This window comes from Syzygium oleosum, unplaced genomic scaffold (assembly GCF_021117445.2).
Source record: "Syzygium oleosum isolate NSW1041296 unplaced genomic scaffold, Sole_v2.1 Sole_v2.34, whole genome shotgun sequence".
Taxonomy (NCBI): Eukaryota; Viridiplantae; Streptophyta; class Magnoliopsida; order Myrtales; family Myrtaceae; genus Syzygium; species Syzygium oleosum.
In genome coordinates this window covers 1,517,313-1,589,401 of record NW_026607518.1, presented here as the reverse complement: position 1 = coordinate 1,589,401, position 72,089 = coordinate 1,517,313, and the positions used below count along the sequence as shown (strand labels likewise).

Genomic DNA, 72,089 nt, shown 5'->3' with positions numbered 1-72,089 from the left:
CATTGGATGAACATGAAATGGGGTGTGTCACGTACTCCACTTAGCAACACCAAATGAGAAATTATCTTTGCATGTACTACTTTTGGGCAAACATGAAATGGGGTGTGCCGCGTACTCCACTTAGCAACACCAAATGAGATATTATGCTGCCTGTCCTACTGGGCGAACATAAAATGGGGTGTGCCGCGTACTCCACTTGGCAATACCAAATGAGAAACTATGGTGCCTATCCTACTGAGCGAACATAAAATGGGGTGTGCCGTGTGCTCCACTTGGCAACACCAAATGATATGTCACCTGTTCCACTTGGCGAACATATGAAAGAGGTCATGTCTCACATTCTGGGAAATAATGAAGAATAATTAGTAGACGTACCTGATTTCTTCTTGTGTTATAAAAATGGCAAAGCCAATTGCATTTGCACCTGTTTTTACCTGAGAAAAGGTTAAAACAACACATGCTTAGCGAGGGCAAAAACATAATTCATGAATCGCTTGCATTACCAAGCTTCACTGGGAATTTATCAATAAGAACAACCATTTTGTCCTTTTGACAATTTGATCACATTAAATGAGAGACATTTAATCAGAAAGGACTTTCTACTCACTCTCAATGAAAGGCTTTTGACCCGACCTTTGATGCGGGTATAAGAATCACTCAAACTCTCTTCATCGTGCTTGACAAGGGTTCGGATATTCTCAAAATCAATATGACTTGACCAATCTGAGAGGTCTTTATAAGGACTAAAACGTGGGTTTGGTCAATGGCTTAGCAAAAGGGACTCTTTGAGTCGAGGCTATTGAAAGAATTAATATCACCAACTGCTCCGGGTTTACAAGTCAGGAATGCTGCAAAAATGAGATAGAAAAATCTTGCTCGCACTTCTTCGAGCAACATTTATAAGCATTTGAAACTCTACGTTAACTCAAGTGCCCTATTCTGAAGAGACTTCGGTAAGGGTTGTAACATAGGTTCGGATAGGCTTGAAATGAATGGCTTATTTCATCAAAGGGGGGTATTATGAACATGGAGATTGGTGATCATCCAATTATGCTACTGGTACCATTGACCTATCTCTAGCAATTGCTCCACAAATGAACCTTCAAACGATCTTTTCCTTGAAGAAAAATCTTGCATATCGACTCAGTTCTTGCTAAAGCTTTTCTTTCTCTCCTTTTTCTCTCTCTCTCTCTTTTTTTAAAGAGATTTTCTTTTCGAGAGATTTTTCCGAGAGAGAGAACTTCAATTTAATGGAGTCCTTTTGTGTCCTTTCTGATGAATTTTCTTTCTAACTCCCATTTGCCTCAAGTCACCTTGAACTTGCTTTGAGATGATTTCATTTGTTTATCACCAAAATGATCACCAATAGGGTTGAAATGAATTCACCGCTCAAATTGGGCATGCAAAGGGTATAATGTGTAGGGATATAGAAAGAAATGCTCTTCGTCATATCTAAGGCACTCAAACTAACACATAACTTGCATGCAATAAATATACTTGAAGATTGATGCAAGTGAAAGCAAGAAAATTCTAACCATTTTGAACTTTCTAAGAAATTGCCCCGGTATGGGGTTGCTCCCGACAGGGGTAAGAAATGAAACTCCGTTCAATGGGGTTAAGCAAATGATAACCTGTAGTGTTTAGATAGAGGAAATGAATGCCTCTCATCATTTCGGTCATCATACTTTTCGTGAGATAGTCCTTTACCTTTTCAGCACGGAATTTTCACTCAACTCGCACTAGGGATTATTATTCAGGACATGTATGGAAATGTCTTGCCTTTCGTCATCTTGAAGTCTCTCATGCAATATGATCGCTTTATTAGGACAGAAACACATTGCCAAATCAAAAGCCTTCCTCAAACAAAACTTAGTAACATAACAAGAAAATCAATTGATTCATGAAACTCAATTTGAGACTTGATAGAAACAAAGTCAGAATGAGTACAAATCAAGTGTAATACTTCTTCACAGAATCAGAATTAACTGGACCGGAAAAAACACGACCATCCATCTCGGCCAAAATCAAAGCACCTCCTGGAAGAACTTTCTTCACAATGTATGGGCCGCCATAATTTGGGGCGAATTTTCCTTCTGCAAGAGGAACTATCGGCAATAATTTTCGCAGGACAAGGTCGCCTACCTGAAAATGTCGAGGCTTGACTTTCTTGTTGAAAGATTTAGCAACTCGTTGTTGGTAGCACTGGCCATGACATAGAGCTCTAAGCCTTATCTCATCAATCATGTTCAACTGGTCCAATCTCTGCTGGATCCAATATGCTTCTGACAATTGTACCTGTGAAAGAATACGCAACGAAGGAATTTCAACCTCAACAGGTAGAACTGCTTCCATACCGTACATAAGAGAATATGGAGTTGCCCCTGTAGATGTCCGGATAGAAGTCCGATATGCCATAAGTGCAAAAGGTAATCTCTCATGTCAATCATGGTAGTTCTCAACTGTTTTAGCCAAAATTTTCTTGATGTTCTTGTTGGCTGCTTCGACTGCTCCGTTCATCTGCGGACGATATGGAGAGGAATTCAAATGCTTGATCTTGAACTCCTTGAATAGATCATCCACCAATTTATTATTTAGATTCGACCCATTGTCAGTAATTATAGTCTCAGGTGCACCATATTGAGCAATGATGTCTTGACGAATGAACTTCACCACAATCCGGGCCGTCACTGTCGTATAAGACATAGCTTCGATCTACTTTGAAAAGTAATCGATAGCGACCAGGATAAACCGATGCCCATTTGACGCTTTAGGATTAATTGGGCCAATCATATCAATGCCCCACATAGAAAATGGCCATGGTTCATACATTTGATGCAATTCATTCGAAGGAGTTTTAATCTTGTCACCATGGATCTGACATTTGTGACAACTTCGGACATACTGAATGCAATCACTTTCTAGAGTGAGCCAGTAATAACCCATCCTCATTATCTTCTTTGCCAGCATATGACCATTCATATGTATACCACATACTCCTTCATGTACTTCTAGCATCAAATGAACAGCCTCGGTTGAATCAACACACCTTAATAAAACCGAATCATAGGACCGCTTGTATAGGCGTTCTCCGCTCAAGAAGAACTTCGACGCCATTTTCTTGATATACTTTTGGTCAGATGCGATACTTTTCTCAGGAAACTCCTGTGTTTGAAGATGTGCCTTGATATCATGATACCACGGCTTGCCGTCGGGCTCTTCTGTCGTGGCCATGCAATAAGCCGGTTTCTGTAAGACCTCTATCTTTAAAGGTTCAACTTCTAACCCACTTGTTACTCGTAGCATTGCCGATAACATAGCCAGAGCATCGACAAAACTGTTTTGAGTCCTTGACAAGTATTCAAACGAAATGTCTTCAAACTCTTCCACCAACTCCTCTAAATAGATGTGATAGGGCTGCAACTTAGCATCTCTAGTTTGCCACTTACCAACGGTATGAAGAATAATGAGGGTTGAATCCCCGAACACCTTAAGTCGAGCTACTCCCATTTCAATTGCAGCTTGTAATCCGAGTATGCATGCTTCATATTCAGCGATATTGTTTGTGCAAGGAAATATCAGTTTCACTGCAACCGGATAATGTTGTCCGCCTGGCGATATTAAAACTGCCCCGATACCTGATCCTGACAAGTTTACGGCCCTATCAAAATATATGGTCCATACATACTCATCAATTGGCATGATTCTATCCTCTAGCGGATTTAGATCCTCATTTTTCCCACGATTTTCGGCTAGGACATCAGCAATTACTCGTCCTTTGACTGATTTCTTAGACATGAATTGAACATTAAATTCTGAGATGAGAATCTGCCATTTTGCCAGTTTTCCAACCAAAGCGGGTTGATTGAGCAAGTATTTGATGGGATCACACTCTGTCACAAGCAATATCTGATAGTGCAAAGTGTATTGTCTCAATCACGTAGCACCACTGGACCGGTCGCGCACGTTCTTTCTCCGCCTTCGGAATAGTTCATCTCGTAGGCGGTGAACTTCTTACTTAAATAATAAATCGCACGCTCCTTTCCATCCTCTTCACTTTTCTGAGCAAGCATGGCACCTAAGAACTCACTATGGATTGTAATGTACAAGATCAGAGGTTGCCCCGGCGTTGGCGGAACGAGCACCGGTGGATTCATCAAGTAGTGCTTAATCTTGTCGAATGCCAGTTCACACTCTTCATCCCATCTAACCAGCACATTCTTCTTGAGGAGTTTAAAGAAAGGCTTCGCTGTTTCAGATAGCTGAGAAATAAATCTGGCAATATAGTTTAGTCTGCCCATTAAGCTACGAACTTCTTTCACCGAAGAGGGAGATTTTATTTCACAAATGGCTTTCACTTTTGACGGGTCAATCTCAATCCCTTTGTTACTAACAATGAAGCCGAGTAGTTTGCCAGAGGCTGGCCCGAACACGCATTTTGCCGGATTGAGGCGCAATTTGAACTTATGAAGCCTATCGAATAATTTCGTCAAGGTTTCTACGTGATCTTCTCCACGTCGAGTTTTTGCAATCATATCGTCAACATAGATCTCGATCTCATTATGCATTATGTCATGGAACAACGTGACCATTGCCCGCTGGTAAGTTGCCCCAGCATTTTTGAGACCGAAGGGCATCACCTTGTAATGAAATGTCCCCCAAGGAGTAGTAAATGCTATTTTCAACTTATCATCCTTATTCATCAAGATCTGATTATAACCTGAGAAACCATCCATGAAGGAGAATAGTTCGAATCCAGCTGTACTGTCCATAAGCACATCAATGTACGGGAGTGGAAAATCATCTTTAGGACTAGCTTTGTTCAGATCTCGGTAGTCAACACATACTCGAACCCGACCGTCTTTCTTCATCACTGGGACTATATCAGCGACCCATTCTGAGTATTGGGTAGTCTCAATAAATCCCACGTCAAGAAGCTTCATGACCTCTTCCTTGATTTTCTTCGCCAGTTCTAGCTTAGCTCTTCGCGGCCTTTGTTTCACAGGCTCAACCGAAGGATCAGTCGGTAGACAATGTTCGACGATCGATCGATCAAGACCCGGCATGTCAGCATAAGACCAGGCAAAGATGTCTTGATAATCCTTCAACAACTGGGTCAAGCGTTTGGCCACATCTTCGGGAAAACATGCCCCAATCTTCACCTCTCTAGGATTCTCCGTGTCGTCAAGGTTGATCACCACGGTTTCTTCGGCGATTAGAGACTTAGATTTCTCATGGATTTCCAAGTTCCGTCGTATCTCTTCATCATTCGGATTAGAATCATCTGAGTCATCGGATTGGCTTGCATCACATATATGAGGGTCCACGATTCCCGTCCCTTCGCATGCCTCGAGATTAGTCCTGAAACATGAAAGAAAGGGATCAAAAAGACAAGACAGGGCTTAACTACATGCAATTTTTGAAAATTGTTCTTTGCTTTTTTTGAAATTCATTTTGCTTTCGAAGACCTCGAAACGAGAATTCTTGAGAAGCCCAACCCTCAGTTCTTACCGTAGATGACAAATTTTTCAATCGTTGGTTATCGTCATTGGGTTAGTTTGGGACACTTCAACAAGATTCAAAATGCTAAAAAACGCTATAATTTTATTGATATTGAACCAATGAATTACATCTTATTGGATTGAAAAACCTAAGTGCAACATGAATAGGAATGATAATCGAAAAAAGCAATAAAGATTCCCATGCAGGGGAGATACGAAAACTAGAAATGATTACTCTTGACGGCTAGCACCCATCCCTTCAAGTGGTCCTTTAGTAATTGCACAAATGGAGATCTCAGCAAACCAACCGGTGAGGTAAGGTATACCATCATCAAAGTCCGACACCCTCGACTCCGGCTTCTTGAAAATACAAGGTGGCTGGTCATCCTCAGAATCGTCAGACAAACTGACCAGAATCGTTTTACCGTGCTTCTTAGGTGAGTTAGTTAGGGCTTGTGGCGACTCAGGAAAGATAAGCCCAAGATCATCCTCAGTCAGGCTCAGATTTAAATGCTCATATCCTCCCACAACTCCAGCCGAGTGAAAGTTGTCGTTGATGGAAGGTGGTAAGGGACTTTGACCTGCTCCTGTTCGGCTTCTGCAACAATCGTTGCTTTGTTCGCGGCTTCCCTGCCAATGATATCCCAAACCAACTTTGTGGGATTGTCCATTTGTCTCGATCGGGGCATGAATGCCTTGGCCTTCCTTCCCAAGACCCTGACCTGGCTTAAAACCATTACCGACCATGACCTTAGCCACCATGAGAGCTGCTTTAGAAACTTCAGGAACGGGCAACGGCATATTAGAGGAAGCTTGAACAACTTGAACTATCTCAAATGAATGATAGCTATCCTCCTCAACATGATCGGGTTCTATGTATGGGATCGATGTTGCATTGAAGATTCGGTGATCTTCCTCTCCATAAATTGTAACCAACTTTGCTTCAGCCATAAACTTGATCTTCTGATGCAAATTGGAGGGTACTGCGCCTGCATTGTGAATCCATGGCCGTCCCAGCAAGAAATTGAAAGTAGAAGGGATATCCGGCACTTGAAAAAGAATATCAAACACTGAAGGTCCGATCTGCAGCTTTAAGTTAATCTGGCCTATGACATCTTTCTTTACTCCATCAAAGGCTCGAACAGAAGTCTTGGCTGCTTGCATGGTAGATGGAGGAATGCCCAGCCTTTTCAAAGTAGCCAACAGGCATAACTTTAGAGCCGACCCATTATCAACAAGCACCCTAGCCATGTGAGTCTCCTTGTACTTCACTGATATGTGAAGCACCTTATTATGACCACGTCCTTCAGCAGGGATTTCTTCATCAGAAAATGCTACTTGATCCTTGAGGAGGATCGTCCCGACAAACCCCTCTAGCTTATCTTCTTCAATAGTCTCGGGCACATGAATCTCACTCAAAACCTTCATCAGAGCACCCCGATGCTTATTTGATGTCTGGAGAAGTTCCAACAATGATACTTGTGCAGGTAACTTTCTCAACCGATCAATCACGCTATATTCACTAGCCTTAATCACAGCTAGGAATTCCTTTGCTTCTTTCTTGGCCACTGGCTTGGCCGGTTGATTATCAGCATAAGTTCGCCCTGACCTCGTTATCAGATCAACATTGTATGACCATGAAACCATCTTGTCACTTTCATAAGTGCAGGGCTGAGGTGATGCCAGCACCAATACTTCAGAAGCATTGGGTATAACGATCCCGAGGTCATCGTCAGAGGCGTCCTCAAGAGGGGGCATGTCAGTTAGCTCAGGATCCAACTTAACTTGTTCATCGGTCAATATTGCGAGTTCTTCATTCCAGTCAATGATAACCTGAGATATAGTGGCCACCACCCCGAATTCATCAGCCGTCCCAATCATTCCCTCTCTTATCAACTCACCCACCTTCTTCTCTATTTCACCGAATGACACCACTTCACGAGTCGAAATATAACCAGCTCGGACTAAAGCATCGAACATATTTTCGAGAGGGACCCTGAAGCCTCGAACCTGCTTGACTCCCGGGCCAAGGACAACATTTGTACTGCTCGAATGATCAGGGAGTGGATTGTTCTGCACATTGGGCTTACCGGCTGGCTGTAGTGCAAACGCTCCAGTTTCGAGTAGATCCTGCACTCGATGTTTGAGCACTTGGCAATCATCTGTCGAATGCCCAACCTCACCTCTATGGTAATCGCATTTCTTCGACGGATCATACTTTGCATAGCTGGCAGCGTTAGATCTTTGTGGCTCTGAATTCAAGCAAGTTCTTCTTCCTTAGCACCGCCAGTACCTGAGATAACGTCCCGAGAAGTGGAGTAAACTGGCGGGATTTGCGCTGTTGGCGTGGGTCTTGCTGGCCTTGCCGTCCATAAGAAGTCGTCTGCTGGGTGCTAAATTATAGCTTCGGGGCCTAAGCCGGCGTCTTCTGCACATAGGTCATGTTGACTTCGGGGACATGCTCTTTGTCCTTCTTACTAGTAAATTTCTTGCTTGATGAACCTGACTCACTGTACCATCCTTTCTTGAGCCCGGTCTCAATCTCCTCTCCCATGGCTATCAGCTGGCCAAAAGATTGGGCGGCCGTTACTAACATTCGTGAACGAACCGGCTGCGGTAGAGTGGACACGAACAACTTCATTTAATCACGTTCTGAGGGTTCAGGCATGATCTGCCCTGCCATGTTCCTCCAACGGGTGGCATACTTCTTCAGAGTCTTGCCCTTTTTCTGCTCAGCTCTCTCCAGGTCTTCCCTTGTAATAGTGACGTCGAGATTGAACTTGAAGTGCTTGACGAAAAGGTTTGCCACCTTTTCCCACGAGTCTTTCCGGTTGATCTGGTGGTTGGTATACCACCTCATTGCAGCATCCTTCAAGCTTGCTTGGAAGGTTTGGATTATTAAGGGTCCGTTAGACACATATCTATTCATGAGTCCCTGGTACATATCGATGTGCTGAATTGGGTTCGAGGTGCCGTCGTACTTCTCAAAGGCTGGCATCTTGAATTTATCGGGCACTTGGACTCGAGTAAAAGTGGACAAATCAACGGGCGGAACATTTTGAGTTCCCTCCACTTCACGTAACCTCTGGTCGAGCTTGGCCAACAACTTAGCATTCTCATCGTTGGGGGGTGAATGAGGAACAGGAACCGACGGAGAAGTACTAGTGTCGATCAAAATGGTATCATCCAGTTGAAGGGTTGGATTAGCGTTTACTGTAGGAGATTTGTCAAGGCGGAGGCCTTGACGGGTTGGAGGTGGAATCTCCGATTGGGAGGCAACATTGATCTGCTGCTGTTTGGCCATGAGATCACTCATCATTTTGGACATGGCAGCCGTGATCTGCTCATTGATTGTATTCATGTGTTCTTTTAGCTTTTCGTCAATCATGGCTGCAATCTCGGCTTGATTGGCCATCCTTCTTTTGGTCACCGATCGAGTATTATGAGGATGAGGGGGATCCGTGGCAAATTACCTGCAAAAAGCAACGGTGGAATAAATACGACAAGTAAGAATAACAAGTCGGTCCATGACATCCTCTAGACCCTCAAGATGAAATTTCTTTCGAACGACCGATTCGTCCAGTGAATCCCGAAATTCCAAATTGCTTTATTCAATAAAAACCTGGACTGATTCCAAAATTTACAAATTATAGCTCAACGTTTTTCATTGAATTGCTCAAAATGGAAATTGTCTCAAAAGAATTGCTATAAAAATCGTTCAGCAACATTTATTACCAAAAAACATCAATAGCATGAAGTACAAATGTAAGCTAACATTCCATCCTAAAAAGAAAGAAAAAGTCCCTAAACCAAACTAGAAATCAGATAGTCTTTCTCTTTTTAGAAGCTACGTGATCTATAGACGAATAGGCCTTCAAGGCGCGCCGTAATCGTGCGTTCTCTTCAGCCAGAGCATCTGCCTTATCCTGGGCCTTCGTCGCCTTTTCTTCGCTGATTTTGATTTGAGTCTGAAGGGTATGCCGCATCGTCACGACCGGGATCTTCGGGAGTATCTCAAAGAGGGATGGTATGATGTCAATATACCGGCCGTGGGCAAAGTGACTTCTCATCCTTCCAGTGGGCTCATCCGCGGGCCAAATCAGCTTATGAGTGGAACAATTCTGCCAAGCCTCAGAATGATGCCTAAGCTCGACTCTATAGGACTCGTCCTTCTCGAACTGGACTTGAAATTCATTAGGCCTGAGTGGAGGTGGGACATCTTGCAGAACTCGGAATTGACGTGTAACTCGAAGGGGCTGATAGCAGGTTGCCCTATAAATGCCCATCTAAGGTACGGGTTTCTGATCGCCATGGTATAGTCGAGCCTCAACCTCTCGAAACCACATAGCTTGCCAAAGGAAAATCTTAGAGCTTGGATCCTTGAACAGATGGACCCATTGTATATAGTGCAAACTCTTAGTTTGATCTTGTATTTGTTTGAACCTTAAAATAGGGTTATCAGTCATGCCCATTTCAAATACAGTCATATTTTCCCCAAATTGAGAAAGGTGTGAGACAAGCCAGATTTGTAAAAGCTCAATCGGGGCTCGAAAAGTTCTATCTTTTCCTTTCTTGAATCGTGTCAGAGATATGAAAGTCTCTGCCATAATTGTGTTTATAAAACTAACTCCACCACATATTAGTTTTACCGTCCAAGCCATGACGGGATCAATAGCCTTTTGACGGAATGGAAAAATGATGAGTCCAAAAAAGGCTAAGATACAAATCTTAGATCTCATGAGGACGGAGTTATTTTCGAAACATTCAATAAGAAAAGATAATTGGCATGCTTGACAACTACCCTTTATCACTTTTTCAACTTCCTTTTTAGTCAAATTCAAAAATTTAGCAAGCGCTACCACAGGATCTACGTTAATGGGTGGTTCAACTATATCCAACTCAATCGATTTCCCAATGGCAATACTGTATTCTTCCAGAGTCGGTGTGAGCTCAAACTTACCTCCCAACACAAAAGTGGTCGTCTCGGGGCACCAAAAATGAGCAAGTGCCTACATGATCCCGCTCTAAACATCTATGTCTAGGATTGGCAGCATGAATCCAATGCGCTTGAGAACGTACTGCTGACCATCTGGCTTCAACTGGCCCCATAACTTCTTGAGCTCTAGCTTCGGAGTAGGCACGAAACGGATATCGAGGCGACCCATTCTTATATAGACCACGTGCCAAATGACTCAACCTAAGTCAAGGACCGACTCAAAATAAGATGAAGAAAACCAAAGATAAAGCTCAAGAAATTACCGTCTTTGGAGAGAAAATGTCAATCACAGAGACACGCACATGAATCGTGAGTTTAAATCTTAATCTATCTATCCTAATGGCTTTTGCAAAGTGAAATGATGAACGGAACGACACGTTGCAGCCTCGCGTACAATCATCATGACTAGTCGCAGCCTCGCATACAATAGTCATGACTAGTTGGGTCCAATCACTTCGGCTTGGTTCGGTCGACAAGGGCAACCTCCATGCGTAGTAGCCTCACGTGCATGGGGACGACCCTTGAGCCATTTTTTTGAAAAATTTTCGGGATCCAAATGGGATAACCTTTAGCGAAGTCTTACCGCCAAGGTTAAAGAACCATCTAAATACCATCTTAGAACTATGGGTGTAACCCAGGTCCGGTCACAGGTTGTGTGTGGTATAGTGCAAATACTGTAAATCATGCACAACAATTATATGCAAACACCACTTTAATAGTACAAAAATTAAATCACAATTATACTCCACCAAGCCTGCAAAACAAAGGGTTAGCCAATCACTACTCCCCTTATAACTCCCATCCTGCAAAACCATTTAACACCTAAGAATAAGAATTCAATCAAATTTTGTCAAATCGAGTGATTTTTCCATAAAAATTTTCTGGCCTAAGTCCTCCTTAAATTTTTTTTAAAAAAATTCAAGTTAATGTCCCCAGTGGAGTCGCCAAGTTGTCGCGACCTAAAAAAAATCGGGTTTTTGATTTTAGGTTAATGGATTACTAGATCAATTAAATTAACTAACCTAGCTCGAGTTCTCCCAAACACTACCAAATCGCAACTTAGGTCCAATCGTGAACATGCAAATATTTTCAATAGGAGTCGCCACTAATCATTTAAGGTAGGTTGATTAGAAACCTAAATAAAATAGCGGGAGTACTATTTTATTTCTGCTAACCAGAAATTATAGATTCGGGGACTTGATTACGCTAGATTCCCTAACGCCCTTTCGGTACCAATTTCAAGAAAAATACTCAATTTGACAATTTTGATAAATCCTGACTTGGAGTTCAAAGGTGCAGAAATTTTCTTTTTTGATTTTTTCATTTATTTAAATGAAAGCTAACCTATATGTAATGGCGTGCAAAAAATTGACCTACGATTAATGCAACCTAACATGCAAACTATATGTCATGCGACGACGTGACTTATTTCTAATGACGGGCATATTATTTTTTTTGTATTTTTTTAATGAAATTCGGAATTAAAAATGCCAATTATCTAAACATGCAATTTCAAACTAAAGAAATTAACCTATTCTAGAGTAATATTTTTGGTATTTTTTTTATCGAAATTCGAAATTAAAATCCAGTAAAAAAAAATATAACCGCTAAATCTTTCGAATTAAGTTTCGATCTGAAGCCTGACAGATCGATCCTAAAATTCGAAATAACCATTATGGAAATAACTCTATCTAAAGCCCGATAGATAGATTTATTTCCACGTGTGCAAGGTTATGGATTAGAAATTTTCCTAATCGATCACATCTTGAAAAAATTTAGATATCTTAAATATCTTGGATATATTCAAAAGATTTTGAAAATTCTAAATTCTATCCAAATTTGAAAAGTAATAGATATCCAAGATTTCAAAAAAAGGAAATAAAATCCTAATTGGAATAATGCTTATTATCCAAATATGCAAAATTAGATATCAATAAGCACAAATTAGGCAACCAAATATTCGAATCAAATCGGGATATGATAATTACCTGATTTGCAGATTTCTTTCCTAATTTGAATCTGCAGCGGATCAGGATTGCGGATCGGCGGTGAGTCAAGAGCGGCGGTGCGACGTCGGGAACAGTGGCGACTAGCGACGTTGACACGACGGGAACAGCGGCGCGGCGAGCGTCTCCGGGCAGCGGCCAACAGGCGGGGACGGGCGGCTTTCCGGCGGTGACCAGACTTGGCGTTGAGCTTACGGTGGGTCACGGTTTTCACTTGCACCTCTCTCGGTTGGATGCCTATCTCTTTGACCACTGAATGACTTTGAGTTGGGTTGGACTTCAGCGAGCAATGCCGATCGTCGTGGGAATTCGTCGAGAAACAGCAAGTGCGTCAGAGGAAAATCGTTGGCGTCGATGGAATTGGCTCGTCTCCAAGAATGGAATGCCTCGTTGTTGAGGCTTGAATCAAATTGAACTTCGTCGAATGGGCTCCAACTAGACGTGCTGCTCTTCACCACGTGGGAAGCAGTAACAGCAACACAGGCACGGTGGCCATCGTGGAGTTTGATGGCTGTATATTCAATGTTGTGTGTCCCCACGTTGCAGAACAAGAAGAAGAATTGTCACGGCTGCAGAACAGTCACGGCTGCAGTGATCTTGACTTCTTTTTTCTCAGTGTTCTGTACCCATGACACCAGAACGTCATTCCAAATACATGTCCCCACGTTGACCGATAGTGTGGAGCAGCGAACGACGCAGCAGCGGCCGTGATGGAAATCTCAGCCGCTTCCCTCGCCTTTAGTTCTCTTTCTCAAGTGTTTTTCTCTCGTGTGTTCTCCGAAAATTCTGAGACCCCCCTCCTCCGATTATGAGACATAAACATATATTTATAGTGTAAACTTAGGTCAATTAGCCGGGCTTTCTAGTCCTAATGGGCTTAGGTTTAGGCTTTAATTTAATTCTAAGTGGGCTGAATTAATTTGGGCTTTTCTTTAATTAAGCATAATGGGCTAATTTAAGCTCAAATTAAGACAACCAAGCCCTTTTGCGTGTGATTTTCGGCCCATGCTTTCCGAGTGAGCCGAGTCTCGTTCGGTGCCCGAGCTCGATTTACCTGATGAATTTTAAGCTCGCTTACCACCGCCGATCCGATGCGAAATGCAGTTAATCTATATGAACCTAAACTTTATGCTACGCGATTTGTAATATTTTTGTTCAGGGGTTAAAATTTAATCCCTAATTTTCTATGCAATTAATCACTAAATGATGCGCCGAAATTTAGGTGTCAACAGCCACTAGCTTAGGTCGGGGGTCGACTAGAATACCCATCCGAAACGCAGGAGTTTCGTTTTGGTTTCTACGAAAACCAGAGATCATGAGTTCGCGGACTAGCTTACACCAATATTTCTATTAACGCCCATTCGGTGCCGCTAAACTTGTCATGGTTCTTATCTAAGTTGTCATGCATTTGTTTTTTACCATTTTCATGCCAAAGTCTTAGTCCACTAGGTAATCATGCATCTTGTTTTTGTATTTTCATTTAAGATTATAAACTAATCCTATCTTAGTCTAGAAAGAAAATAAACAAACAATTATATTGAAAAAACATTGCGCAAAGTAAACACTCAAGCTATTGAAAGGATGAGCTAATTTAAGTGCGAGAAAGTAAAACCCGTAACTCGTCGGGTCTTTATTACAACACTAATTGAAAACCCGAGACATGATTCGGAACGAATGAATTGAGTACAAATTGAGACCGGATTGGACATCGGTCTAACACCTCCGTCATTTCCAATTTTGGCTCCATGGATCGCCCCTCGGGTGTCGGTGTTTATATCCATAAGATACATTCACTACAAACAATGCACAAAGGAACAACCAAAGAAAGGTAATGATGCAAACAATTCACTAATCAAACACGGGCCTCGGGATCAGCCTTTGCTTTACATGCATTTCGATTCACCCACCCACTTAATCATCTAACATTATTTGATTAATGGTTAACAATAACGGACTACCATTTGCATTCACAAAACGGCAACTCATATCGATTAACCCCTAAAGTCGGATTCTAAGTGACCATAATGGGCTACCCGCCGATCATGCACCGGGCTTAATATACATCTAACAAACAAATGCATAGCAATGAGTAAAGCATGCATTCAAGCGCATGGGCTTTATTTCTCAACCAATCAAGCAATGAGAAGGGCCTCATAAGAGGACCACTTGATCAATCATTAGTTACGAAATTCGGGCCCATTCTGTTTGAGTATGATTAGTCAATCTAATGATGTCAAAATAAAGTGATTCAGGTGTCATTAGAAAGCTTATGTCATGAGGATAAAAAGTCAAGAAGAACACTTTTCCTAGTTCCCTACTGATTTTCACGAAAAATACAATTCTACTCTCAGTGACAGTCTGGACTCGGTTTGAGTTTGAATTCATAAACAATTACGGGAAAAATAGTGGTTTTTATCAAAATATCGCCAAAATTTTTAAGTAGTTAGTATTCTCCGTGTGTGACAGTTTTACTGTTTGGAGATTTTTCTGAAAAGCACTCAAAATTTTTATAAAATTCGGTTTTCACCAAGGACTCGTTTGCAAATCTAGTTTAAGCCTGAGAGAACCTTGTCTGAGACTTTTAGCAAATTGATCCCATAAAAATTGCTATTAGACACTCAAAATTTCCATTCTACATAATAAGAACCTAATGAATAATTTTGTAGTTTTGAGTTTTTGCAAAAGAGGACTCAAAGTTTATCAAATTCGGAGAAACATATTTTGGATTTCAAAGGAAGAAAAATCAGATCTGAACACGGATACTGACTAAATCATAAAAATTCCTTTGAAAATCCAAATGAACTCAGGATTTGATAAAATTTATGTCACTGGAAATATCTCGATCTCAGTGTGAACTTTCATGTAGAACATTTTTTCAGATTTTGAATACACGAATTTAAAAAAATCGAAAAACACATGAAGGCCATTCAGAAACTCATCTGTCACGAGAACTATGCCTAGATGACGTTGCTAATCATTCTAACCTAACATACTTGGAATTTTATGAAATTTTTACAGTGAATAGATCTGAATGTCCTCGACAACTTTCATGAATGAAGTTTTCTCAAATAATGAACTTAGAAAATCAGAAAAATCATCAAACCGAATAAAGTCACTCAGTATCACAGAAGAACATAATACAACATTCTCATTCCAGCTACTGATCTCGACTTTCGAAGGAGTTTTGACCTAGCGAACGACATCCGTTTAAGGCATGCAGCATATCAAATCGAAGCCCCAGACGTATTCTACGACTCTCTAGTTGATCACTTCGCCAGATACCAACATTTTCAAAGTCAAATCATTATCACAAGCAGTCAGGTCATTAGGATCCGAGAATGACAGATTTGAACTCACCTTGTGTAATGATACTTTGATGCACAACCGAACGATCCGACCTCCACATTCAGCTCAAGGACAGCACGGAGAAGCCTCAGAAAGCTCGACAAGCTTATGAGAATCGAGTGTACAAGCTAAAGTGAGAACCGACTCGGTTTTGCACAAATGAACGTTTAATTGAACATCGAGTAAAATGAAGCGATCTGGTGGCCGTTCAGAGGGAGGCCGGCCACCACAGCCACGTGAGGATGCCAAGGAAGACCGCTAGATGGCTCGGGACTGTCAGAGGGACCGTCAGATTGCCAGAATCACCACAGAAGCCTGCTGAATCAATCACCGGCTCGGTTGCCGGTGATGTAACCGAGAGAGAGATGGAGTTGATCGGAGGACCTCCGGCCACCAGCAGCTGTGGCCGGCCTTGCCACTGGCTTCGCGACGTCCGGGGGGTTGCCAGAGTGGCGGCGGTGTGTTGGAAACCAGCCGGCAAGTGGCTGGCGTGAGCAAGGAAAGCTCCCGGCCAAGAATAGAGAGGGAGAGAATGTGAGATAGAGAGAGAGGGAGAGAGAAGATAGATCTGCAAAATGAGAGTCCCCCTCCAATTTTGGAGGGAAAAAGCTTATATATACCCCCAACTTTGAATCATAGTCTTTAAATCGATCTAATGGCCTAGAATGCATCCTTAGTGATTAAGAATATTCCTTAAGGGCTAAGGATATGCGACATGGCATTATGGATGGCCATGATCAATTCTAAATGAATGATCATGATTAATTGGCTTACCCCCTAAGTAATTTGCTTAATCCTTAAGGAAGGGCATTTTAGCAATTTCACTTAGGCATTTTTTTAATTTTGGGCTCAAAGGGATGTGGCCGACCTTAGCCGGTCGGAATGGACCGCCGGCCGCCGGATTTTCGATCGGAAAATGGCCGCTCCGATCGGATCGATTCAATTCGGGTCAAACCGGTTGGACCGATTTAACCTGAATTTGACCAAGTTGAACCAGTTGAATTCTCAACCCAATTTGTTCTAATTTTGGGCAATTTAATCCCTATCATGATTGATTGACCCAATTAATATTGAATTCAATTAAGTTGGATTGAACCAATTTGAAATTCACACACAAATTGATTCAATTTAACTTGTTTAGCCCAATTGTTCTTTGATTTGAGTTAAATTGCAGGAACAAGCTAAATTAACGAATTTAATTGAAGTTCAATTGGCCAAATTGAGCTTCAATTCATCAAATTAGATGTTAGTCTAGAATTGGTCAAGTTGAATTGCACTAATTGGATCGATTACTCTTGGATTTCTCAATCAATGGATCACTAGATTGATCAAATTGACTCGAATTCATGTGAATCTTCCAAAATTAATTTCGGATTTGAGTTTCATATAAGAAATTAGGCTTATCCATATCTCAATTACGCAAATCACGAAGAATCGATCAGAATCACTAATTAGGGCCTAAATTGGGGGTTTTTGCCCTTGGCTTGGAATTACAGAATTGGTTACAAAATTGAATGCAATATGACCTCTAGATCAAGTGTTGTGAAGGAAACTATCCTAAAAAATGACTAGAAATGAAGTAATTTCATTTTTGGCCGATTTGAATTAAATTCCGTAAATTGGGGAAAAGTTGATTTTAAATCGATTTTTGTAAAATTGATGATGCCAAAGTTGAATTAAGCTAAAAATGAGTTGATTTAGGGGTTTTGAAATTTTTGAAATTTTTTGGACAAAATGTTGATGAAAAGTCAACATTTTAGTACTTATGTACTAAAATGTCAATTAATGGGTCAAACTTTAAATTTTTTGAAAATTGATGATGCAAAAGTGAAATTGACACTATTTTGGGGGATTTTATGCAAAAAAAACCAAAATTTAACTTTGGGTTGACTTTTGGTCAAAGTTTGACCAAAAAGTCAACTCCTTGACTTTCTAAAATTGAAATGCAAAAAGCTAGAAAATGAATGGCTAATGCTAATTTAAATGCTAAATGACTCTTTTTAGTTGAGGATAGGATTCTATCGCGATCAGAAACCTAATCTCAAGATTTTACCTTTAGGACGCGTTGGCTAAAAATCAAGTGTCAAGAGCTGCCCCTCTTTGCGAGGGAGTTCGAAGAGGTTCCTCTCAAAGACGAAACAAAACCTGTAATTTTTAGTCGACTCCACTGGAGATAAAAACAATAAACGACATTTGATTAGAGGACGTACCTTCGAAACTTACCTTGAGCCTTGGTATTGATCTCACTATTGATGTTCTCATCTCTCTCTCAGCCATGTAGTGCGAATGGGAAGGAAAGATACGAAAGAAGGAGGGTAATTTCTAAGAATGGGTTTGACTAAAGGTGGAAAGTCTTACCGTGTAACAACTGGTTTCGACTAGAAGAGGAAAGTCTCACCATTCACCAATGGGTATCAACTAAGGAAGGAAAGTCTGACCGTGTAATAACGGATTTCGACTAAGTAAGGAAAGTCTCACCGTGTAATAACGGATTTCGACTAAGGAGGGAAGTCTCATTGTGTAATAACGGATTTCAACTAAAGAAGGAAGTCTCACCGTGTAATAACGGATTTTGACTAAGTAAGGAAAGTCTCATCGTGTAATAACGGATTTTGACTAAGTAAGGAAAGTCTCATCATTCAACAATGGATATTGATTGGAAAAGGAATAGTCTTACCATGTAACAACGGGTTTCGACTAAACGGGGATGAATCAATCATGGTTACTAACATTCGCCATGTCGATTTATAAAGGGAAAGTCTCACCATTCCATAATGAATATTGATTGGAGAAGGAATAGTCTTACCGTGTAACAACCGATTTCGACTAAAAAGGAATGAATCTATCATGGTTACTAACATTCGCCATGTCGATTTATAGAGGGAGAGTCTCACCATTCAATAATGGATATTGACTAGAGAAGGGATAGTCTTACCATTCAACAATGGATGTCGACTAAGGAAGGAAAGTCTCACCATTCAATAATGGATATCGACGAAGGAAGAAAAGTCTCACCATTCAACAATGGATATCGACTAAGACAGGGAAGTCATGAGTGTGAAAGCACATCATACTGGTTTGAAGAGGTCACGGGCATGAAAACTTACTATGCCTAATTTGAACAGGGGATGGTCATGAGTGCATGAGCACATCATGCCGATTTGAGAAAGGGAAGAGGATAATGAAGATCCGCTCCACTTGGGGAATTTTGATTTGAGAACGACTGCAAGCTGCAATCACTTGGATGTTGAAGATCCGAAGCTATTAACCTGCATCCACTTGGAAAGACTATTAAAAGGGAATCATTCAAGGTTGCATAACCAATCAACCAAGAAATTCAATCCAATGAGAACTTTGAATGTTATTCAAATAATTGTCAATCAAACTCTTGATAAATGCCACCAATTTGTCAAAATTCCTTTAAAGGAAAATTTCGAACAAAATGATCTTGATATCTTGAAAACAGTTTGTTAAAAATGCCAAGCTGAAGTGCCTTAATCTAAAAGGTCTTCTTACAATGGCTCTCATGAAGGCTTTTGCTCCCATATGTTAGAGTGGGATTCCAACTTCGATCACTGGGGATACCTCACATAACCTATGTCGAAGGTTTTTTGAAATATTCGCAATGAATACAACTTGATCAATCAAAAAGGTCTTTTGAAGGACCGTAATTAAGGCTTGGTCATAGGCTTACAGAACGGATTTTCACTTTGAGGCCAATAAAGGAATATCCAATTCAACATCTTCATCGGGTTTACAAGTCAAGAACCTTGAAGATAAGACAAGATAGGATTGCCTCCACTCTTTCAAGTGGTAGCTTCTTTGTGAAATCTTTATGTTAACTCGAACCATCCCAATCGGAAGAGACTTCGGAGAGGGTTGTAATGTCGGTTTGGGTTAGGCTTAAAAGGCTTGAAATTTTGTAGAAGGGGTTTGAAAAAGATGGTGATTATCTTGGCATCATTACCAAATCTTCTAATTTTAACAAATTTGGCTCTTGAAGTTAATTTGTCTCAAGAGTTCATTGTCTAATCATTTTTCTTGCAACAAGAGCTTTGCTCTTTTCTAAGCATCTTTTACAATCGGAACTTTGTTTTCATCATTAGCATGTTGCTTTTTGCTTTTGCTTTTGCTTTTGATGCATTTTATTTTTCATGGGCATTGGCTTTGCTTTTACTAGGCACACTACTTTTTCATGCCCCCTAATATTCATCTTTTGAGCTCTTAGGACTCTCGAGACATTTTACACACATTTCACCAATTTTTTCAAATTTTCTTGGTAGATCATATGCATTGCCCCAATGTGGGGAGATAATCACCATTTTGGCCTTGAAGTGAACATGCTAAAGGCTCAACTTGGGTAAGCAAAGGATATAAGTGTTTGGGTAGAGAAATAAATGTTCTTCTTCACTTTGGGATGCTTCGGGCTTCCATAAAGATCCACTTGAAGTTACCACAAGAAGGTTGATGTAAGTGAAAGCAATAAAATCTTTCTTAATCTTTTGCTCCAAAATGATCAACCAAAACCTCCTAATTTGGCTCAATGTGGGGTGGTTCTTGACAGGGGTATTTTGAAAATTTCTCCTTATTTGGCTCAAAATGGCTAGCAAGGGATATCATAAGTGTTTAGGATAAAGAAATGAAATGACTTTTATCACTTCAATCCATATATTCGATGCGAATACATCCTATGTCCTAAGACAAGGTTTTAGTTCTCGCTCAACTCTCAAAAGTGTATAGGGACATGTTTGGATAAGGCTTGCCTTTCGTCATCTTAAGTACTTCGACTTGGCATGACTAACATTCCCTTTTGTTTCATCAAAAATCATTTGTTCAAATTATCCACTGTGAGGATTTTTTATGCATGACGTGTTTCCTAATGCATGAATGAACAATTTGAAGAATGTCATTCGAGATCTCTTGAAAAAAAATGATTTCAAATTTCTCTTATGATTATTTGAAATTTGAACTTGGAACATCTTTTAGTTCAAAATAATGTGTCTAAGATTCCGCATCTAACACTTGATTGTTTTATAAAGCATTTGAAGACAATGGTTTCAAATTTACTTTGATCATGAAACCATATTTTTTATCCAAGAGGTTTTGAAATGGAATGGCTTTGACAGCTCATTTTTGAAAATTATTCGAAAGATTTTTCTTGAAAGATCTTTGAGGAAAATGATACTTGTTTTGCATTGGACAATTAATTCTACAGGAATACAAAGGAAATCATGTCAATGAATATCCTTTTGAAAGATGACAACTTGGAACAACACAACTTTACCCTTGTATTTTCCTTCCATTCATCGATGTTTTCCTATCAAGAGAAAGGAAATTGAGTCAATAAATGATATCAGAAGAGGTAAATTGGAACCGATACAGCTTTACCCTTCATTTGAGTCCATGTAAATGACTCTTTGAGCTTTCTTGATTGTTGCCAACTTAGTTGATTGTACTAAAGCCATTTGCCCCAGTTGGACACTTTTGCATTCAAAGAATCTGGTACGTTCAGTGCTCTTCCTTGTTTGATTTCCATTGTCTATTGTTTGAACCTTTTCCTTTTTTCACCTTCATGTAAAGAAAAGATATGTCAATTTGGATTCTAGATAAATTTGAGCTTAAAAATGAAATGCTCCCTTTGATGATGACATCATCCCTTTGTCATGTCTATATTATTCAACCATCTTGACACCTTATCGACAAGATAAACGGATGAACAAGTCAAATCAGATACGGGATATTCCTATTGGAACGAGTACTTTTACCTTTTTGAGACACTGCTCTTTGAGATCATTCTGATTAGGTAAATAGAAGCCAAATTTTATGTATGATTATTTGGAAATCATTTTTGAAAATAATTTCAAAAGTCGTTTGAAAATCTAACCCTCAAATCCTTTGGCCCATTTTGATTTAAAAATCTAATCTTCAAAATTTGTTGGGGGGTCAACCACACATTCATGATGTGCCCCAAAAATTGGTTTTGAAACCATGCTAGAAAATGTTTTAGGAACTTAGTCCTCATATCCTCAGACATCCTTGTTCCACAAATCTTTGAAACTAGAAAGCGTGCGGAAGTCCAATCCTCAAAGTATCATCATAGGATTGGTTTGGTGTACTTCCACACGTCCTTAATAAAACGAGCATATGCCTTCTTTTTGAAATTCAAATGATAAGGCCGTATTACAATATATACTACCTTGGACCAACGGTTCAAGATCCAAGTGTTTATTACAAATCAAAGATTGAATTGAAAGAATCAATTGAACTAACAAATTGATCCCAAGCAAGGGAAAACAAAAGAAGTAATAACGAATGCAACAATTTTAAAAGAAGGGTAAGAAGCATCCCTATTCAGCAAGGTTGATAGGTGCTTTGGATGATTCGGCTTTATTGTGGGCTAAGATAGTGCCATTAAAGTCTTCATTAAAGAGATCTGCCATGAAGTCGAAGGAAATCTCTTCTTCTTGTAACATCACGGGAGGTCCAGAAAATGTCTCTTTCAAAGATGAAGGTAACAGCCTCTGTCGACTGTTTGTCTTTTTATTTTGGTCTTTGCGATCACCTTGGCCCTCATGGCTTCCATGGTAACCTAAACCTTTCTTGTTCTTCTTCATAACAGCTTCAATTGGTTTCAAAATACCTTGGGAATGCTTCCCCAAGCCTTTTCCGAGGGTGTAGCCATTTTCTAGCAAAACTTTACTTGACATGATTGGGGGTTTTGACATTTGAGGAACTATCATCATTGTCCCAACAAGTACATGTGCAATCGAAACCAACTCATCAGAGTGGTAACTCGATTTTTCCTTGATTTCGGGTTCGACATATAGAATGGCGGTGTCATGGAACACCTTGAAATCCATCTCAGCATGTATGGTGACGAGCTTGCCATCCACCATGTATCTCACTTTTTTGTGAAGGCTTGAGGGCACAGCTCCGGCATTATGAGTCCACGGTCTACCAAGGAGCAAACTAAAGTTACTTGGTATATTCAGTACTTGAAAAATTAGCGAAAATAGTGCAGGCCCAATCATGAGCTCTAACTCAATCTCGCCTAGAGTTTCCTTCTTCATTCCGTCGAACGCTCGCACAAGCGTCTTAGTGGCAAGGAGTCTATCTTCATTTATTCCCAATCGTCGTAACGTAGCCAGTAGGCATATGTTTAGGGCCGAGCCATTATCAATGAAAACTCGCGACAAAATCGTGTCACGATGTTTTACGGATATGTACAATGCCTTAGAATGAGAACGTCCTTCGGGAGGGAAGTCCTCATTGGAAAAACAGTTTTGTTTTCAAATAGAAGAGTTTTAGCTATTTCTTGCAAAGTTCTATTCTTTCTTTTAACTATTCCATTTCAGGAGTATAAGGTGAGGAAAAAAATATGTTGAATACAAATTTCATCACAGAAATAAGAAAAATTTTGATTTTCAAATTCTCCTCCATGATCAGATTTAATGCTCGAAATAGAGTAACCCTTTTCATTTTGTACCTTTTTGGCAAATTTTGAGAAATATTCAAATGTTTCACTTTTATGAGCGAAAAAGAATACCCAAGTAAATTTTGAATAATCGTCTACAATAGCTAAACAGTATTTCTTACCTCCAAGACTTAGAGTTTGAGTAGGTCCGAAAATGTCCATATGAAGCAATTGCAAAGCTCGGTTAGTGCTGACATAATTTATTGATTTAAATGAACTTCTTACCTGCTTACCTTTAGAGTAAGCTGAACATAATTCTGTGCTTTTAAAATTTCGTTTTGGCAATCCTTTGACAAGTTTCTTTGAAGTTATTTTGGAAATTAACTTGACACTGACGTTTCTGAGCTTCCTGTGCCATTGATCAAATTCTTCTTTTATGGAAACGAGACATTGCAAGTTATTAGACTTTGTGTCTAGTAGGTAGATGTTTCCATGTCTTCGACCCGTGAATAATTGCTTGTGGTCTTTACTTATCCCAGAGCATTTGTTTTCTTGGAAAGTAATTCTGTAACCAATATTACATAATTGACTAATGCTAATTAAATTGAAATTCAAACCTTTAACAAGTGAGACTTCATTGATGATGAGATTGTCAATTCTGACAGTTCTCTTGCCAATTATTTTTCCTTTGTTGTTGCCTCCAAAGGATACACTTCCTCCTTTAATTCTTTCTAACTTAATGAATTTCAAAGGATCTCCGGTCATGTATCTTGAGCAACCACTATCAAGGTACCACTTGTTCTTTCTTTTCTTTGGTACGTACAAAAGATAAGTAACTCACTTTTTCTTTGTTACCCATATTTTCTTGGGTCCATTTTGGTTAGGATCAATCATTCTCAGAATATTTCTCTAAATAGGTCTCCAAACCTTAGAATAGTCACTCTTAAAGTGATTTGAATCACCGCAATTTGAACATTTTTGGAAAGTTTGACTATTGAATTTTACAAACTGCTTTTGAAAGTGATTTTTATAAGCAAATTTAGAAGGTCTTTTCTTTAGTCTTTCTTTAACATTCGGAAAAGTATTTTTCAATTCAGTATTTTTCTCAAAATCCAGACCTGATTTATTATAATAAGGAACTTGAATTGATAGAATATGTTGAAGATTTTTCGAACCCATTGAGAATTTCTTGGTTATATTAGAAATTTCATTTTTCAAAAGTTCTTTTTCATTAGAGATGTGATCAAAACTTTCCTTAGAACTATTTTTCAGATCAGAAATTTCCTTTTTCAGTAAATCATTTTCCATTTTAAGAGAATCTTTATTCTCCTTGATAAGATTAAACTCTTTTTGCAAGAAATCAATCTTATCCTTTTGCAAAATATCTTGCTGTTTTAAAAGATTATTTTTTTTTAAACAATCAATTGACTCATCAATATCCTTGATTTGAGTCGCACTTTTTATAGAAACAATCTCCTTCTTCAATACAGAAATCTTTTTGAAGGCAATTTTATTAACAGAGATTAACTCATTAGTATATTTTGCAACTGCTTCAGGAATATTAGAATTACTTACTTCATCTTTTTCATTAGAACTTGATTCTGAATCTGAATTTTCCATCAAACAAATATTGGCAAAATCTTGTTCGCTTTCATCATCTCTGAATCACCCCATGTTTCAGCTTTGAAAACCTTCTTATATCGTTCATATTTTCCTTTGTTCTTCTTGGGAAGAGAACATTTGGGCTTTATGTGTCTGTTCTTTTTGTAGTGGAAACATATCACATCTTTGTTTTCTTCATCTTCGGCACTTGATTTCTTTTGAAAGTTTAGCTTTTTGGCTTTTGATGGCTCAGAATTCTTGAATTGCTTCTTTGACTTATTCGTCTTCACCTTCTTTGCCATCTTTCTCAGTTTCTTGACCATTAGAGCCAACTATTCATCTTCATCTTCATCTTCATCTTCATCTGAATCCGTATCTGTGTCATCAGAATCAATGTTAGTTTTTAAAGCAATGGACTTTTTACCTTTGGGTTCTTCAATTTCTAAGAATTTTTCAGTTTCATTGGATTGAAGAGTTCCGATAAGTTCGTCCACCATGAGTGGTCTGATCCCCTAAGTTTCTTGAATAGAAACTTTGATGTTGTTCCACTCTTTTGAAAGAGCTCTCAGCAATTTGTTCACCTTCATAGGTTCTGAGATAGGATTATTTTGGAATTCAAGCCTATTTACAATCTCAATGAATCTGCTCTGCATCTCAGAAATTGTTTCATTTGGTTTTTGAGTGAAGGACTCGTATTGTCAAAGGAGAATGTTGAGATTTATTTCCTTGACTCTTTCTGTTCCTTCATGGACAAGCTTGAGACGATCTCAAATTTCTTTCGCAGTTTTGAGATTTGCAATTCGTTTGTATTCAACACTTGCTAGACCATTGTATATGGCCGTTCTGATCTTTGCATCCAGATGGATTCTTCTGGAAATTTCCTTGGCCGAGAGAGGTAAAGCATGAGGTCTGATTTGCTCTCTAATTCCTTCAGAAGAAGGTGTATCATTTTGCTCTTTTGAAGTTTCTGGCGATTTTGTTTCATTTAGAATGATTCCATGTTCAACGATGTCCCATATGTCTTGATCTATTCCCAAGATGAATGTCTTCATCTTGTTTTCCCAAATACTGTACTTAGTTCCATTGAAATAAAGTGGTCTGTTGTTGTGACCTGACTCAGCATTACTAGCCATCAAGAATCGTTAGCTCAGAAGTAAAATAACACTTCAAAGAAAAATGAGCACTAGGCTCTGATACCAATTGTTACGGCTAGTGCTATCACCTAGAGGGGGGTGAATAGGTGATTTTACCAAATTAAATGATTTAAACGTGTGGAATGAATGTAGTCGAGATCAACAACTCATATGATTGATATCAGATGGATGCGTATGACAAACTTGTATATAAGTTGTCGTTAGATGATTGCATCTGATGACTAAGATGATGTTTTGACGAACTTATTTGACAAATATATATGCAGTATAATGTCAGCAATAATAAATAAAAGTTTAGGGATAGAAAATATTGCACACAGATCTTTATAGTGGTTCGGCTTTATCGAGCCTACGGCCACTCTCCACGCTGGCAGCCTGTTGGCTGTGTTTCACTATTGAATCACCAGAAGATTACAAGAGCAGTGCTTCTTAGATGATAGACTACACTATCACGTACACTCTTCACTCAAGTAATTTTCTTTCTAAAATCACAACGTGGAAAATAGTAATCACAAGTGTGTAAGATCGAAGCTCTATTCAGACTTTGGAATTCTTGATTCTAGTTCTTTTCTTCTTGTACGACGTTTGCACTCCTTTTATACTCCTCTACTTCCAATCTATCCGTTGGAAAATCTTCAGAGGACTGATCTCCAAATTAAACCGTTGGAGAAACTTCACAAAAGAAGATGCATAGCCGTTAGAAGAAGAACAATTATCTTCGAGTGATTTGATCGCCTGTACAATCAAATCAAGGTTTTTGTAAGTGTAGTTGTTCGTGTTTAAGGAACGATCTTGTGATTGCCAATTTGAATATCATGAAATTTGATTATTCTGCATAAACTTGCCAAAAATAATACTCATTGAATCTGATGAGTAATTTTGAGTCTGATGACAAAGTCCTTTCATCGACTAAGTCTGATGACTCAGCATTTACCTGCATCAAATGACTTAAGTGTAATTCTGGTCAGTAATAGATAGTTTTGTCATTTCTCAAAACTCATTAGGGATTTTTCTCAACACTTATAACAAATTACATCATTACATGCTTCCGACTACCGTTCATGTGATATGTAAAATAGACATGATCAAATATACGTTAACTCAGCTAATTGTTAGAGGCCGAATTGCAAAATGGGCTTTTGCCCTATCTGAAATAAATTTGATATACATCCCGCTCAAAGAAATTAAAGGACAAGAAATTGCCGACTTCATCGCCGAGTACCCATGCGTGCACATTGAAGAGGAAAAAGGTGAAAACCTTGTGCAGGTGGTGCCATGGACTCTATATTTCGATGGGTCGTGCACATCGACATCCTCAGGCATCGGAATTCTAATAGTTTCCCCTCATGGACATCGAACCTAGTTTATGTTCAAACTTGACTTCGATTGTTCGAATAATCAGGCAGAATATGAGGCACTAATCATTGGCCTTAATATTTTGGCGACATGAAAGTGTAGTTTGTGAAAATAAGAGGGCAGTCTCAACTGGTTAGTAGGCAATTGTTTGGAGATTACCAACGCCTCAATGAAAATATTATTCGCCATTATACACTGGCAAAAGATTTGTTAAATGGTTTCTCTAATTTTGAACTAATCCATATTAAAAGGAATGAAAATACATAAGCCAATGAATTAGCTCAAATGCCACGCGGTTACAAAATATTTAAGAATTTAGCAGAATTCATCATTACCCAGGCGAGGGTAATACCATCAATTGAAAAATCGAGTGATGACCATACGTTCTGATGTCTCTGGGGATCAAGATATTATCATCGACCAAGAAGATTGAAGAAAAACTCATCGATTACCTAAAAAATCCTGTCGCCAATGATAAATTTCAAAAGGCAAGCGTTTTAATACTTATTGCTTGGTGACGAGTTGTATCGAAATACCATGGATGGTATTCTGCTTAGATGCTTGAGCAAGGCAGAGGTTAACGGAACACTTGGGTCAGTAATTTCACTTGATAGAGCTGGAGACAGTCTAACATCGACAACTTGATGAGGTGTAGATGATGATGGGGTTTGATGACGACGCTCCCATAGTGTGTAGAGAATTGGAACGTAAGTTTAATTACCAAGGTATATAATGACAGTTCTAAATTAAGGTAAATAAAGAATAGATACCTTGTTCTGGAGCTGGGAGTATAATAGCGGACTCATCAGTTGGAGGTTGTTGAGATAAGTCAGTAGGTGCATCTACTAAACCCTCCTAATTGGCGTCCCTACATAGTATTCCGAGATTACTTCAGTCTAATGTTAAGGAATGATTATCTATGTGTCAAGAGATACTCACTATAAGTCGCCAAAGGAGTTGGAGCAGGGATAAGTGACAGATCTGAAAGCATGGAAGGACGAAGGTCATAGCTTTTATCGAAGGAAACGCCTCCACTGTTATCATCAACTGCTTTATCTTCTCGGTGACCGAGAATGGTCGGAGCCTCAATAATGCCTGTGATAGACGGAATAGAAGGCACAGTTTAATCCGCAGCATGGGCAGAACTTTTGGGTCTTTTATCTGACAAAACAGTGGGATTTTTCTTTCTCCTCTTAAGCAAAAGTACATCGACATCTGTTCGTTCCTTATCTTGAAGAGCTTGAAGGTTATCAGATGATCGAAGATCCTTTATAACAAGAGACGAACTCTGGGTCGCCCGAGAGATACCTATCAAGAGCAAGAACCTTCCAGGAACAGACAGTAAATAAAAGAGCAGAGGTGTACAGACAAAAGGGCTACATTTTAGAGTCTTTCCTTTAACTCGAGCTTTCACGTTTCCCTCTTTGACACTGGATTTCCTCGATACGTTTAGTTTGGATGATCGTGTTTGAATTGCTCCAGCTCTTCGGGTCTGAGTCTTCCCAGCTTCCTGTATCTGAATCCTTTTAGTTTTGTTGCCTGCCGATGAATCTGAGTCTTGCCTAGGAGAATCCTCTTGATCAACGGCTTGCTATGATTCTTCTGAAATAGGTGATTCTGTTTCGTCTCCAGAAGTTACAATGTTCTTCCCCTTCTTGCCCACACCTTTCAATTTGGGAGCACATCGTTTTATTCGATCAACAGCAGTTTTTGTGGCACGCTCATTAGGACTTTCAAGGGCAAAAGAAAGCCACCAGGTACTCCATTCAGAAGTGCATCTGGGCTTGGGATCGAATTCATTGATGTCAGACAAATACCGAGCACGTATTATATCAGTGACTTTGGAACAACAATCGAAAGGACCATTTTCTTCATGGCTATACTTCCGCTTGGCCACGAAAGGGAATTCAAGGGAATATGGAATTGGCATAGGCACGGCTTGTAAGAGACCAAATTGCCTGGTGCAATATTGAGGGGAATATATCTCAAAGCCATGGTAGAATTTCCCTTTCTTGGACAATCTCATGGGTAGGTCGACCGGAGTAAATACACATACCCAGAAGTTATAACAATCATCTTGTGCTGAAAAGTTGAAGAGGTAATTGAATTCACTAGCTTTATAAGGAAAGAATTCAACACTTTCTGAATTAGTTTCCAGAATTGCTTGTAGGTGAAATGCAAAAGAGGAAATACCCTAAGGACAACCTTAGCTGAACGACTTAATAACCGACACCCAAGTAAAAGGGGAGTAGTTGGTCGAAATTCTGGAGAGATATATGGTGATGAAAAATACGAGGCACACTATTGGAAAGGAACGAAAAGCATAAAGCCATCCAAGATTGCAGCAACCAGAACGGGCCAAACAGGGTATCGTCTTCTTTATACCTCGTAGCTGCTAATGCATGGGCAAAGCCTCTATACAGTGTAGCTAGAATAAGTGGACCCAGGACGATTGTCTTACCTGCAGCAAGATTAGAAGCAATCTGAATAATGTCCTTAGACACTTTAAGCGACGGATTGAAAAAGATATACATTTTTTTTTATGATCCGGACTCCCGCACTGGCTGCACTACAAGAGTCCGACTGGCCCGGCACCAACCGGAGGAGGACTAGCCAAACTCATAGACTAGCCTCCATATAAGTCAAAGGTATGATAAGGTGGATGGCAGAGGGACTCGAACTTGGGATCAATCACCCATAAGCCCAAAGCCCTTACCACTCCACCAACCCCTTGGAGGGTGAACAAGTCGTACGCTCATAAGGATCGATGGGACCAGAGGTATGACAAAATTGATCGATGAATCTACCATAAGCAAGAGCACTATCAGGAACATAGGGAACCTTGAGGGAGTCCATGTCTTTTACGAATAAACCATTGGGAGAAGACCCTATGGCAAAAATATCTAGAAGAGTAATTGACATAGGGCCCCAATGAAAGAAAAAACAGTTGGTCCAGGGAGACCAGAAGCTGATAGCGGCGCCTAGAAGCCCTAGGTTTAAGTCGTAAGACAACATATTAAACTCCAAAGCAGTTGCTATTTTGGCACTTCTCCAGGCAAGTTGTACTTGTATATCATTCTTCATCTGTAAATACCATCTATGGAAGGCTGCTTCGAACGAAAGGAAAACCCTGGAATCTAGAGGGCGCTGTAGTCCAAATGTCCATAATGAAAGGTCTTTGGATGGGAAGTAGCTCTTCACGTTTTTTGGGAAAACAAGGCCTGAGAGAAGTTGGGATTCGTTGGTGTTTAAGGAAGTAGGGACCAAGAACAAAACTCTCAGGATATCCATCAACTAAATTTAGAAGGCAAAAAGGGCAATTGCTAGAGTGTTCGTCCCTTTGCAGATCATCAAAATTGGCGATATAGCTTGTGGGAGAATATTGAGGAGTGTCGGACGCCATGAGGAACAGTGGGATAAAGAACAAAGGAAGAACTTAGGGGTTTTAGACTAAAAGGACAATAGGGTTTAAGAAAGAAGACGAAAGAGGTATAAAGGTCAGAATTTTGTGTATGTACACTTGCTCGAGATAAACAACGAAGTTAAGAATGACAATCCATATGATCTGTAATCATGATTTGTTATCTTTAAGTAATTGGAGCAACGTGTCGAAACGCTATAGGAGATCATGAGCTGATCGGCTACACACAAAGTACAAAGGATTAGAAGACAGGACGATGTCAAGGTTATCTGCAAAAAAGGGCATGCGAACAAGGTATTATCTTCAAAAGAATTAAATTTCAAATTTAATGATTTTGAAATGTTGACACCAAAAATAATTTGGTCGTCTATACATGCGTGCTCGACACGTGAATAAAGAAGGCATGTGAATGGCACGTGAGTAAGGATAGAGATAATTACGTGTATAGCACATGAGTAGGATCATGCACGTATTGGTCTATCGACGGATATAGGAGCCAACACGTGCTGATCGACGACATCGATCTTTAATGTCATATGTCTAGTTGTCAAAGTGTGGTAACGGACGATTTTTAACCACCAGTATGGGCGCCGGCGGTGAGTTATGGTACCATTTGAAACTTGAAAGCTATCGAGGTAACTAACATCGGAGATACACATTGTAAAGGGAACGGTTACCATTCGAAGACCCAGTCATGGAGTGATCATCGATGACTATAAAATTGTCTCTACACGAGGGAGACCGTTATTCAGAACATGGACAAAGTTTACGGAAATAAAGAAGAACGGATGAGGTCGATAGAAGTTATTATTGGGCATCGTCAAAAAGCAATTACTGCGTGGAAGTAAGGGAGAACAGATGAGGTCCGTAGCAGTTGCTAAGCATCGCCTAGGAGCGGTTATTATGCGAAAACAAAGGAACATGGATGAGGTTGACAGAAGTTGCTTGAAGGAGCATAACCGCCGGAAGCGTAACCGCTGAACATCATCGAAGGACGGTTACCACGTCTTCCCTATAAATACCACCAGTGGAGCAATAGATAGTCCCTCCGCACAAATCAAACAAAATGTTATCTTCAATTTATTTTTAATCTTTCCTGCAAAGTACTTTTAATTTCTTAGTTATAGCCTTTAGTTGTAGCCTTCAAATTCACGTTGTCCGGTGTGTATCTTTATCCCTATATTGCGTCGTCCATTCAATTCCGACATAGTATTCCAATATAGTCAAGTAATTGGAGCGACGTGTCGAAACGCTATAGGAGATCATGAGCTGGTCAGCTACACACAAAGTACAAAGCATAAGAAGACAGGACGATGTCAAGGTTATCTGCAAAAAAGGGCGCGCGAACAAGTTATTATCTTCAAAAGAATTAAATTTCAAATTTAATCATTTTGAAAGGGGGCATATGTTGACACCAAAAATAATTTGGTCGTCTATACATGCGTGCCCGACACGTGAATAAAGAAGGCATGTGAATGGCACGTGAGTAAGGATAGAGATAATTACGTGTATAGCACATGAGTAGGATCATGCATGTATTGGTCTATCGACGGATATAGGAGCCAACACGTGCTGATTGACGACATCGATCTTTAATGTCATATGTCTAGTTGTCAAAGTGTGGTAACGGACGATTTTTAACCACCAGTATGGGTGTCGGCAGTGAGTTATGGTACCATTTGAAACTTGAAAGCTATTGAGGTAACTAACATCGGAGATACACATTGTAAAGGGAACGGTTACCATTCGAAGCCCCAGTCATGGAGTGATCATCGATGACTATAAAATTGTCTCTACACGAGGGAGACCGTTATTCAGAACATGGACAAAGTTTACGGAAATAAAGAAGAACGGATGAGGTCGATAGAAGTTATTATTGGGCATCGTCAAAGAGCAGTTACTGCGTGGAAGTAAAGGAGAACAGATGAGGTCCGTAGCAGTTGCTAAGCATCGCCTAAGAGCGGTTATTATGCGAAAACAAAGGAATATGGATGAGGTTGACAGAAGTTGCTTGAAGGAGCATAACCGCTGGAAGCATAACCGCTGAACATCATCGAAGGACGGTTACCACGTCTTCCCTATAAATACCACTAGTGGAGCAATAGATAGTCCCTCCGCACAAATCAAACAAAATGTTATCTTTAATTTAATTTTAATCTTTCCTGCAAAGTACTTTTAATTCCTTAGTTATAGCCATTAGTTGTAGCCTTCAAACTCACGTCGTCCGGTGTGTATCTTTATCCCTATATTGCATCGTCCATTCAATTCCGACATAGTATTCCAGTATAGTCAAGTCTTGTCGCCGATTAGATTTTGGCGAAGAATGTTTACATTTGTATCCATTGTACATTCTGGGCTTGTCGTCAATTAAATTTCGACATGATTCGAGTTTGTACCATTTCAATTCAAGCTAGTTGATTCCTTAACTCACCTAGATATCTCCTATCCTGAATCGCCACAGAACCCAGTCTCCTCTCATTAAAAGCCGAAGAATGACTTTTGATGAAAGATATTTCGTTGCAGTTGCAATTTGTCATTCTCAACAAATTGACCCTTCTTTCACATAATTAATCTCACAATCCCAAGAACCTTCCTCAATTATAATGTGTTTTATCAAATTATCCACAATCATGTTCTCAGTAGTGTGGGGATGTTTCTTTCGATAATCATTCCAAGTTGAATGTAATTTTGAAATTATGGTAGCAACTTGAAGAGGTTCAGAAACTTCGTTCAAAAGGTCTTTGAGTTTGGCAACATATTTCTGAAGTCCCCCCACTTGCTTGATGCACATAATATCATTTAATTTGTAAATATCATAATGCACCAGTTCAAGTACTTTAGTAGATCATTCCACCTTTGAGAACGATTTCTTAGTCATCCTTGCTTGTAAACTGTCACGCCCCGAACCCCATCGAGTACGCGATACACTCTCTGGTCGAATAATGCGATATTCCAAGGTATCGCTGACCCAATTAGACTTATCAGAGATTTGAAACGATCAGCGAAAGCCATCCATACCCGGACAATTAAAAACTGGGGTAAACAGGGAGAATGCACATATTCATTTTTCTTTCAAACTCATATAATATTCACAGTCTACAAACCATCATAAACATAAGTACACCGGACTACATACCACCGATAACCAAAACGATCGATGAGCTAGGTCTTCTATCATAAAAAATGGTACGCTCCAAAAAGCCTAATCCCAACCCCTACTCTAGCCTCTACGCCCTCTGCTTGGCGTCCACTCTGAGTCTGATTCTTCGTCTTCTGAATCTGAATTCCCCTGGACTGACCACTCCTTTGAGGTTTCTGGCTCGGCTACGATCTCGATCGGGTTATTAATGTCACCCGATTCCGCTAGAACCTCATCCCGCTCCTCCGAGTCGGACTCCTCATCAGACCCGTACTCTGGTACAAATTCGGGGTCAATCCACTGCTCATACGGGGGTATATACTCCGGTTCTCCTTCAGGCTCAGCAGGTTCATCCTCAGGTTCTGCCTCGGGCTCTTCCTCTTCCGGTTCTTCCTCTGGGATCGCCTCGAGATCCACATCCATCGGATTGTACCCTGTTTGCGATTCTTCAGGTTCTGGTTCATGCTCGGCCCCCGAAGGCTCGGGTGATCCAGACGCTTGCTGCAGTCCAGACTGCGCCAGACTAGTCTCCAAACTAGTCAACTCACCGTCAGAAGGAGGTATGGCGGACGGGTCCCAGTCCCTAACTCCATCAAAGGGGATGTCAAATCCACGGACGGGACCAAACTCATCTACCTCGTCCCAAAAGAACCAAGCGGTGTAGGTATTGGCCTGCAAAAGGGGCAACCCTACTTTTACCCAAACTATCGTCGTATGCTTAACCCAGGTCATATTATCATCTATAGGGAACTCTACAACGTTGTGGTCGGTGTGCACCGGTACTCCAAAACGCTCGGGTGGTGGCGGCGAAGAATTCACCACTCAGGCCGGGGTTCTGAAATATTTGGTTGAAACAACCATGAGATTACATCTCAGCAAGCACATACCCTAAACCCCACCTAGGCTATTACGTACCTCCAGACAATCACAACAAACAATCACACTCAGCTATTACTCCGCAGGCACACAATCAATACTTACCTGGGTCTTTCCAGCGTGCAACCTGCACGTTAGTCACAATAGCACCATTCCATTCACATATATGTTCTAATTAAGTTTCATGCATTCATTCCGATCTCATCACATCTTTTCCATACCACTTGCCAGTGACCCGCGTAATGGTACCGCCTCAGGTTCACTGCGACCATCTCACACTTGCCTCGCCAGTGGCCCGCGTAATAGTACCGCCTTAGGCTCACTGTGACCAACTCATTCTCAACTCGCCAGTGACCTGCGTAATGGTACCGCCTCAGGTTCACTGCGACTAACTCATAACAACACTTCAAGGCCCGCGTAATGGTACCGCCTTAGGCTGTGTATCTTGCCCGTGTAGTAGTATCGCCTCAGGCTCAACACCCACCAGCTACGACACAACCCGCGTAATGGTACCGCCTCAGGTTGGCCGTCCTCCGGTAATACCGGGCATCGTCCCGCGCAGTCGTACCGCCTCAGGACGGATCAATTCCCCGCGTAATGGTACCGCCTCAGGGATTTCCTCAATCACACGTACCACACCACACACAATTTCTCGCTCAATCACATGTTCAACACCCACTTGCCAATAAATTGGCCAATTACACGTGGCCCGTGCATGCACCAATACACAAACATTTTTCATGCTCAAGAAGCACCCAACACGGCCAATTGACAATTAATTCAATTCGGCCCACGCGTGCACATAACAATACAAAATCCCGTCATTCAATCCACCACTCAACAAACATACATGGCCACTCACGAGCCCACAAACACAGCCACGTTACCAACACACAATCAACATACAAATTGCCATTTTTCCACATCCAAACTACGGCAAATCAATTCCAGCCCTTCACGACATTTTTACACAATTAATTGCCGAATCCAAATACCCAATTTACATACCATGCAACACATCACAGCACGCATTTCGGCCACTCACAGCCCGCTTTTGGCCTCTCATTTTCCGCCAAAATCTCCCAAATTCATTCCTAAGCCCGCTAATCAATTCCGCCCCTAAAACTATACTAATCCGCGCGTCTAATTAAACCTAATTCCACCTCAAATTTGTCCCTCGATACCCGAAGTCCTAAATAAAGTTTAGGGCGCGACTTATCCAAACTCTAGACTGACTCAGCTAGAGCGGAAAAGGGGCGGCAGTCAACGGTGAGCAGCAGGGAGCGGCTCGGCGATGACGATAGCCGAGAGGGTGAGGGGGACGGCGTGAGGGTGGTGGCGGCTCGGTGGCGGTATGGCGGTGGCACGGCGGGCGATGGCCGGCGAGCGGCGGCGCGGGAAGGAGGAGAGGAGGTCGGTTCGGTGAGGGAGGGATGGAGAGATTGAGCCAAGAGAGAGAGTGAGAGAATGAGGAGAGAGAGAGAATTTTGGTCTAAATAGTCAAGGCCAATAATTGAGGGGCTAAATGACCATCATGCCCTTTCCTCACAATCCCAATTGACGGCCGAGATTCATTCTTATCCTGAAATCGACGGCCCGAATCAAATCTTTTCCAAAAATATCCAAGGGCAATTTGGGAATTTCATAAAATTTCAAGGGCAAAATTGTCTAACTCAAAAATTAGGGAAAAATGACCAAAATGCCCTTCCCCTTTAATACTTACCCTTTATAAACCTCCAAGGGTAAAATGGTCACTTTTCCATTTTCTTGCCGAAATTGAATTTTTCTGAAGGATTGGGGAAAATCCCAAGCTGTACATTCCAACCACAACGTCGTCCTAACATCCCGTCGTGACTTCCTAATTTTCCGATCCCCAATTTGGGCTCCAATTAATAATTGGACTTTATTTAACGTAACTCGAGCGTTTCTCAAACTAACGGGCGGCTTTTGGAGAAATTCGCATATTCGACCCGTGACTAATAATAAATCGAGTCACGTGCAAGTTCATTCTATTCGTGATGACTTCGGTTATCATGTAATCGCGAGGTTCGATCGCTAGTTCCGTCGGGCACGATCGTTCGATATAGGTTCTAGATCATTTTTCAATCCATTTCGTGGTCAAACGGAATCACCCGTGATCCACTCGTATGACAGTGACAAATCGGCCCATAACTACCCTAAGATCGGCCTACATTGGCTCAAAATGTCACCTCAATGATTCTATGGTCGAAAATCAGTTCACGATTGAATTTTCTTTAGTCGCACGAATTTAAATCCCTAATTAGCCTTTCCCTAATGGTTAGTATTCCAGGAATGATCAATTCCGGCGAGAACTAACTACAAGTACGTTCGTAAAACCAAGCATTTCATAAATCCCAAATGGACAAATTTCAGGATGTCACATAAACATATTCCACAATCTTTTTTATCTAGATTATCACGTGATAGCATACCACTTTTATTCATAAATTTCAAAGTATGATAGCCAACATGTGATAATTTATTATATCACAAGGAAGATGACTCAAGCATATAAACAGAAACAAAAGTTTCATTAATACTTATCTGTCAAGATTGCGAGCATTTGATACAACCATTGTCTCCATTTTCATGAAACTAATAGCTTAAGATTGTTGGGGAAAACTTGATTGCTGATGAAGATAGAGCAGTAGTTTACAGTTTTTTGATGCTTTGATGTGTGATGACGATCATTGTCCTTAAGGTATTATTTGCCCCCTTTATTGTTGTTGCTGGTTTTATAATAGATATATCTTCAAGATATATACACCAAAGTCACGGGGAACCAAGTTCAACAATTACATAATTTCTCTCTTGGAATTTCACCTTGAATGTATTATCAAACTTGTATTTGAAAAAAAGAAGAAGATAATGTTATGAAAAAGAGAGAGTCGTTGTTGTTATGAACAGTTGTGATAAACAATGTATGATTTGGTCTTATTTACAGACAACTAATCAATGCATCTCTTGGGAATAGGTACCGTATCCCCACCATCACCACTTTTAATGATCAACCATTGCTTCTTTTCATGTCAACAATCACCTCTTTTCTTGACAACAAACTATTTCATCATTTTTCATATTAATAAATTTTTCTAAAGTATGGATACAATGACTTCATTCTTATTTTTTCATATTATTTTATGAAGTCCACAAATGTCTGATACACAGTCCTAACGGCAGGACTATCTCAAACAATCAAGTGCGTCATCAAAGTGGGGATTTCTGGAAGGGGATTCAGAAAATTTCATTTTCACACCTTTTAGTTGCCAGGCTCGGGGATCAACAGGCAACAAACTTATAATTTTTGCTGATTAAAACAAAAGAAGTTCAGGCCTTGGCACAGGGTTTTACACTGGCCCAACTTGGCCCTTTTGGAAATTATTTCCATGGTATCTCCATACGTGACAGTGACACTATCTTTTCGATCATCCCGAGGCCGTGTGCTATAATAGGATGGCTGAGAGGTGGTAATGCTGGGTGCTGAGGTAGTTCGCTGTGGGTGGCATGGAGTACGAACTCAGAGAAAACAAAGAGAGTGGGGCTTTGTCGTTGGGGAAAATAGCCGGAATAGGTCAACAGAGCTCACAATGGTGAAAGGTGTGGGGCAGTGTCCTGCGGCTGCAGGTAATGGTCGATGGGAGAGTTTAGGATTTGGAGAGATGGAGGTTAAGGTTTCTGGTTGGTGATATAAGAATTACGGTGTGCTAGATGTTTTTCGAGGGGAGGGTGCTTTGGTGCTTCTGTCTATGTGATCCTATATTGTTAGAATACTGAGTGGTATTTCAAGGGAAAAAACAACTAATCGAAAGAGGAGAATAGTATTGGAGTCAAAGGCAAAAAGGGTTTTAGGTGGTTTTTTTCCTTTTTTTTTCTTTTCAATTAGTTATTTTACCTACTCGGATAATCAACAACTAAGAGTGCTGATGCATAGATTGATAAGTCAATTCTCCAATCAATTAACTAATGTAATTGATTTTCCATGACCCTATTGCCGGGTATTAACCTGCTCTTTCATACATGCTTGAAGTCCTAATTTTGTCATTTGACGTATATATTAAGCACACATGACCGAAAATGAAGTCCACCACTTGTCCAACGAATTTCTAAATTTTCGGATCAAATATATGTCAAGTACATATTACCGAAATTCCCTAAATGTTTCGAAAATTATTTAAATAAATCATTGCTATCACTAATTTCAATTTCAAGATGTCACAAATCCTCCCCTTTTAAGAAATTTCGTCCTCGAAATTTGGAATTTTACCCATTTATGAGAAGAGATGGGGATATTTGCGCTTCATAACTTCCTCACTTTCCCATGTTGCTTCCTCCATGTCATGATATTGCCATAAAACTTTGACTAGAGGAATAACCTTATTCCTAAGAATTTGTTCCCTTCAATCCAAAATTTGCACGGGTTCCTCCATGTATTTTACTCTTTCATTCACTTCTACCGTTTCAAAGTCCAAAATGTGCATGGGATCCGGCTCATATTTTCTCAACATAGACACATGAAAGACATCATGAATGTTTGATAATCTTGGCGGCAAAGCTAACCGATACGCCAACTCTCCTATTTTCTCAAGGATTTCAAAAGGTCCTATAAACCTTGGACTTAATTTTCCTTTCTTTCCAAATCGTGACACACCTTTCATTGGTGATACCTTTAAGAACATGTGATCTGCCATGTTAAACTCCAAAGGTCTTCGACGTTTATCAGCGTAACTCTTTTGTCGATTTTGGGCAGTTTTAAGTCGATCTCGAATTGTCTTTACTGCGTCCGATGTGATTTGTACCAATTCTGGTCCTGTTAAACTTCGCTCTCCTACTTCATCCCAACAGATAAGAGTCATACAGGCTCTTCCATATAATGCCTCAAATGGAGCCATACTAATGCTTTGCTGAAAACTGTTGTTATACGCAAACTCTACAAAATGTAATTCCTCATCCCAGTTGCCCTTAGAGTCAATATACATGCTCGCAACATGCCCTCTAATACTTGGACAACTCTTTCTAATTGTCCATCTGTCTGCGGATGAAAAGCAGTACTGTACTGGAGCTTAGTCCCTAATGCAGTTTGTAAACTCCGCCAAAAATTTGCAGTCGACCTTGGGTCTCGCTCCAATGTAATAGTTCCTGGTACTCCATGCAATCATACTATTTGCTTAGCATAGAGTTCTGCATACTTCTGTAATGAAAAGTCTACTCGTACCGCCAAAAAATGGGCAGATTTAGTCAATCGATCCACTATTAGCTAGATAAAGTCGTGACCACTTGATGTTCTTGGCAATCTTTGCACAAAATCCATCGTTATATATTCCCATTTCCATTCAGGAATTTCTAAAGGCTTTAACTTACCTGCCGGCTTACGATGTTCTACTTTCACTTGTTGACACGTCAAACACTTTGAGATGTGTTTAGCGATATCGACATTCATTCCATTTCACCAATAATGTTGGCGAAGGTTACGATACATTTTCGTATTCTCTGGATGGATACTATACCTACTTCGATACGCTTCTAACAAAATTTCTTTCTTTAACTCTTCGGCATTGGGTACGCAAAGACGTCTGCGAAACCTTACTATCCCATCATCCGATGCTTGAAAATCCGGTTTCTTTCCCTCTAACATCTTTCTGCGAATCTCCATAATTTCAGAATCCGACTGTTGTAGTGCCTTGATCCTTTATATAATTTCTAGTTCAATCCTAAGAGTAGCCATCATACTTGTAAGATTATTGACATTGAGTCTAAACTCGGAGTTTGGAATCCCTCTAAGTAAATTCCACTCCTTAGCCATCATACTCGCCACTACCATTGTTGATTTCCGACTGAGAGCATTGCCTTTTTTCACCTTTTCTGGATGATACAAAATCTCACAGTCGTAATCCTTCAATAATTCCATCAATCGTCTTTGTCTCATATTCAACTCCTTTTGAGAGAACAAATATTTCAAACTATTATGGTCCGTATAAATTTCAAACTTCTCTCCATACAGATAATGTCTCTATATTTTTAGTGCAAAGACAATTGCCGCAAGCTCCAGATCATGTGTCATATAGTTCAACTCATATGGCTTTAATTGTCTTGATGCATAAGCAATGACCTTCCCGTGTTGCATCAGAACACATCCAAGTCCTTTGTGGGAAGCATCAATATATACTGCAAATCCTCCAAATCCTGATGGTATCGTCAGAATCGGTGCTGTAGTCAACTTTCTCTTAAGTTCTTGAAAACTATGCTTGCACCGCTTAGTTCACTCAAACTTAGTGTTTTTCTTTGTCAATTGCGTTAATGGACTAGCGAGACGTGAGAATCCTTCTACGAATCTCTGATAATATCCCACAAGTCCTAAGAAACTTCGAATTTCTGTTATCGTCGTTGGTGTTGGCCAATTAATTACTACTTCAACCTTAGCTAGGTCTACTGATATCCCTTCATCAGTTACTACATGACCCAAAAATATCGCTCGATCGAACCAAAACTCACATTTACTAAACTTAGCATACAATTTATGCTCTATAAGAGTTTGGAGTACAGTCCTTAGGTATTGTTCATCATCTTCCGGTCCTTTTGAGTATATTAGGATATCATCAATAAAGACTATTACAAATTGATCCAATAATGGTTTGAACTCCCTATTCATCAAATCTATAAACATCGCAGGTATATTAGTCAAACCAAATGGCATAACTAGGAACTCATAATGTCCGTATCGAGTCCAGAAAGTCGTCTTAGGAATATCTTCTTTGTAAATTCGTACTTGATAATACTCGGACCTTAAATCAATCTTCGAAAATATAGACGCCCTAGCAATTGATCAAATAGATCATCGATCCTAGGCAAAAGGATACTTATTCTTAATCATAGCTTGGTTCAATTGCCTATAGTCAATGCATAGACGTAACGATCCATCCTTTTTCTTCACAAACAGCACCGGTGCACCTCAAGGTGACGCACTTTTTCGAATAAATCCTTTATCAAGCAATTCTTGCAATTGCACCTTTAATTCCGTTAAAGCCATTCCATCTGGGGTTTTCGAAATAGGCTCTATTCTAGGAGCTCTATGTCACAAACTCAACCTCACGCTCCGGTGGTAATCCTAGTAATTCCTCAGAAAATATATCAGGAAATTCTTGAACTATAGGAATTTCCTCGAACTTTACTTCATTCCTATTTTGATCACTTATCACTGCTAGGTATCCTTGACAACCATCTTTAAGAAGCTGATGCGCTTCAAGTGCGGAAATGAGCATCACAAAAAGATTCACTCCATTCTCGAAGAATTCAAAGCTAGGTTGTTTCGGTGGGTTAAACTGAATTATCTTCCTATAACAATCCATATTGGCTCGTTGCTTACAAAGCTAATCCATCCATATAATTACATCAAAGTCATATATAGCTAACACCACCAAGTCTACCATCTAACTTTGTCCTCCTATCGTGATACTACAATCCAAAAAAATCAGGGTAGACAGAACAACAACCTTTAGAGGTGTAGAGACACTTAGGGGCACTTTAAGCAACTTAGGTTTCAATTCACACAGTTGCACAAATCATGTAGACATAAAAGAGTGCATAGCACCTGTATCAAATAATGCATAAGCCTTATGGTCGCACAGGGAGAGAATACCTGAAATGATGGTTTTTGAAGCCTCAGATTCCTCTCGAGTAACCGCATAAACCCGTCCTTGAGCTGGTGGTCTTTGTTGGTTTCCTTATGGTGGTGCTCTATCTGAAGAGGGTTGTTGTGATTGCCGTGATGGCATAGCATGTGGCTTCTATTGTCTCTCCCAAGGACAATCTCTAAGTGTATGACCTCGTTGTCCACAATCATAGCATTCCCTCTGCACCAAACATGGCATGTTTCCAGGGAATCTACCACACCTACGACAAGGACCGTTCAAATATTACATCTGTCCTATTGCTTGACTACTCCCTGCTCCTCATAGTTTCCAAAGTTACGCTTCTTGTTAGAGGTAAAAGGTTGTCTTCCAAATTGATTTGGTCTCTTATCATGTCGGATATTACCCTGAGCAACTTGGTGACTCGACCTCACTTGAGTCATTGCTCCAATTCCTTCTCTCAACAACTCCTGCTCTACGAGTTGAGCTCGCTCATAGAGTTCATTATAATCTTTTATGTTGAAGGGCATCAACTGCTTCCCAATATGGGCCCTTAAGCCATTCAAGAATCTTTTGACCTTATCTTCTCGGTTCTCAATCAACCGAGGAGCAAATCTTGAAAGTTTCGAGAATTTAGCCTAATATTGGTCTATTGTCAGGTTCTAATTCAATTGCATAAATTATGTTATCTTCTTATCTCAGGCACAATCAGAGAAATGCTTTCCATTACACACCCTAACGAAACCTTCCCAGGTCTTTTCCGTACCAGCCGGAAACACTGTTTCCTCCACCAATGCTTAGCATTTCCTTCAAGTTGATACTTAGCTAGGGTTATCTTATTAGCATCATTACAATTCAACAGATTGAATATCCTTTCCATACCATCAATCCATTGCTTTGCCTCCTCTGGGTTTCCCATCCTAGCAAACGTGGGTGGTTTCAGTTTCAAGAATTGTTCAATCAACCTTTGCGCATTGCGTTCACCACCTGCTTGCTGTTGCGCTTGTCTCTCCAACAATGTTCCTACATTAGCAAGCGCCTCGAGAATCCCATCCACTCGAGGATCCGTTCCCGAAGAAGAGGATGATCTACCCGTCCTCCTAATCTTGCCTTATAATGCTTATGCATATTGGTCATCAATTATCATGGATGACCAAATGTTGCTAATCAACTAATAAGTAACAAACGTTATTGGTATCATATAAGTAACAACAATTACTTGTTCCTCACACCACAGCAATAACAAACACATGCATTTAATGTTTTAAAATGCACGCTCAACCTAACCACTTTAGTCGCTAGCACATCTTATCACTCCAAGGTCAAACCTAGGCTCTAATACCAACAAGAGCTGTGGCGTCCCAGTTTGCACATTCTAAGGCGATCCTTTATATTCTTTTATATTGTCACGCAAGAGGAAGATAACGATCATTACTAAGCATTTATGACCCGAATTATGCACAATTAAACATAATGTTTCTAATCCGAGAGGAACACAAGAGCAAGTAGGATAGATCACATATCCATTTCATTAATCTTATTTAAATACATTGGGTGATTAGGTGGCACAACAAAAGAGACAAGTCTCGGAGAACCAAAAAGGGTACTACTCCCTAACCACCACTATGTGACGCCCCGCGACTGTCACTACCAGTCATCACCCAACCTCACGGTCCATACCAAAAAGTTGCGACTGTGGCAACCAAAAGTCGTCCTCCTATACAAACTACGCCATCACCCTAACCACAACTCCTCGCCATCTCCTGCGTCATCACTACTACCATCCTCCGGGTATGGTGTCGGTCTAACGAGTCGTCCATCCACCAACACATATATCGAAACAAAGCAATATTGTATACGGCCATCCAGTGAACCAATGTCCACCCATAAAGTCGCTCTATATCTTACAAAAATCACAAACAGGAAGGTAGGATCAGTGAACTCATACAATTGGCCCTCAAAATCAATATGAGCGCCATAGTGAGAAATCGGGTTCACAGGAATGACAGACATAGCTAATGATCTGTAAAAACAACAGGTGTAACGCCCCTACCTCGGGGTCATTTGTGCGACATCCCGTTCATTATTATATTTCGTTATACACAGGCAGAAGCACATCGCGGGACAATCACAATCAGAATAACAGCGGAATTTAGACAAACAGCATCATGAACAAACCTTATGTTTACAATGCATGCAAACATATTAAATACAGGCCCTTCGGGCCATGGCAAATAACACATATTTTCATAGCGGGCTATGAATAAAAAATTTTGACTTGGGTTATCCTATACCCACTACAGCTTCTCGCTTCTCGCTTCTTCACCTCCACCCCGGTCCCGTCCGCCTGGCCATCTCCCATCCCACTCGTGGCTTTATCCCAGAGCCGGCCCGCCTTGAGGCACCAAGTCCGTTAGGCTCTCATCGAATATCACAAGCGTTGTGAATCAGCGATAGGCGCGGTCTTCTCTGACATCTGTCACGGTGAGCACTTCGGCTCTCTGCTCCACGGGATTACCAACGCGGGCTGGGGGAGATGCCATCCTACGGACCTAAAAAAGGGGAAACAATGGGGGATGAGTCGGGGAGACACAGCAAGTGAAAACACTAATATCAAGCGAGGATATATCAATCGCCGTTAACATAAGTCGGCCCTTACCGCCCCCGCATTGATAGCAGATCAATAGCAAAGTTCAAACAAGAGAACATCACGCATGGCCACATCATGCACCTTTACAAACCAAGGCTCGGTTCTATCTCAAAACAACATCAAACATGAAATAGGATCAACTCGAGAAATGAACCAACTAGGACCAACCAAACAACCGAAAAACGGTCCAAGCAAACCACGTCACAACGCATCTCAACATCTTTTCCCGGTATTAGGGAATTCACTTACTCAACGACAAACAAAACTAGAGAACGAGGGTCGAGACAGGTGAGCTCGGGAAATTTTGGGCTTTCTCCTTGCTTCCTTCTTGCTTAGCCAAGCAAACCTAGGCCTACGAAGGCCAAACCGTGGCTCTTGGATGGGAACGAGTAGGAACACTGGCTGGTTCGGGGTTGGTTTGGGCGTGAGCTTCTCGGCCAAAGTGAGAAAAACAAGAAACAAAGGAAGAAGAAGAGGTTGGCGTGAGAGAGGAGAAGGGGGGCTTCATGTGAGGCTTCTTGCTTCCTTATAGTCAAATAGGCTTGGAGAAGAAGCCAAGTATTAATGTGCACAATAGTCAAAAGTCATGATGGCTTGTATTTAATGCCATCAAAAGCTATTAATGGGCTAAAATGATGAAAAGGCTAACATTATCTCTTCCTTATTGGTTCTCTCTCTCTCTCTCTCTCCCCTTCGGCTACTCTCTCTTTCTCTCTCTCTCTTCTTGGCCGAATGGCCTTCTTTCAATTTATCAAACCCCAAACTTGCTCCTCACTCAAGACTATTAATGCTTGTCATGATGAAGAGGCCTCCAAAGTCTAAGGTCATGATGGATAGCATTAAAGTTCATTAATGAACTATAGCCAAAGGATCACGATGAAGAGAGCACAAGGAATCCAAGCCACTAATGATTTCTCTCTTCCTTTCCCTCTCTCGGTTCACTCTCGGCTCACTCTCGTTTTCCCCCTGGGACGGCCTTCAATCAAAGCATAAAATATCTCATTTGAAAGCTCAAAACGTATGCTTTAAGTCACCAGAAGACACCAAGTCCAAATTCCAACGTTCTCGTATAGAAAATGCTGAATCTTTGAAATCTGACAAAACCGGACAGCTTTGCACTGTTCACGAAATAAGCCTTGAAAATATAGTAAATGGACTTCAAAAATTCTCAAATTTGAATATGTCCTAAAAAATTCCTTAACAAATATTTTTCATGAAGAACACGAATTCTGAATCTTTCTGTAAACACCATTTTTAGTAGCTCAAATACAGACTAAAAACAGTTCACTGGAACAGAATTCTTGTTTCTAAAAGTAAGCTCTGTCCATAATCCAAATCATCTCGGAAAATTCCCAAATTTATATACGTTATAGAACAGGAAGTTCTCAACAATATTTGTGAAGGAAACTTTTGTAAAATCGGCCCAGAAAAGCTTGTAGAAAATAAAGACGGTGTGAACATCACCGAAATACCCATTCTGGGCAGTTTCACACGGTCCGAAAATAGGCCATCCTGCCACTCATATCAACTTCAAAAATTTTGAAATTAAAGTATGTAAAACTTCAAGATGTTTGGAGAAACTTTCAAGAAGAAAGTATTTTGAAATTCGGATCACAAAAGTCTCCCCAAAAATAACAAAACGAAGGGGTATAAAGGATCCGAAACTGGATTTTCCAAAACAAGAGTAAAAATATTAGTTCCAAATGGAAAACCACCAAACTTAAACCATAGCCATTTTCCAGGGACTGAAATTGAGGATGTTACAACAGGAGTGAGCTAATACTCAACAAGAGAATTAACTAGTTCACAAACCAATCGATCCATCCAACGCTCGATTCCTAGGACATTTCTAGCATGAGAGACATCAAGTAAACTAAGATGAGTATAAACTACTATTCAAATGCAGTATTCTATGACTATATATGCAATGCCGGTAAGCGATTAAGATAATGCCACATCCATGACCACATGTGCAATGCCGACATACATTCCATACACCACACATTCCAATTCACCACTTCTCAAGCAATGGTTATGCACGCAATGCCAGCAAGTATTTGATGCATCACACATCTCATTTCACCATTCGTCATGTCATTGTGTCCACCCCCATCTCATGGTACAACCAGTTTGCTAGCCGGCCCGTGCGGGTCACTTCCAGTTTGCTAGCCGGACTTCCATGGTTTGCTAGCCGCAGGCATCCCTATTCCGAGGCATCTTGGTTTGCTAGCCAAGGCCTCCAAGGTTTGCTAGCCTTGGGTATCTCGACACCCTACCTGGCATCCTCAAGTAGTAATTTATGAATTTCTAACAATAGGTGAAACAAAACAGCTTTGAGTAATATTAGAAATCAAGACCATTACCGTAGTAAATAATTTCGAAAAATCATGAAAACTTAATATGTTGTAGGAAAGACCATAATTAACATTTTTCATGAAGGTCAGTAGGTCCAAATCAGTTCGCATAAATTGTAGTAATTCGCTCAAGGTGGGACAAGTCAGAATCACTGGAACAGAATCTACGGATTTCAAGAAATGCTTGTTTCACAAACCAAATTTATTCAAAATATTCTGAAATTTTTATATGTTCTAAACACAGATGTCCTTTACAACTTTTATGGGAAGGCATGTATAAATTCAAATTGGAAAAATTTATAAAAATTCATAAACACCCAAAGGTCACAGTTTATACTGTAATGCACGGTAAAAACCAGTGATAACTCAGGCCTTCGTGCCAATCATTCCAACTCAGAAAACTATGAAACTGAAATATGTTGTCTACCAGGATGTCTTGCACAACTTTCACAAGGGAGTTTTGTAAAATTCCAAACACAAAAAGCCGTATAAAATTGGCAAACAGCGAAGGTCGAAACTGTTTCGAATCTGGAAATCATTTCAAGAGCTCATAAATCAACCCCAACTTGAACCATTTGAAATTTTAGCTCAAAGGTCATCCCAATCAGAAGCTATAACTCGCATGCACACACAAACTCAGCTAGAATTCAACAAATTTAGCTCGTTACCCAAATCAAACCCATAGATCCTCACATGCAAAGGCCTACGAGTATTAGAAACCGACATACAAGAGTTCTTTTCTAAAAATTTCAACCCAACAGCTCACTCACAACCATCTACATGCAATTTCTTCCCAAAATTGAGGTGGCCGAGAGACATGCAACAATAAAAGCCCAAACCACAGCCGGCACACTCAAAAACCGAGAATGAGAAGATCAAGAGCAGTAGAAACTAGAAAGCATCCACCTCATGAACTCCGCTAGCTTTTCGCACTGGTATCCTCTCAGTAGGTCACTGATAACTATTGGATGCCATCTCCTCTAATAAGTTGTAGGTTTCTTCTGGTGTTTTATTATTCAGAGTTCCCCCTACATCTGCATCAATCATAGAACGGAGATTTGTATTACACCCATTATAAAAGTTTGTACCTGCATCCATATGGGTAGTCCATGATGTGGGCATCTCCTAAGAAATTCCTTGAATCTTTCCCATGCTTCATACAATGATTCATTATCCATCTGCATAAAATTAGTAATATCGTTACGCATTTTTGCAGATTTTGCAGGTGGAAAGAACTTACCAATAAATTTTTGGGCCATATCATTCCATGTAGTGATCGATCCTGCAGGAAGATAAGAGAGCCAACCTTTAGCTTTGTCTATAAGGGAAAATGGAAATAATCTTAATTTAATAGCATCATTTGTAACTCCATTTTATTTAATTGTGTCACAGATTTCGAGAAAAGCATTGATGTGAGAGTTTGGATCATCGCTTGGTAGCCCACTAAATTGCACTGATTGTTGAAGCATTTGAATCAGTGATGGCTTGATCTCAAAGTTGTTTGCTTGAATTACAGGTCTCTTGATGCTTGATGTGGTGCCCTCAACTGTTGGCGCAGCATAATCTTTCAAGAGTCTACGTTGATTTCTACCATCATCAACTCCCTCCATCTTTTTAATGTGATTTCTCTGTTCTCTCAGTCGCCTTTTAAATGTGCGCTCGATTTCTAGATCAAACTCAGTAAGTTTTCCTTGTTGGCTACGTGTCATGCACCATTGTATACTCTGAAAAAAAAGAAAGATAAAAGCTAGATTAAACTTAGAATTATCCGGTATCAATATTAATCGAAAACATAAGTGTATTAAAATCTATGAATATTCCCGATTTACAATGAATCTTTTGATCCACCTTATCACCGAAGGCTACACAAATAACATGGTATATTTCTATCCACATTTAATTCATGGTTATATATTATAAGGAGCAATTGCATATTATCACTTCTCAATCTCAAGTATGCACATCAGATCATTCAAGTGGTGGCCAGTCACTTAAAGGCATTAAGCACAATAATATATAACTCACATGAATTAAATTACTTGCAAAGCATAAAAACATGAAATTCATATCATCATGGTTAGGCTACATCGTAGCTCTAACAAAGAAAATTAGAACATAATAGAAAAAGAAACGAAAATATAAATTAAACCAAACATCTTGAATCAAAGAACAAAAATTCTGTCACCACTTTTTTCTTCTCTTCAAAATACTTAAAAAACTCTCATAACACTGAAAACAAAGACGATCTAAAAAAAAAACTCATTGTTCCCCCAAGTTATCCTATTTATATGATAACATCCAAGACTCCTCTCACAAGGCAATTGCTTCTTTTTTGCATAAATTAGGGAATAAATCGCAGAATTCCTAACGTGATATCCACCTTCTAACTCTTTTCTGGGTCACATATTCCTTTTCTTCTTTTTGCCATATTTTCCTTATTTTCTCCATATCTCAATATTCTGCATAAATAAGGAAAAATTAAGCAAATAAAAAGAAATCCAAATATATTCTAACAAATATTGCATTATTTATTGCCTAGAGTAGATAAAATAACTCTATTTTTATAGAGTTATCATCAATCCTAATATGATTTTTAATTAACAAGTAATTCCACTCAACATTTCCTAGGATTTTCACTTATTTAAAGGAAAATTGACCTATATGCAATGCATGTAATGCGATTACTCTAAATGCAATGACGTACAAAATATGTTTATTCTAACATGACATGCAACTTTTAATTAAATAAACCTAACATGCAAGCTATATGACATGCGACTTATGAATCTAATTCTATATGACAGGAACATGATATATTTTTGTATTTTTTAATTAAAAATACCATTATTTAAACATGCATTTCGACTAAAGAAAGAAATCTAATCTATTCTAAAAGCATGTTTTCAGTACTTTTTAATTAAATTCGAAATTGAGAATTACCTTAAATAAACTATCAAGATTAGAATAATATCTAACTTAAACTATGATATAAAACATTCTAAATCCTAATTTAAATTGGAAGATTATCCTATCTTTCAAACATATATTCAAAAGAAAATCTAAATTATTCTATCCTATTGAAAGAAATTTATCTAAACATAATCTAAACATGCAACATTATCCTCCAAGAAATCAATTCAAATTCTGCCTAATATTTTTTGGATTTTCTTTTAAAGAAACAAAATCAAACAAGCGATAAGCACTACCATCGAATCAATCCTCGCTGTGACATCTTGAAAATTTGTCCATTTGGGGTTTATGAAATGCTGGTTTTATGAACGTACTCGTAGTTAGTTCTCGCCCGGAACTGATCATTCCTGGGATACTAACCATTAGGGAAAGGCTAATTATGGATTTGAATTCGTACGACTAAGAGAAAATTCGATCGTGAATTGAATTTCGACCATAAAATCGCTGAGGTCACATTTTGAGCCACTGTTGGCCGATCCAAGGATAGCCAGGGGTCAGTTCGCCACTGTCATAGTAGTGGATCGCGGGTGATTCCGCTGGACCACGAAATGAATTGACGAATGATCTTGAACCTATACCAAACGATCGTGCCCCTCGGATCTAGCAGTTGATCCTCGCGATTTAAATGACAACCGAAGTCGTCACGAACTGAACGAACTTGCACGTGACTCGATTTATTATCAGTCACGGGTCGAATATACGAATTTCCCCCAAAAGCCGCCCGTTAGTTTGAGAAATATTCGAGTTACGTTAAATAAGATTTAATTATTTAATTGAGCCCAGATTGGACATCGGAAAATTAGGAAGTCATAACGGGGCATTAGGACGACGTTGTGGTTGAAACGTACAACTTTGGATTTTCCCGAATCCTTCAGAAAAATTCAATTTCGGTAAGAAAATAAAAAGTGACTGTTTTACCCTTGGAAGGTTATAAAGGGCAAGTTTTAAGAAGGAGGGGCATTTTGGTCATTTTACCCTAACTTTTTGGTTGGACATTTTTGCCCTCGGAATTTTATGAAATTCCCAAATTGCCCTTGGATATTTTGGGAAAGATTCGATCTCGGCCGTCGGTTTCAAGATAAGATCGAATCTAGGCCGTCAGTTTTGATTGTGAGTGAAGGGCATGATGTTAATTTGCCACATTTGGTCAAAATTGGACTATTTTAGTCCAAATCCCTCTCTCTCTCCTCATTCTCTCTCTCCTCTCTCCCGGTCAGCCCCCTCCATTCCCTCACCGTGAGCTCTCTCTTTCTCTCCCTCCCTCACCGCCGATCGCCCCCTTGCCCGTGCGCCGCCGCCGATTGCCGGCCACCGCCCCCACCGTGCTGCGCCATGCCACCATCACCCCACGCCGTCCCCTCTCCCTCCCAGTTCTCTCTCTCTCTCTCTCTCTCTCTCTCTCTCTCTCTCTCTCTCTCTCTCTCTCTCTCTCTCTCTCTCTCCCGTGTGGCCGTGAGCCACGGCCAAGGAGGTTACCGCCGCCGCTCGCCGCCATCCCTACCGATCACCGCCGCATTCCGCTCTAGCCGCGTTAGTCTAGAGCTTGGTAAGTCGCGCCCTAATCCCTATTTAGGACGTCGGGTATTGATGGACAAAATTAGGAGTGAAATCGGGTTTAATTAGGTGTGGATTTGTATGATTTGCGGAGTGGAATTGATTGACTGGCCTTAGAGACGAATTCGGGAAATTTTGGTAGAAATTATAGGCCAAAGGCGGGCTGTGGGTGGCTGATTTGAGTGCTGTGGTGTTGGGTTCGGTGCCCAAATTGGATATTTAAGTCCGGCAACTAAGTGTGAGAAAACGTCGTGAAGGGCCGGAATTGATTCACCGAAGTTTGGAGGTGGAAAAATGAGAAATTGTATGTTGATTGTGTGTTCGTGATGTGGCTGAATGGTAGTAATGAAACTGGGTGCATTTGTGTGAAATTGATTGATTGGAAATTTGTTTGATTATGTGCACGCTTGGGCCAAATTAAATTAATTGTCAATTGGCCATATTGGATGCTTGTTGAGCATGAAATTGTGTGTGAATTGATACGTGCACGGGTCACGTGTGATTGGCCAATTTATTGGCAAGTGAATGTTAGGCCTGTGAATGAGTAAGAAATGGTGTGTGGTGTGTGATGTGGCATGCGTGTTGGGCTGAGTTGTGCCGTCCTGAGGTGTGTACTTTGTTGACACCTATTTTTAATTTGCCCAAAATTAATTGCACAAAATTTAGGAATTAATTTTCTTTAATTCCTAAAACAAAAATATTTCAATTTAAATGCATTGCATATAGAAATTAGGTACATTTGCACTAATAGAGTCTATTATAGAGTTTATTTAAAAAAAAATAAAAAAATCGAGTCGGGCCGGGTCGGAGCTGGGCCGACCCGGCCCATTTCTTTTTTTTTTCTTTTTCTTTTTCTTTTTCCCCCCGGGCCCGGCCCCTTTTCCTTTTCTTTTTTCCTCCCCGCGCGGCCCAGCCCATTCTTTTTTTCTTCTTTCTTCCGCGCCGGCTGGGCATGGCTTGGCCCGGCCCTCCTCCTTCCTTCTTCTCCCGTCGCTCTCGCCGCCCCTGTTCGCCTCTGTGCTCGACGGCAGCGTGACGCACGGCGGCGCCGCTCCTCGGCGTCGCTATCCGGCCAGAGCAGGGCCGGATGAGCACGCCGACGGGACTGGCATTAATTGCCAGTCCCGTCCTCCCCATCTTCCCCGGCTCGCCCTTATCCCCTCCTCTCTCCCGGTTCTCTGTTCTCTCCTCTGCATCCCAGAACTGACACCCCCTCTGCACCGGCCTATGGCCGCGGAATTCGCGGAGCCTAGGCCGGTGCAGGCCATCGTCACGCAGACGCCACGGAGAGGGAAGCCATCGTCCGTCGTCCGGCTATAAATAGCCAGAGAGAGAGAGAGAGCCCCGGTCGGCCGAATTGAGAGAGAAACAGAGAGAGAAAAATTGAGAGAGAAAGAGAGAAAATAGAGAGAAAAAGAGGGGAGAGTTGGTTCTTGCAGGTTCCCAGCCGCGTCGCCGTCGCCCCCCGATCAACCGGAAAGCCCCAGACGCGCCGTCGACGGTGAGCTCTCCCCCCAGCCCGAACCGCCTCTGTTCTGCTCTGTTTTTCTGTTCGGTTTGGCCGGGACTCGCGCCGGCCGTTTTGCGCGAATCCCGGCCCATACCGTCATCCCCCGCCGTCCGTGTGTCCTCACCGAAGGTAAGTTGGGTCGCCTGAATCCACCGGTTCGCCGGAACAGGTCAGAATTTGTTGCTTTCGGTCGCGCACACCATCTGCTCGACAAAAGTCCTCAATGAAACCAGTTTTTGTTTTGGTCGCCGGCCGGCGAACGGCGGTCGGACGGTGACCCCGATGGGTTGAAAGGCTCGGTTTTACTCCCAGGAGGCCGATTTGGGGGCGGCGCTGGTCTGGGTCCGCCGGCGAGAGGCCGTTTTTGGCTTCGTCGGCGGCTGCTCCCACGGATTCGGCCTGACCCGATTCAGCCGACCCGACCCGGGTCGGTTCCGACCGATCCGGTTCAGCTGATCCGACCCGGGTCAACGACCGGGTCGGATCCGTTGACCCGGTCGGTTCCGACCGACCCGGTTCACCGATCCGACCGGGTCAACGACCGGGTCGGATTCGTTGACTGGGGACCTGACCCGACCCACCGATCCACTTCTTTATTATTATTATTTTTTATTTTATTTTATTTTATTTTTAAAAAAAAAAAATTTTAAATTTTTTTTTTCTCCTTCCCTTTTTTATTTATTTTATTTATTTAAAATAGGTTTTCGTTTATTTTTATTTATTTTATTTTATTTTATTTTAAAAAAAAAAAACTTTTTTTTTGTGATATATTGTTGTTATTTTAATCTAATGTGATATTATTTTTGTAAGTTTTTGTCTTGTTTAAATTAGACAAGCCTGAGGTTGAACGGTAGTATTTTGCATGTTAGTTTTTATTACCGTTGTATTGTTATGCATGTTTTTAATACAATTGCATGAGTGTTGTGTTTTTGAATGTCATCTGACTTAGTTAAGGTTAGAACCTTAGGCTGCATGAATTGCTGTGTTCCTGACTGCTGATCGTTCCTGATTATGCACTCGCTTGATCACCTCACATGTTAGGAGAAAGGTCCTAAAATCAATCCAAATTGCCTGACAAATGTTTTCAGAAATGAATAGGGTAAAATGGTACCGAAAGGGCATTAGTTATCCAACTAGTGTAACCAAGTCCCCGAATCTCGCTAATCTGTTCGTAGGAATAGGGTGATTCTCCCATCACCCTATTTGGGTTTCTAATCGCCCACCCCAAATCGATTAGTGGCGACTCCTTGGTATAAACCACATGCATGTTAAATACTTAAACCCTAAGTCGCGATATGGTATGGGCTTGGGAGGGCCCGAGTTAAGTCCCGAACCTAGACTTAGCACGTACCAGGCGAGCCCCCCTTTTTTTTTCGCATGTTTGATAAAAAAAAGGGCTCGGGAGTTCGGTCGCGACAGACTGGCGACTCCACTGGGGACTTGCATTTTTTAAAGTGGACTTAGGCCAAATTTTTTTATCCTGTTCAAAATGATTTTTGTTTGGCAGCAAGGACTCCAGGTATGATCCTGACATTAAGGTGTTATTTGTCTTGTAGGTTTGAATTGATTGTTTATAATTTGTTGTGCATGCTTTAATGATTTAGCACTACACCGTTGCACACACAACCACGCTGCCGGACCTGGGCCGCGATAGGGCATCTTAGGATGGTGTTAAGAAAGATACGACCTCGAACGCGAGTCCGCGATGTAGAGGTTGCCTTTCTTTTCCCCGAAATTTATTTCTAAAAAATCGTAAAGAAGTATCTTTAGCCGCTATTCGCGTGACTATAAGATATTCCTTTCGATTTGGCCGAGGTTAAAAGGACTTGACACCAACGCGAGACTGCGACGGTCAGGCACCCTTTTAACTTCATTTTGCTGGGCCAGTCTAGATAGAAATCGAACCTCACTCCTCATGTGTATGTCATTGTGATTGCCATGGTTCAAGGAAAGGTATATATTCTGTCCCTTTTCATTTTTTTATCCAGCGTACTTATTCATTTGATTTGTTTTTTTAGGCCACCCGTTGATTACATTCTATACACGATGGGAAGAGATGATGTCCAATTTGTCCCCACTCCTACAAAAGAGCTTCTGGCATGGTGGGACCGACTTGATCAAAATGGCCAACAGTATGTTAAAGCAAGAATTGGTCGCCTACTCCCCTTGCTCAAAATCAACATCCATTCTGGCATGATGCAAGCATTAGCACATTTCTGGTGTCCACAAACATCTACTTTCATATTCGGTAAGTTTGAGATGACCCCGACCCTAGAGGAGTACAGCGTTGTCATTGGAAAGCCTTTGGAATCTGAACTCATCAAACCACTTTTGGGTGTGTCCCCTCTATCCGAATTATCCCAGTTTTGCGAACCGATAGCAATACCGTGAAAAGAGTCGTTAAAGCCTATTGCAATGCCTGCCCCTGGTTTTTCCTAAATGAACGTTTTGAAAGTCAACCCATGAGCCAAAAAGCTAAAATTTTTATCCTTGCTTTTGTTGGGTGTGTCATTTTCCCCCATCGTAGAAATTCAATAAACCCTTCAATTGCGTATGTGGCCAAACAAATTTGCACCGGCTTGGGTTATGTTAACTCAGTTCTAGCAGAAACATTTTTGTCTTTGAACCGTTTTAAACGAAATGTGATAAAATTATGCGGGCTGCCCCAGAGATTTTACAAATATGGTTTTTATCTCATTTGAGAGGTTTTGGGCATCTCATGCAGCTTTTTGAAGTCGATGACTTCATGCACCCGATTCAAAGGTTCGAGGTTTTAGAAAATAATTCCCCTCATAAGGATTACTCTACCTGGATAGATTTTTTGAAAGACCCCGATCCCGAGGCTTTCTTGTGGCATGCTAAATGGTTCCATGAGGGTCAGGTTCGGTATGCTCACCAGTTTCACAACCCTGTCCCTTTGCTCGGGTTATCTGGCATCACTTCATACTACCCCTACCGGGTAGCTCGCCAGTACAGGGCCCTCCAGGAGATCCCGCCACCTCTCACGACAGATTTGCTTCGAACCCGATTCACTCGCTCAAATTATAATTACGCTGACGAAATTGGTGTCATCCAGAGAAAATGGACTGAATGTCAACCTGAGATCATTCTTGTGCCTAAACTATTGAAAGGGCAAGAAAAAGTCCACCATGCCTCTTTATTCTACATCATACATCACAAAATCCCAGCAGAGCTACAAGCCAAAAGTCCCGGATGTACCCAACAAGCCCAGTCGCCAAACACAGATCGACCAGCTCGAGAGGACCGTGGGGACGAAGGATACGCTTATTGCGGAGCTTGTCCGTGAAAATAAACGGCTCCGAGAGACTGTAGCTTCCCCATCGTCTATAGAATGAGCATCCGGAAAAGGGCATCTTTTTGTTAAAAGCCCTGTCTTTTATATTTCCCTGTATTTATGTTTAGGGGTTTTGAATATCTCCTGTAAAAATATTTATGGGTTGTACAAATGTTAATATAACTCGGGCCGCTTTTTATACTTTAAATATTTTTTTGCTCCCATCGACACTCACCGCGGCTTCGGCCCAAGGTATCCGGGGATGTAGCCTCGGGGGTCCGAGGCGACCGGGTTCGAACCCGGGACGCCACCCGTAATGATATATAAATAAAAACTTTTTTTTCTCTCTTTTTTCTTTGCAAATAAGTACATTATGCAATAATAATATGACTAAGTCATAGAATGATTCTTTATTGGGCATTATACTCATTCATATACGCGTTTTCACAGGTAGTTACAAAAAAAAATGGGCGAAGAAAATGTTCGCCTCAATAACATGGAAGATGAGATGAAAATGGTCATCAATGCGATCCAAAATCTCACAAAGCAGGTGGAATCCATTCATGGCAAGCTCACACCTACGCCTGCAGCAGTTGAGGTGGTGTTATCACCACCGTCTACTGGAAAAGACAAAGCCTCTGTCAGCGACAATAAAATGCCCCCGCTAGAGGACGATCCGCTTCCCTTGCTGTTAGGAAGCTCGAACTCAAGCCGTGTACTGACGGAACAGACAAACGCCTTGCAAAGGTCGAAGAAATGCTCGAAACAGCTACAAGGCCCGCAACATGCCGTTCCACTTGACCTGTCCATATACAAACGGGTCAAAGTACCAGAAAAATTCAAGATGCCGGAATTCGAGAAGTATGATGGCACTTCATGCCCCAGACATCATTTGCACATGTATCATGTGCGGATGACCCAGTACGTTGACAATGAACCCCTCATGATTCAGACCTTTCAAGCGAGTTTGACGGGGCCAGCCTTGACGTGGTATATGTCGAAAGATGTGGATGCTTTTAAGTCTTGGGATGATGCCGCTGATGCATTCCTCAAGCAATATCAGTTCAACCTTGACGTCACCTTCACTCGTGACGATCTGGAACGCACGGAAAAGAAGAAAAGCGAGTCATTCAAGGAGTATGCCACTAGATGGAGGAACTTGGCCGCCCAGGTTACCCCACAGCTCATTGATCATGAACAAGTAAAATTGTTCATAAAATCGCTTCCATACAAATACAGACACCGCCTGGTTGGCGCCACTGCTGAATCCCTTAATCGTCTCGTCCCTGTGGGTGAACGAATTGAAATGGGACTGCGTGACGGATGGTTCACAGATCCCACTTCCACAAGTAAGAGACTCCACACACGAAAAGAGAAGGAGCCCCTGACGGATGGAAACATTGCATATACCGAGACCTGTTCATCCTCCTGACACCCGGTGTGAACAAAGGAGCAAGCCTACCTCAAGTCGCCACCTCGAGAGGTGATATAAGAAAAGACAATTCACTCCACCGCCCGGATCCCCTTCTCAAGTCCCGGCCATACTCCGGAAGAAAACCCGCTTTCTACCGAGCCAAAACGACCCAACTCAGAAAGCTTTTCGAATTATGATCCGTCAAAAAATGTGACTATCACATGGGCGAGGTAGGGCATTCGACTGATGACTGCTATACCCTCAAACACCGAATCCAAAACTTGCTCGACACCAAAGCATTTTCATTTCAGACATCCAAGCCAAACATACAGAACAACCCGCTACCCGAACATGAAAACAGAATCAATGCCATATCTACTTTCAACGTCTGTCGATTCAAGAGTGAGAGAGTACGCACTGTTGATGTTTATAATGCTCTAGTGAAAGCAGGGTATTATCCTACTGGTGAAGTACTGCCTCTGTCCCTAATGAAAGAAAGGGTTGCCAGCATGGCGAAAGCAGGTTTGATTGTGTACGCCGACTATACCGATATAGTAGCCACCATCTCTGAGGTTATCATCGACTGGGACAAAGAATTTTCAGCACTGAATGCCGAAACAAGTGAAACCATCCCCACGCTTGTGAACGAACCTTTGTCTGATAGCCCAGACGAGGAGGAGGAGCTGACGATTGAGGTACCCTTACCCGCAGAGCATATAGTGATCGAAATACCTCAGCCCTACTGTTACGAGAATGACAAAGCGGTCCCATGGTCCTACGAATTGGATGTGGACCTAATCACCGTGTCGAGACGAACGTATGCCCAAGCCGACGCTCGCCCTCCGAAGCCTGTTACCGACGAAGAAGCCAAAGAATTCCCCGCCATCACAAAGCCGGTGAATATAATGTGGTGGATCGCCTACGTAAGTTGCCCGCTCGTATTTCCTTATTAGAGCTCCTCCAAACGTCCGTAAAGCATCGTAAAGCTCACGATGAAGGTACTCAATGAAGTAAACGTACTGCAGACAATCGAGCATGACAAGCTAGAAGCATTTGTGGGGTCTATCCTTTTGAAGGATCAGATAACATTCTCGGAGGATGAATTTCCCGTTGAAGGAAGGGGACATACTAAGGGTCTCTACATTTCCGTCAAATGTAGAAACTCCCACGTAGCTCGAGTTCTGATAGACAATGGGTCCGCACTGAATATTTGCCCGCTGGCAACCTTGCGCCGTCTTAATGTGGACACATCTAAGCTCCGTGCCTCCAAAACATCCGTCCGAGCTTTCGACGGAATGAAGAAAGACACTGTGGGTGAGATCGATCTCGATGTCCAGATTGGCCTAACAGTATTCAAGCATCCTGTTTCAAGTAATGGACATCCCCACTGCCTTTAGCTTTCTACTGGGGCGTCCCTGGATTCACTCTGCCGGAGCTATACCTTCAAGCCTTCACCAAAGCGTAAAGTTTGTGGCCCAAGGGAAGCTGATCACGGTCCTTGGAGAGGAAGACCATCGAATCTACCAAGAAACCGCCATCCCGTATGTCGAACCAAGCGGCAAAGTCGAATCTAGCTATCGACCCATCGAGCTCGCTTTGACCGTGCATGGATATCGAGGAACCGCTCCTCTTGTCCCCGATATGTCAAAAGCCTCGGTCATGGTAGGGAAAGTTATGGTTGGGAATGGCTTCACCCCAGGTCAAGGACTCGGCAGAGGAGGCCGGGGCATTCGAGAGCCTATTCAGGCTGCCAAGAATCACCGCACTGCTGGTCTAGGGTATCGCGGAGGAAACCCATCGGCCAACAAGGGGCATATAGCGGGTCAAGTCGGTTTGCCACTTCCCCATATCCGGGAAACTTTCCCGTCACCTGCTAAATTACTGCAGGATGAAAAAATTTATCTTAACCTCTCAGGACAATCAGGAGAGGGGTTCAAGCATCCTGCCGAATCTTCAAGTCAATTGAGCTCCTCGATGCTTCCCGTAAATGTTGCTGTTGACCGACATCGGAACCCAGACGAGCTACCGATTGAGGAAGATTGTGGACGAGAAGAAGCGCTGGATAATGTGGTCACCCTATTTGACGACATCTTTATAGGAGCCATACAAGAAGACTCGGCCTCTCAGACAAGTACGAACCCGCCTGATTTGTTTGCACGTTTGCAGTGTCGGTTAGGGGAGCTACGAGACTTGCTTGCGTCGTTAATGGATACTATCGGCCAAATCTCGGATGTATTGCTCCCGTTTCCCGATCAGGAGCAGGTGACCCAAGTAAATCGTCCCGAAGAAAACCCGCCATCGGGAGCCCTTCCCGACACGACTTGGCGAGATGTCCAACTCCTACAATGGCAGGGCAATGTACGGCGATACTCGCCGGTTCCCAAATCCATGGATGTGATATTTTCTATCCTTTTGCGAAAGGGGCTGATCACAAGGAAGCCAAAACACCCTGCTCCTGAATACTTCATTAACTATGATCCCTCCAGATCTTGTGACTTTCACTCAGGAGAGGTCGGGCACTCGCTGGATGATTGTGACGCTCCGAAAAAATAGAATTCAAGATCTACTTGGATGCTGGGCATTCACTTTTCGTGCCCCATGGTTGTGTCATGGTGAAGATGACCTCTTGGTGGTACCTAGCCTTCGTGACGCTGCCCCTGAGCTTTCTGATAAGGCACGCAAGGGAAAGAAAATTATGGATACCCTGGGCCAGCCCAGTGGTAAGTTCGATTATTACGTTGACTACCAGATGCCATCAAGTTTTTATGAAGACCAACAGAACAGCATTCCTGTCGGATGGGACGACATGGAAAAGCTGACACCAGTGAAGAGAAGAGCCGATGAGCTAGACTCCTGGAACGATGATTTCGAAAATTTCTTCGTCGGCACAATAGACGAAGGACCGGTGGAGGGAATGGGCGCAAGCCCGCTTGAGTAGAATTCCTCTTCTCCTTTCTGCATGAATCCCTGGAAAAGGGGCTATCCTTGTGTTTTGTTTTTCGTAGTCATTTCTGTTGGAAGGAATGCCTTTTTGAACTCACCCTCTGAGGTTGTAAATCCGTGTTTTGTAAATAAATAATGTTTTGAGGGCATGAGGTAGTATACCAAACCGGCCCGTTGATGATATCCAGCCACGAAAAGGAAAGTATTCTGAGGCCCGGGCTATCTCATGCTTCCTCGTTTTAAAAAAAAAAAAAAAAAAATATCCTAAGTGGAAGAGGACAATGAAAAAATCCATATCCCCATTTGTTTTTCTAATCAAGTTACCCTGTGTTTCAGGTATAATCTTGCGACTTGCGAGGGAGTTAGTGCGGTCCAGCCTGATGATGTAGATATTGACAGCAGCGATTCTGACGATTCAAGCGATGACCCCGCTGAAATCCAAAGAAATTGGGAGCAATATGAACAAATCAAACCCCTTACAATCGAAGATACTATTACCATCAATTTGGGTGGTACTCAGGAGCCAAAAGAAGTGAAGATTGGGGCCAACCTTCCCGAAGAGAAAGCCACACGTTTGATCGCTCTCCTCAAAGAGTATCAAGACGTCTTCGCATGGTCTTATTCTCGATATGCCGGGATCGGACCCTCGGATTGTTGAGCACGCTTGCCTACCAATCCCGACATGCCTCCCAAAAAGCAAAGGTTACGAAGGACCAAACCCGAACCGTCGAAAAGATCGAAGAAGAAGTGATGAAGTCTGTTGAAAGTAGGGTTCATCGAGGTTTCGCAATACCCGATTGGGTAGCGAACATCGTACCAGTAAAGAAGAAAGACGGTCGAATTCGAGTTTGTGTAGATTACCGCGACTTGAACAAGGCCAGTCCAAAGGACGACTTCCCGCTCCCCCACATAGATGTCCTTGTGGATAGCACTGCTGGTTTCGAATTATTTTCTTTCATGGATGGATTCTCTAGATACAACCAGATAAGGATAAACGATGAAGACAAGGAGAAGACGGCGTTCATCACTCCATGGGGGACTTTTCACTACAGGGTTATGCCTTTTGGTTTGAAAAATGCTGGGGCAACATACCAACGTGCTATGGTCACTCTCTTTCATGACCTGATGCACAAAGAAATTGAAGTCTATGTCGACGACATGATCGCCAAAACCAGGTGCGGAGAAGATCACATTGAACCTTTGAAGAAGCTATTCAGCCGGTTGCGTGAATTCAAATTACGCCTGAACCCTGCAAAGTGCATATTCGGGGTGACCTCTGGTAAGTTACTCGGATTCATCGTGAGTAGCAAGGGGATTGAGGTCGACCCCTCGAAAGTTAAAGCAATATGTGAGTTGCAACCCCCGTCCACAGTTAAGGAAGTCAGAAGCCTTTTGGGAAGGTTGAACTATATTGCTCGGTTCATCTCCCAACTATCTGAGACTGCGCGGCCTTTCTTCAAACTCCTCAGGAAAGGCGCTCAAATCAACTGGGATGAAGATTGTCGGGAAGCATTTGAAAAGCTGAAGCAGTATTTGATGAGTCCCCCAGTACTAATCCCACCAGTTCCAGGGCATCCTCTAACTCTCTATTTAACGATTCACAGTGAATCATTAGGAGCCCTATTGGCCCAGAGCCACCCCAATGATGGAAAAGAACGAGCCATCTATTATCTGAGTAAGAAGTTCACCGTTTCGGAACAGAATTATTCCGAATCAAAAAAAACATGCGTCGCATTGGTATGGGTGTTGCATAGACTCCGACAATATACTTTGCACCACCAGGCGTTCGTAATCGAAAACGACCCTATCCGGTATTTGCTCAACCGACCAAAGATTAGTGGGAAAATTAGCTAAATGGCAGATTCTAATTTCGGAATTTGACATCCAAACGTCATCGCAGAGGTCAGTGAAAGGCCGGGTGATCGCTGATATGCTGGCTGAATGCCCTGGGGAAACGCATGAGGATGGTCTTCCAGATGATCACATTTTATCAACGGACGAACACACATGGACCATGTTTTTCGATGGAGCAGTAAACCTGTCTGGCTCTGGCACTGGGGCGATCTTGATATCCCCAGATGGGCAGCATTATCCTGTGGCCGCGAAATTGGTGTTTGCTTACACCAACAATATAGCCGAGTATGAAGCATGTATTCTCGGTTTACAAGCAGCAATTGATATGAAAATATCCAAACTAAAAGTGTTCGGCAATTCTGCCTTAATTATACTCCAGACGGTGGGTGAATGGAAGACTAGGGATACTAAACTAGTACCCTATCGTGACTATCTGGAGGAATTGGTTTCAGAATTCAGCGAGATCTCGTTTGATTACCTATCTAGATCTCATAACCAATTCGCCGATGCACTGGCTACACTATCATCCATGTTGCAGGTTACCAATGGTTTGGAAATAGAACCTCTGAAGATTGAAGTCCTAACCAGACCGGCCCATTGCATGACCTTGACTGAAGAACCCGATGGTAAACCATGGTACTACGATATCATGAACTACATCAAGGAGCAGCAGTTCCCTGAAGGGATTAGCTCTACAGATAGAAGGTACGTAATGAAAATGGCGACGAAGTTCTTCGTCAGTGGCGAAAGCTTGTATAAGAGGTCCTATGATTCTATTTTGCTAAGATGCGTCGATGCAACCGAAGCAACACGAATTATGCAGGAATTGCACGAAGGAGTATGTGGTCCACACATGAATGGACACATGTTGGCTAGGAAAATAACAAGACTAGGCTATTACTGGCTTTCCTTAGAAAGCGATTGCATCCGACACGTTCGAAATTATTACCGTTGTCAGATCCATGGAAACAAGATAAATGCCCCACCAACTGAATTACATCAGTTATCTGAGCCATGGCCATTTTCAATGTGGGGCATCGATGTGATCGGCCCAATTAATCCGAAAGCATCAAATGGACATCGTTTTATCTTGGTCACAATTGATTATTTTTCCAAGTGGATCGAGGCTACGTCATATGCCAATGTCGCTGCTCGGAATGTGATGAAATTCATCAAGCGGGATATAATCGCCCGCTATGGCGTCCCTGGAGCCATAGTTACAGATAATGGGACGAATCTGAACAACAAGATTGTTGATGATTTACTCAGTGAATTCAAAATCCGCCATCCGAATTCGTCTCCTTATCGTCCCCAAATGAACGGAGTCATGAGGCCGCCAACAAAAACATCAAAAAGATCTTAGCCAAAACTGCCGAGAACTACCGAAATTGGCATGAAAGATTGCCTTTCGCATTAATGGCTTACCGAACATCAATTCGGACATCTACCGGGGCAACCCCTTTTTCCTTGGTGTATGGCATGGAAGCAATCCCCCTGTTGAGGTAGAAATCCCCTCACTGCGGGGTATTGTCCCAAGTGAAACTGTCGATGCGTAATGGAAGCAAGAAAGATTGGAGCAAATGAATATGATTGATGAAAAGCGATTGAAGGCTCTTTGTCATGGGCAATGCTATCAACAGAGGGTAGCCAGATCGTTCAACCGGAAAGTACGCTCCAGACACTTTGAAGCAGGCGATCTTGTCCTGAGAAAGGTGCTACCACTACCCCCTGAGCTTGGAGGTAAGTTCGCTCCTAACTATAAGGGTCCCTATGTCGTGAAAAAGACACTCCCGGGAGGAGCTTTGATTCTGACTGAAATGGATGGACGCCAATTCTCCAACCCGGTCAACTCGGATGCTATGAAGAAGTACTATCCTTGAAATAACTTCTGTGTCCCAACTTATAACAAGGGAATTGGCAGAAAAAATTATTGACAAGGACATTCTTGGTGGCAAATCTAACCGGAAAGGATTTCGCACATGACAAAGTGACTTCAAGGCCAATCCTGACAATCATGGAAGTCTCAATGGTAGTCACGCCCATATCCGTCAAAGACCTTTAAAGCAGAAATTAGCTTTGCTGCGAAGTTCCCCATGCAAGCAATTGCACATGCCTGTGCAGTCGAGAATCGGAGCATCCACAAGAAACTCCTCAACATACCGGAGCCGCATTGACATAGCATCCGCTGACAATAGAACCCTCTATTCGGGAGTACCTCTAATTATAGAGGATCTCATTTGAGCTTCATGACCAAGAATATGGAGGAGCAGACTGAGACGGAGAAGGCTGAACAAAGTAAAGAGGAAAAAAGACTCTGCTGGCTTTGAAGGCAAAATGGAAGAAGGGTAATTTGTATCGTTCTCAATTTACCCTCAATCATCTCATTTCTAACATAAGCTCCTGTTTTTGTCAGAAGGAAATTATCGACATCCGAGGAAACTCAAGGAGCTGTCAATCTAATCTCAAATGAAGGGAATTACGAAGGGTAATGTTGTATCGTTCCCAATTCCTGTCCCTCAATGAGCAGTTCATTAACACGGTCTTTCTTATTACCTGGCAGGTTTGTCTCGCCGCCATTGCAGCACAGGTAAGCATCTCTTTCCCTAAAACTCTTTTCATAAGAGTTGAAAGAATCAAAAGAAAGAGGAAACATGTTAAAGCAAATGAATGCTTAACCCTCCTCTAAGTGCATCGCATGTCTTTTGGAAAGAATTTCGCATGGTAATTTTACCTGTTTAATTCACCAATTCCCTGTGAAAATTTTGACAATTCGACGAATGGTGTCGAACTACTCCGAGGTATTGAACGAGGTGTGTCAGGATGATGAGAGGCAATCCTTAGCCTATACACATTCTCAAGTACCAAACCCATGTAAGATGAGCGAAAAGGTTCCACTTCTACAAGGAAAAGGGATTTCTCGCATAAGGTACGGTAGCCAAAATGACAAGAGGCAGTTCATTTCTCTGCCCCATACACTACCATTAATCCTTTGCTTGACCATTTGAGCCCATACACTTGGAGGTTCCTTTCAAATTACCCCTGTCAAGAACCACCCCACATTGGGGCATCTTGAGGTAAATCAGCATCACAGGGAGAATTCAAATTCAGAAGGAGCAAGAAGTGCGTCCCTCCTTTTCGATCATCGCCCCTGTGTCTTCGGCCTCGTCGTTTTCACGGATCCGGTGGTCCTCGACAGAGTCTTCCAAGACAAGCACGTCATCGACGGCCGGACAGTCGAGGCTAAGAGGGCTTTGTCAAGAGAGAAGCATCAAACTAAAGCTTGTCCAAAATGTCAACATCTTATTGATAACAGTGATGAGCAAGACAAGAAGGATGAGGAGTTTGTAATATCTAAAATTTTCTATCATCATCAGCTGCAGCAGCTCGCACAAAGTGAAAAGATGAATAGAAATTTTCTTGCTCTCATTTGCATTAATCTTTGAGTGTTTTTATTGCAGATGAACTCTCACAATAATTTAAGTGCCCTAGGATGACGAAGAGCGGTTCTTCTTCTATCCCATACACTCTTATCCCTTGCTAGCCCAATTGAGCCGGCGATTTCATTTCGTACCAACCCAGTTGGTGATCATCCCCTACACTGGGGCAGGGCAAAAGTCACCACAGCTTGAGCATCAGGGTCCAAAGTACCGAATCAAGATGAAGACTCCAAGAGCCTAATAACATTGTCTGCTCAAACTTGTTTAGGCTAGTCCTGACAACACCAAAAGAGCAGCAATAAAATGCTGAAAACTAGGGGCATGAAAAAGCAGTGCGCCTGGTAAAAGCAAGGCCAATGCCCATGAATAAAAAACAAAGAAAAAGAAAAAAGGAGAAGAAGAAAAACGATGGAAAAGACGACCCCAAAGGGTTAAACTTGAGTTCTTCTTCGATACAAATTCCTACTTTAGGAACTCTGTCTTGACAAAGATCTGTCACATGATAGATGAAGACGAAACTACTCTTGAGAAAGCAATTGGAACAGAGATAGAATGGTATCCAGGAAAATGCTTGACGCATAAGCTCCTCAAGAAAATATTATCAAAGATGCTAAAACACGGGATTATCCAGGGAGTTGTCCAAGAGGATCCTGATGATGAAGAAAAAGACAGGTGACAATGCCAAGATGATCACCAACTCTCACCCTTACACACATTTTTGAGCCTAACGATCCTTTCGTTTCTCAACCTATGAACCGAGCCCACGTTACGTCCCTCATGAAGTCTCTTCTGACTAGGACGCTTGATTTAACGTGAAATTTCAAATGTTTATAAACAACGCTCGAGGAAGTGCGAGCAAGACTATTTCTATCTCGTTTTGCAGGGTTTTTTGACTTGTAAACCCGGAGATGATTGCAGAATATTTTCTTTCATGGCCTTGACTTGGACAGTCACCTTCATTAAGCCATTGACCAAGCCTACATTACGACCACTCAAGAAGACCTCTCGGATTGGCGGCGTCGTGCACGCTTGTGAGAAAACTCGGACTCTTGCGGATTTGGTAACGGTCAGATTGAGTGTTCTCGATGTTCCCGCATTAATGGACGGGACAAATAGCCCTTTTCAATGAGAGCGAGTGGAAAGTCCTTTCTGACTGAGAATCCCTCGTTCAGCATCTCGAGAGTCCACCTCCCAAGCGAAAATTGTCTTGATTGACCCTCGGTGGATGTTTGGTGATGCAAACATGGCAAAATCATCATGCATGAACTTTCAAATACACATTCTGGGATAGCCTAGCTTGTCTATCCTTGATGAATGCATGCATGTTGACGCTAACCCTCTTTGACAGGTAAAATATCCTCAAAGACTCAAAGAACAGATGACCTTTGGAGCGTCTCCAAAGATGTCACAGAAAATTTCTTCCGCTCCCCAAGTGGAATTGACACAGCATGCTTTTGCTGCTCAGAGTTCTAATCCCCAGTGATAGAACATGAAAATTCGGGCGCTGGAGAAGCCCTCATTATCATCGCAGAAGAGATACCCTGAAAAAGGTCGGGTATTCAGCAGATGATAAATCAAACCTCCGGGTAAGAAATCCCAGGTATTTCATCAGTTTTCTTTTCAAACTACCCAGAAGGTAAACCGGGTGTTTCTTTGAAAAAGAAAAGCATCTTGACTTGCTGGTCAAGATATTTCATACGATATTCAAGAATAGCCTCAGTTGTCTATTTCTTCAATGAATGCGTATGTGTTTGCACAAAAAAAACTTGTCTGACAGGAGACACGCCCTTAAGAGGCAGGAACGTGCCCAGGTATGTACATTTTACCCATGCCCGATTCCAAAAATCCGTGTACCTACGATTGTTATGGTACCCTTTGAACATCGGAGTGACCCCGTTGTTCAACAATTGAACATCGGAGTAACCCCGTTGTTTACCCTTTGAACATCGGAGTGACCCCATTGTTCACCAATTGAACATCGGAGTAACCCCGTTGTTCACCCTCTGAACATCGGAGTGACCCCGTTGTTCACCAATTGAACATCGGATTGACCCCGTTGTTCACCCTCTGAACATCGGATTGACCCCGTTGTTCACCCTTCTGAGCATGGGACTGACCCCCATGTTCACATCAAATCCTCGGGTGAAGACCCCTAGGTGCTCATCGTTTGAGCCTTTTCAAGACCTGCTGGCGAGGACCCACCAAGCAAACCATCAAATCCTCGGGCGAGGACCCCCAGGTACTTTGACAAACAAAATCCAGTCAGTCAAGGCGACCGAAGAAAGGTTCGGGTCCTAGACAGGCAAAATCCAGTCAGTCAAGGCGACCGAAGAAAGGTTCGGGTCTTAGACAGACACAAAATGAAATCCGATCAAGGCGACCAAGAAAGGTTCGGGTCCTAGGCAAGCGATTTCCCGAGTCGAGGCAACCGAAGGTAGATTCGGGTCCGAGACAAATGAAATCCAGTCAAGGCGACCGAAGATAGGTTCGGGTCCTAGGCAAACGATTTCCCCCAGTCAAGGCGACCGAAGAAAGGTTCGGGTCCTAGACAAAAGCAATTCTCGTCAAGGCGACCGAAGATAGGTTCGAGTCCTAGACAAACCATTTTTTCCGTCAAGGCGACCGAAGATAGGTTCGGGTCCTCGACACACAATATCAACTATCTGGAATTACTCTACCCTTCGGCAAGGTAAGTAGCCCCAGGTATGTTTTTACTTGCTTTAGCATGCATCATCTTATATCGCATCATAAAAATGGGACTCCGGTCTCGCCAAAAATAACATTCATTGAACATGCATGGGCCAAATTTAGGTGTCATTTTATCTTTGAACGTAACCTCTGCGAGCTCACCTTCAAAGAGGGGCAGCTGTTGACACCTATTTTTAATTTGCCCAAAATTAATTGCATAAAATTTAGGAATTAATTTTCTTTAATTCCTAAAACAAAAATATTTCAATTTAAATGCATTGCATATAGAAATTAGGTACATTTGCACTAATAGAGTCTATTATAGAGTTTATTTATAAAAAAAAAAATAATCGAGTCGGGCCGGGTCGGAGCTGGGCCGACCCGGCCCATTTCTTTTTTTTTTCTTTTTCTTTTTTCTTTTTCCCCCCGGGCCCGGTCCCTTTTCCTTTTCTTTTTTTCCTCCCCGCGCGGCCCAGCCCATTCTTTTTTTCTTCTTTCTTCCGCGCCGCCGGGCCCTGGGCTTGGCCCGCCCTCCTCCTTCCTTCTTCCCCCCGTCTGCCGCCCGCCCTGTTCGCCTCTCGTGCTCGACGGCAAAGATGACGCACGGCGGCGCTGCTCCTCGCTGCGTCGCTTATCCGGCCAGTAGCGAGGCCGGATGAAGACGCCGACGGATCGCATTAATTGCCGCGCCTGTCCTCCTCATCTTCCCGGTTTCGCCTCTTATCCCCTCCTCTCTCCCCGGTTCTCCGTTCTCTCCTCTCGCATCCCGGGAACCGACACCCTCTCGCACCGGCCTATGGCCGCGGAATTTGCGGAGCCTAGGCCGGTGTGCAGGCCATCGTCACGCAGACGCCACGGAGAGGGAAGCCATCGTCCGTCGTCCGGCTATAAATAGCCAGAGAGAGAGAGAGAGCCCCGGTCGGCCGAATTGAGAGAGAAACAGAGAGAGAAAGAGAGAAAATAGAGAGAAAAAGAGGGGAGAGTTGGTTCTTGCAGGTTCCCAGCCGCGTCGCCGTCGCCCCCCGATCAACCGGAAAGCCCCAGACGCGCCGTCGACGGTGAGCTCTCCCCCCAGCCCGAACCGCCTCTGTTCTGCTCTGTTTTTCTGTTCGGTTTGGCCGGGACTCGTGCCGGCCGTTTCGCGCGAATCCCGGCCCATACCGTCATCCCCCGCCGTCCGTGTGTCCTCACCGAAGGTAAGTTGGGTCGCCTGAATCCACCGGTTCGCCGGAACAGGTCAGAATTTGTTGCTTTCGGTCGCGCACACCATCTGCTCGACAAAAGTCCTCAATGAAACCAGTTTTTGTTTTGGTCGCCGGCCGGCGAACGGCGGTCGGACGGTGACCCCGATGGGTTGAGAGGCTCGGTTTTACTTCCAGGAGGCCGATTTGGGGGCGGCGCTGGTCTGGGTCCGCCGGCGAGAGGCCGTTTTTGGCCACGGCAGGTCAAGCTCCCACGGATTCGGCGGCACGGTTGCCAACTGATCCGACCCGGTCAACAGACCGGGTCGGATCCGTTGACCCGGGTCGGACCCGACCCGGTCCGGATCCGCTTCTTTATTATTATTATTTTTTATTTTATTTTATTTTATTTTTTAAAAAAAAAAATTTAAAAATTTTTTTTTTCTCCTTCCCTTTTTTATTTATTTTATTTATTTAAAATAGGTTTTCGTTTTTTTTTATTTATTTAAAAAAAAAATTTTTTTTGTGATATATTGTTGTTATTTTAATCTAATGTGATATTATTTTTGTAAGTTTTTGTCTTGTTTAAATTAGACAAGCCTGAGGTTGAACGGTAGTATTTTGCATGTTAGTTTTTATTACCGTTGTATTGTTATGCATGTTTTTAATACAATTGCATGAGTGTTGTGTTTTTGAATGTCATCTGACTTAGTTAAGGTTAGAACCTTAGGCTGCATGAATTGCTGTGTTCCTGACTGCTGATCGTTCCTGATTATGCACTCGCTTGATCACCTCACATGTTAGGAGAAAGGTCCTAAAATCAATCCAAATTGCCTGACAAATGTTTTCAGAAATGAATAGGGTAAAATGGTACCGAAAGGGCATTAGTTATCCAACTAGTGTAACCAAGTCCCCGAATTCAGTTAATCTCTGGTTCGTAGGAATAGGGTGATTCTCCCATCACCCTATTTGGGTTTCTAATCGGCCCACCCCAAATCGATTAGTGGCGACTCCTTGGTATAAACCACATGCATGTTAAATACTTAAACCCTAAGTCGCGATATGGTATGGGCTTGGGAGGGCCCGAGTTAAGTCCCGAACCTAGACTTAGCACGTACCAGGCGAGCCCCCCTTTTTTTTCGCATGTTTGATAAAAAAAAGGGCTCGGGAGTTCGGTCGCGACATACTTTAACGCCGGACGATGCTCGGTATCACCGGAAGACTGCCAACCTGCAGCGTGTACTTCAATGCGGGTTGTGCCGTAGGTGATAGGTGTTGAGCCTAGGCGTGTACTGTAACGCGGGCAAGAGACATGGCCTGAGGCGTGTACTATAATGCGGGCCCTGGAGTGTTATGATGAGTTGGTCGCAGTGGACCTAAGGCGTGTACTTCAACGCGGGTCACTGGCGAGAGTTGTGGAAAAGATGTGATGAAATCGGAACATATGCGTGAAATGAGTTTTGAACATGCATGTGATTGCATATGGTGTGGTTGTGACTAACGTGCAGGTTGCACGCAGGATAGGCCCAGGTAAGAATAAATGATGTGCCTGCTATGTGATGGATGGGTGTGTGATTGTGTTTTATGATTGTCTGGAGGTACATGATAGCCTAGGTGGGGTTTAGGGGTGTACTTACTGAGAAGTAATCTCATGGTTGTTTCAACCAATATTTTTCAGAACCCCGACCTGAGCCATGAATCCGCCGCCGTCGCCCCCTAAGCGTTTTGGAGTACCAATACACACCGAGCATAATGTAGTAGAGTTTCCTGTAGACGATCAGATGAC

The 72,089-nt window shown here is 41.8% G+C and overlaps 1 non-coding gene across 1 annotated transcript; it reads left to right on the top strand.

Annotated features, from left to right (window-relative positions):
• Window positions 1–48,561: 48,561 nt before the first annotated feature.
• LOC115692670 (small nucleolar RNA R71) lies at window positions 48,562–48,668 on the top strand. Its single transcript, XR_004007132.1, has one exon. It is a non-coding gene; the product is annotated as a small nucleolar RNA R71 (small nucleolar RNA).
• Window positions 48,669–72,089: the final 23,421 nt, after the last annotated feature.